This window comes from Carettochelys insculpta, chromosome 4 (assembly GCF_033958435.1).
Source record: "Carettochelys insculpta isolate YL-2023 chromosome 4, ASM3395843v1, whole genome shotgun sequence".
Lineage (NCBI taxonomy): Eukaryota > Metazoa > Chordata > Testudines > Carettochelyidae > Carettochelys > Carettochelys insculpta.
Genome location: NC_134140.1, coordinates 79,494,283 through 79,566,371, shown reverse-complemented (window position 1 = coordinate 79,566,371; position 72,089 = coordinate 79,494,283). Strand labels below are relative to the sequence as shown.

Here is a 72,089-nt window from a genome sequence, read left to right as displayed (position 1 = left end):
AAAGTGTGGCTTTTCGAATCGCGCGCCGCCCATGGAGATGGGACCTTCTGAAAGGACCCCACCCAGTTTTTGAAAGCCCTTCTTCCAATCTGGTGCAGCAACTCATTAACTTCTTTCGAACCCGCTCATTATCATGCCCTTTTCAAAAGGAAGGGGCTCGTGTAGACACAGGGATATACTTTAACATAAGTAAGTAGCACATATTGCAAAGGACTAGTCAAGTCCTGTTAACACTTTTTCAGTCATACATCAGAAATAGGAGTTAACTGACTAAAGCTTAATGCAATAAGATATAAAGCCAGGGTGTTTTTTATTTGTTTGTTTGTTTGTTTTTTTAAATTAAGGCCATGATTTTTAGTTTCTAGTAGTGTAATGAATTTAACTTTCTAGGCTTGTCTTTCCAAAGTGTTGTACAAGAATCCAGCTAGACCTTTCTTATGTGGGCCAGGTACTCTTTTGGAAGGAATAGCAGGACTCATAGAAACCATCCTGACACCATCACCACACAAAGCACAAGCTTCCTCCAGGACACAACCCATATCCTCCACAAACTCCATAATATTGACATTCTTCCTCAGAACATCATCCTTGTCATCATGGATGTCATTGTAATGAGGGCATAGCTACCTGCCTCAAATATTTACAACACACAGGAACTCATATGGGATGTCTAGAAACAACTGGAACCCATCTTGAAATAAATCTGTTCTGACCACCCCTCCTCCTTCTGGCCTTCATATTAACCCTAACCTTTCCTAGCGCTTCATCAGAAATAAGCTCCTCATAGACATAGGACATGCCAACTCAGAGAGACACTAGACCCTGCCAGAGCTGCAGTTGCAAAACCTACAGCCATATCTCCATGGCTACAATGATCAACACTCCCCACAACAAACCTTTCAAGATCCATGGATCCCACATGTAACTGCATGGCTACGTCTACACGTGCACGCTACATCGAAATAGCTTATTTCGATATAGCGACATCGAAATAGTCTATTTCGATGAATAACGTCTACATGTCTTCCAGGGCTGGCAACGTCGACGTTCAACTTCGACGTTGCGCAGCACCACATCGAAATAGGCGCTGCGAGGGAACGTCTACACGCCAAAGTAGCACACATCGAAATAAGGGTGCCACGAACAGCTGCAGACAGGGTCACAGGGCGGACTCAACAGCAAGCCACTCCCTTAAAGGGCCCCTCCCAGACACAGTTGCACTAAACAACACAAGATCCACAGAGCCGACAATTGGTTGCAGACCCTGCGCATGCAGCATGGATCCCCAGCTGCCACAGCAGCAGCCAGAAGCCCTGAGCTAAGGGCTGCTGCACACGGTGACCATAGATCCCCGCAGGAGCTGGAGAGATAGCGTCTCTCAACCCCTCAGCTGATGGTCACCATGGAGGACCCTGCTATTTCGATGTTGCGGGACGCGGATCGTCTGCATATGCCCTACTTTGACGTTCAACTTCGAAGTAGGGCGCTATTCCCATCTCCTCATGGGGTTAGCGACTTCGACGTCTCGCTGCCTAACGTCGATGTTAACATCGAAATAGCGCCCGACGCGTGTAGCCGTGACGGGCGCTATTTCGAAGTTGGCGCCGCTACTTCGAAGTAGTGTGCACGTGTAGACACAGCCCATGTGTTATACTTCACCCTGGGCATTAAACACCTCAACAACAACAGACAATCACTGTGCTCTCTAATGAATTTAGCTAAACGATGAGACAAAAATACCCCATTTTCCTGTGGGTTAATATCACTGTACATCTGACCTGTCCATTCTCATCCTACAAGGAAACTGGCACAGCACTTTCAAAGGATGAGTTTGGGAACTTAAATTCATTATTCTTGGCACTTGAACAATATCAGTGCTGCCTCAGGAGAATCCTAAATGTCTCTTGGGATGATAAATACACAAACACTAGCATCCTGTTTGTTCAAGGCCAAAGGGAATAACATGAAAAAGAAATAACAGAGCCTATAATACCAGGTGAAAGACAATACTGGGTATTCTAGAATTTGGACTTAAGAGATTTTTTTCTTGGCGGGGGAGGTTTGAGGTCATGGAGATAACTTACACGTCCCATCCTAGCTATCATCTGCATAAAAATGGGACAATAGATTTGAGTTTTAATGTGCAGGAAGAGAGGAAATCAAAACTTGATGCACTGACAGTTGAAGATAATGGGAATCTGGGTTTGAAATGAGACCTTCATCTACCACCTAACGGGTCACTGATTGTGAGCTGGCTCCATTTTGTTGTGGGGCCACCAAAGCTATGTAACTGAATTAAGTGCTGTTTCTAATCATGTATGGTCAGTACTTCTTTTGTGCTAGTACTGAGCCATGAGATTGGCTGGGTACTGACTCCTCCACTTTGTTTGTTTCTGGTCCTTGTTGTTAGAAATAAAAACTATTATTTGCATGGCTCTTTAGTAATTGTTGTAGCTATTATACAGAGTGCTGATCACTGGTCACAAATGAGGCCATCTGCTGGGGCAAATCTGGAACTGCATTTGTGTGCTCATGAAATCAAATACCTAAACCTAAGGCCTGGTCCACACTAGGGGGATAACATTGAATTTAAGGGTCTTAGGTCAATTTTGTAAAGCATCTGTCTTCACTACAGCTCTCAACAGGCTAATTTTAGGGGGCTCTTAAGGTCAACTTTTGTGCTACTGATTTCACCAGGAGTAATGCCAAAACTGATTTTTCAGTCTTGATTTAATGCAAGTGTAGATGGCAGCATTATCACAATAGATTTTAATAGATTTTATTTATTATTGAAAATGTCCCCCAATGCCCCCAATGTGTCCTTTCTAGTCATCACTTCACCTCCGCTGGTCTCCAGGTTAGCAGGAAGTAGGTGAAAGGAAGCATGGGTCATGATCTCAGGGATTTTAATTCCTTTCCTTTCTGTCTCGTGTGGCAGACCTCTGCGGCACAGCTCCGCAGCACACCTACTAGCCGTGAGTTCACAGTGTCTCAAAAGAGCCCCAGCATGAGCCATCAGGGGATCCAGGATCTCACTTCTGTGTGTGTGTGGGGTGGGGGCATAATCCGTGCTGAGTCAACTGCAAAGGAGCAAAAGAAACGCACATGTTTATGGGAAGATTCCCCAGGGCATGCTGGAGAAAGGTTGCATTAGGCACAAGAGATGCTCAGCAATGGTGGTTGAAAAGCCAGGCTCCCCCCGTCCCCACCTCCACGTGGCTAGCCCCCCCTCTCCCACACCATGTGGCTACTGGTCTGTGTGGACCCTGCTTCCAGACAGCAGTATGCCCCTCCCAAGCCACCATGTGGCTGGTGGGCTAGCCCCTTCCCCTTACCATGTGGCTGGTGGGCTGTGCACACCATGCTTCCAGTCAGTGGCATGCCCTGTCCTGTGCTGGGTTTCAGTGCTTGAGAAGGCTTTTTTCCTGTGCAGGATTTAGCAGGAGAAGCCAAAAAACGTGTTCTGTGCACTGTACACTTTCTAGAGCTGCCCCCCACGCCCCCAAGGTGCCATGCAGCTCTTACATTTTTAAGCAGTACCTGCAGGAATTGTGCTTCAGGACATCTGCCTCTGCCCTCTTCCCTATTTTGAACTGGCTGTTTCCTAAAGAGCATTTATTCTGTCTCTTTTTAGAGAATAACTCCAACCCAACAGGTTCTTTGGTTAAAGACAGTTTTCTATGTTCTCCCTGTAGGGCTACACTTCCTTCCCAGTGTGTGCAGCTTGGGGGATGACGTCCTGTGATGGGATGGAGTTTGTGGGCTCTCACTCTTCCTTCCTTCTCCCACACAGACAGTTCTAGGGCTTCTTTACCAAAAGAGGCAAGGGAATTCCTGCTATTCACAGGCAAAATAATTCCTGAGTGGGGCCTCTGGGTGCCAAGAAACCCTAACACCTCACAATGTTTCCTCAACTGTACTATCCTCTACTACTTCCTCAACTTTGCCAGTCTACTCCTGGTGGGCTTCATGCCTCACGTTGGAGATATAATGTTCTCTTCCCCCACACTAGCCACTAGATACCACTGCCCTCCCACCTATAATGCGAGAAAGAAATATGAACTGTGATCCTCTCTAAAATTAGATATGTGTGGTCTTAACTTAGTCTTGCTAAAAAAAAATCTCCTACAAGTGGATCAATACAAGATCTGAATGGAAAAAGAAGATTGCAGAAGTTTAAGAATTCATGATTGATCAGGAACTGGAATATAAAAACTGATAATAGAGTAAGTGAGAGTGATGCATTTTAACATGACAAATGCTGAGATGCATGGAAAATGGTGAATAAAACTGAATGGTCAAGATGCATCCCTTTAACTGATTCATGGTGGATTTTATCCTACTGTGGGTTAATCAGTAACAGAGAAGGAAAAAAGAGATTAGAAAACATCTGAAGATAAACATACTGTCTTGTCAGCCAGGCTAGCAGGGCCACATGCTCACTGTTCACACCCTGCAACAGGTCTGGGTCCCTTCTTGGTCAGCTGTGCTGTGCTATAAAACAAACAGCATCATGTGCTCAACCATGTGTGGGTGGGAGATAGGAGTTCCTTACATCACTCTAGTTCTTTGCACACGGTTTTGGGTGACATCCATAGTTTTTGGAGGGAAATGCAGCCAGCTCTCCTCAACTGGAGAACCAGTTACCACCACACAGAGCCTGAGCAGTTTTTGAGAGAAGAAAATGAGATTCCCCCTCCAAACTAACAGCTTGGCAGAGCACTGTAAAAATGGATAACTCTGAGCATTTATTTAAGGTTTATCTTCATAGATACTGTTTTAATTGCAACTGTTGCATTTAATTGGGGGAAAGAGCAGAGATTTGGTAAGTGCTGTGACGATATCTTTCTGACTATACTTTGAAAATGATAGAAAAGTTAAGGAGAAACGACATAGCCCCTTGTGATTAGAAGACTAGTCATATGCAGCATTTAAAAAAAAATAAAACTATTGGATTCTACCTTTCTTCACTGTGTTTTAGAAATCAATTGATTGGTAGCTGGCAAGACTTTGAATGTTATTCCTCCCACAAAGTACAAATAGCTGATTGGATTATTAATAGTGCATCAACCTTTTTCCTTATTTGTCTAACCTTGGGTTACTGAATCTTTAACGTAAAACAAACTTAATTGGAAGTGGCAGTTAACTGCAAAGGGCACCTAAAGCTATGGAAATTAGAAAATATTCATTGAATCCATGGACATTTTTGCTTCTGGTATGCATTTAACAGCATAGCAGTTTATATATGAATGTTTTGTGTCAGAATTTATCTATCAAAGTATTTTTCTGCTCAATCTGAAATCAAAAAATGGTTCTTATATTTAAATCTTCGTTAGCAGATTCAGTATCAAGCATTGTTACTTAATATTATTTTCCATTCAGAATCTTATACTTACTAAAGAAAAAGTAGAAAATTCATAAAATGTTAGAATATGCATTATACATAGTAATACAAATTTATTTAGGCTCAGTGAAATGTTTAAAGGAAACTAAATTAAAAATGAGAACCAATTGATCTGTTTGTGTTTGTCTCTGGTCTGACACATAGATTGTAAATTCTTTGGGGAAAGTTCTCTGTTTGTGTGTCACCTAGCATGATGGACAACTTCGAAGAGCAGTAACGCGTATGCTTCGTTGATGCTCGTTAGAGGAAGAAAGGAACAGCAGCAGCTGCACCAACAGAGCTAGGACAATTCCCTTGCCCCCACTGTGAACGCCCATGCTATTCAAAGCTTGGACTCCTCAGCCACATGCGAGTCCACAACCGATGAGCCTGTGCAAGCTCAAGAAGTCATCATCAGACACAACGGTCTGATGGAGCCCTGGTGTGTGACTGGGGCCCCTAAGTGCTTCTGCAATACAAATAGTAATAATAATAATAATACATAAATAAGGTGTTGTCAGATGCTACCAGCGTGGTGCTCTGCTCTCTCCAATGTTGGTATCACTCAGCTGCGTGCGTGTGCGCGCTGCCCCAGCTCTGCAGATAGCTGACACAGCAGACCTGAAGAGAACCCCCAATGACCACAGAGTCTAGTAAGGTGTGAAGGCACGTCAGCCAGGTTTATTGCCATATTGGACACAACAGTAGTTCCTTGTAGACTTCTTAGTCTAAGTCAGGGCATACTACAAATATGCACCCACGGTCAATGGACTCGGCTCAGTCAGTGGCAGGACTTTCCACTGCCCCCTCGGCCGGACCCCGACCACACCCTAGGAGTACATTCTTATACACAGGTACAAACAATTTACACATCACTCCTGACGTATTGAGGTACAACCCTTCTACGTAGTCAGGTGCCGCCTCTCACCTCGTACATGTTGGTTTGAACAAAACAACTCTATCCATCATATTACCCTTTTGCCCCTGTCATTGGGATGGGTTGGCCTGTTCTTTCTTATCTGTGGAATGTTCCAGAGTAGGGTGTTCTGGTACCATGTTCATACTTCAATATGCTAGGTAGATATGTTTATGCAACATGAACCTTCTTCTTGCCAACTTCTGTGAGCAATGCATTCCTTTAGCTCACAGCTGAATTTTGCTTTCTGTTAGCAACGTCTTGAACATTACTTTAGTTCAGGCCTAAGGCCTCATATTGGGCCTGTACTTACTACATAAGGAACAAAAGGCAAGAAAGGGTATGTAAGGAAACATCCTTTGATATAAAAAACTATATAAATAGATAATATGGTACAGGCTGAACCTGTCTAATCCAGAACTCTCTCGCCTGGCAACATCCATAATCTGTCATGATTTTAGTTAACTGGACGACCACTTATCAAGGGTGTGGCTGAGTTTGCCATGGTCCTGTAAGCTGAGTCTACACTACAAAGCTCTGTCTACAAAAGTCCCTGTCGACAGAGCTTTACCAACAGAACTTCAGTCTACAGAACACGTCCACACCTAATACAGACTCCCCCTGTCAACTCCCTCTGTTGACAGAGCGGCCAGACTGCCTAGGTGTCTGTCGACAGAGCAGCCAACTGGAAGCTCTGCAAGAGGGGCAGCCCAGTGAACTGGAAGCCCTTTCTGTTGACAGAGGGCTGCCTGCAGAGTCATCACTATTTTGCTGTTGACAGAATCTGTCTACAGAGGTGTTATGTCTCAAACTTTCAAGACATAAATCTGCCAGGAAAAAGGCTGCATTGTGTCAACAGATTTTAAACAGAATGCATTTGCAGTGTGGACGTTCCTTAGTTTTGTTAATGGAAGGCCTGTTCTGTAGATAGAACTTTTTAGTGTAGACCCAGCTATAAAGTTTGCTTCCAGTCACTGGTCCTCGCTCTCAGGTTATGTCCACATTATACAGTTTTGTAGACAAAACTTACAGAATGTCTACACACAAAATGCCTTTTGTTGACAGAAACTGTCAACCAAAAAGCTGTGCAGATGCTCTGGGGGGACCTTTGTCAACAGAGTAGTAGAAAGCATCGAATAGTGAAAGTAAATGCGTAGTTGTGCAGGTAGTGTCAGAGAGAGGGACTTGGTTTCTTTGACCAAGGGATTCTGTTTCGAGAGCAAGGATTGCTAGGAAGTGATGGGATCCACCTAACAAAGAGAGGAAAGAGCATCTCTGTGGGCAGGTTTGCAAAACTAGTGAGGAGGGATTTAAACTAGGTTTGTTGGGGGACAATGACCCCCCCTCAGTGACCCTGAGGTAAGTGGAGAAGGATGAAGGTACAACAAAGGAGGCCCACTCATCAAAAAGGAGAAAGTAGGTCAATCAGCTTATTATCTAAGGTGTTTGTACACAAATGAAGGAAGCCTGGGAAACAAACAGGAGGAACTGGAGCCCTTGGCACAGTCAAAGGAGTATGGGGTGACTGGAATAACGGAGACTTGGTGGGATGACTCACATAACTGGAGCACTGTCATGGAAGAGTATAAACTGTTCGGGAAGGACAGGGAGGGGAGAAAAGGAGGAGGAGTTGCAATTTATGTGAGAGAGCAACATGATTTGTTCAGAGCTCCAGTTTATGGAGGGAGAAGAGACAGTTGAGCGTCTTTGGGTTAAGCTTAGAAGTGGAAGCAACAGAGGCAATGTAGTGTTTGGTGTCTGCTATAGGCTACCAGATCAGGCAGATGAGGTAAATGAGAACTTCTTCAGAAAACTAAGAGAAGCTTCCAAATCACAGGTGCTGGTTGTCATGGGAGACTTTAATCAACCAGACGTTTCTTGGGAGACCAATGCAGCAGCATGCAAACAATCCAGGAAGTTTTTGGAGAATGTAGGGAATAACTTCCTGGTACAAGTGCTGAAGGAACCAACAAGGGGCCATGCACAGCTTGACCTGCTGCTCACAAACAGGGAAGAAATAATAGGAAAAATAGAAGTGGGTGGCAACCTGGGCTGCAGTGATCCTGAGATGGTAGATTTCATGATTCTGACAACAGGAAGAAAGGGGAGCAGTAAAATACAGAACCCTGAATTCCAAAGAACAGACTTTGATTCCTGCAGAGAACTGATGGGCAGGATCCCCTGGGAACCTAATGTGAATGGGAAAGGAGCTCACAAGCATTGGCAATGCTTTAAAGAGGTTTTGTGGAAGGCACAGGAACAAACCATCCCAATGCGCAGTAAGAAAAGTAAATATGGTAGGCAACTGGCTTGGCTTACAAGGGAAATCCTTTGTGAGTTTAAACTCAAAAAGGATGACTATAAGATGTGGAAACTTGGACAGACGAGTAAGAAGGAGTATAAATATATGGATGGAGAATGCCAGGGACTAATCAGAAAATCGAAAGCAAAATTGGAACTGCAGCTAGCAAGGAATGTGAAGGGCTTCTATAGGTATGTTAACAATAAGAGGGTTATCGAGGAGTTGTGGGGCCATTATTGGATGAGGGAGGTAACCTGGTGAAAGATGACATGCGAAAGGCTGAAATACTCAATGCTTTTTTTGCCTCAGTCTTCACAGACAAGGTGAACTCCCCAACTATGGCACTAGGCAATGTAGTACGGGAAGGATATGGGCAGCCCTCGGTGGGGACAGGACAGGTTAAGAGCTATTTAGAAAAGCTAGATGCACACAAATCCATGGGTCCAGATTTAATGCATCCAAAGGTACTGAGGGAATTGACAGATGTCATTGCTGATCCTTTGGCTATTTTTGAAAACTCATGGAGATGGGAGGGGTCCTGGATGATTGGAAAAAGGCAAATGTAGTGCACCTGGTTAAAAAAAAAGAAAGAAAGGACAATCCAGAGAACTATAGACCAGTCAGCCTCAGCTCAGTCCCTGGAAAAATCGTGGAGGGAACCCTCAAGGAATCCATTTTGGAACACTCGGAAGAGGGGAAAGCGATGAAGAGTAGTCAACATAGGTTCACCGAGGGCAAGTTGTGCCTGACCAATGTGATCAGCTTCTATGAGGAGGTAACTGGCTCTATGGACATGGGGAAGTCAATGGATGTGATATACCTTGACTTTAGCAAAGCTTTTGATACAGTCTCCCACAATATTCTTGCCCATAAGTTAAGAAGTATGGATTGGTTACATGGACTGTATGATGGATAGAAAACTGGCTTTACAGATGGGCCCAATGGGTAGTGGTCAATGGCTTAGTGTCTGGTTCGCAGTTGGTTTCAAGTGGAGTATCCCAAGGATCAGTTCTAGGGCCAGTACTGTTCAATATCTTTGTTAATGACCTGGATGAGGGGATGGATTGCACCCTCAGCAATTGTGCAGATGACACTAAGGCAGGTAGGTCAGGTAGATTCACTGGAAGGTAGGGATAAGGTCCAGAGTGACCTAGACAGATTGGAGGATTGAGCCAAAAGAAATTTGATGAGGTTCAATAAGGACGAGTGCAGAGTTCTGCAGTTGGAATGGAAGAATCCAAAGCAATGTTACAGGCTGGGGACTGACTGGCTAAGCAGCAGTGTAGCAGAAAAGGACCTAGGGATTACAGTGGATGAGAGGCTGGATATGAGTCAATAGTGTGCCTTTGTAGACAAGCAGGAGAATGGCATATTGGTGTGCATTAGGAGAAGCATTTTCAGCAGATCTTTAGAAGTTATTATTCCTCTCTATTCAGCTCTGGTGAAGCCTCATCTGGAGTATTGCATCCAGTTCTGGGCCCCACAGTATAGAAAGTATGTGGACATGTTGAAGAGGGCTCAGCAGAGGGCAACGAAAATGATTAGGGGTCTGGAGCACATGATCTATGAGGAGAAGCTGAGAGATTTGGGATTATTTAGTTTGCAGAAGAGAAGACTGAGGGGTGATTTGATAGCAGTTTTCACCTTTCTGAAAGGGGGCTCTAAAGAGGATGAAGACAGACTGTTCTCATTGTTGACAGGTGGCAGAACAAGGAGCAATGGTCTGAAGTTACAGAGGGAGAAGTGTAGGTTGGATATTAGGAAAAAACTATTTCACCAGGAGGGTGGTGAAAGACTGGAATAAGTTACCAAGAGAGGTGGTGGAATCTCCATCCCTGCAGGTTTTTAAGTCTTGGCTTGACATAGTCATGGCTGGGATGATTTGGATGGAGCTGATCTTGCTTTAGGCAGGGGGTTGAACTAGATGACCTCCTTAAGTTCCTTCCATCCCTAGAATTCTATGATTCTATGAATCATGTATGCTCTGAACATTCCTGTGGAGCCTGATCCTGTAGATAACATAAACAGGGGAATGCCTAGCTTGGGGATCCTGCTGGGGGTTAGGTGAGTTAGGAGCCCAGGCTGAGGTAAATCTGCACATGCTGACTGACAGAAACACTGATTTCTAGGGGGCATTCATTGTGGAGGGGGCAGCTGAGCAGTATGTTTTAGGATCTCAGTGGTGGCTAAATAATGGTTGTATGTGCATAAGTCCTTTTGTAGCCTTTTGTGACTTGCTTACCAGAGCTGCTGTTTTAGGTCCAAGCAGATAACCAAACCTTGACTGAATCAGCCTGAAGATTATCACAGCTAAGAGAGGGTAAGCTAAGCCAGCCACCAGGAAGGAGTGAGGGGTGGGGATGGCAGAGGACTCTGTTACTTGGATGCCCATTCCCATGTCCAGCCATCTGTTGCCTCATACAGCAGCATAACTCTAAGCCCTGCCCAGGAAAACATGGGTAGTTGAGTTGAAGGCCACACATTCAGTTCCAAGAATCACAGTGTTTTCCTGTTCTGTTTTACTGTTTGTATGGCGTTTGATCTCATGACAGAACAGAATGTATAAAGTCCTTTATTTACTGAGATCTCACTTCATCCCAGGATGCACCTGGCTTCCACACCATAGAAAGTTCAGGAGATGCGTGCAAGCTGGTTTTCACTGTCTTCAGAGCCTTGTCAGTTCTCCCACAGAAATACCAGAAGCTGCATATTTTGATGTATCAGACCATGAATGATTCTGGGTCTCAAACATGAAAGTGGGACAGAGGAAGATGTCACATTCAAGAACACTGGGTAATCCTATTAATTAAAATGAGAATTAAATTCTGTCCTAAGTTGTATTCACATGAGGGAGCTTTATCCACACCCTGGAGCCCATTTCTGGTTCTGCTAGTGTAAAGGTGCCATGAAGGACCTCCTTTCAGCCTTTTGTTTGGGGATGCTACTCCATAGTCTAGCCTTGCAGATATGCAGGAGGACTCGAGCACGAGGTGAGCAGGCTGTCCTGAACCTGCTTTCCAAAGCTCATTTGAAATCTTGAGTAAATCAGAACTGGGGCCCAATTTCAAATGCATTGGTGAAGGCCAGCAGCACAGACAGCACCAAAGGTTTCCTCTGAAGCAAGAAGGCGACCTAAGTTCATTAGCAGGAGGGCAGCAAGACCAGTGGTAGGTAGCAGGATGTGGGAGTGGAATTGGACCACTCACTTGACAAAGGCAGGTAAAGGAAGAGAAGTGCCCCCACAACCACAGGTGGAGGGTTGCCAAAAAGTGAAAAACAGTGCTCCTGAGGTGGGTTGAATCCAGCATTTCCCCCCTGCATGGCCAGCCCCAAGCCTCTGATGTCCACTGGGGCATTTGAAAGTACATTGTGAATTGAGCAAATTTCTTTTGAGCTGTGTGAAAGTGGACCATTATACAAACAAGCTAACTTGTTTAATTATATGGAAGTGGAAGTTGTTTTCCTTCTACATTCTACAAAATTCACTTGGCAGTCACACTCCTGCTTTCATGTGTCTCATCTGAAAGGGCAGAGAAATGCACATCTTGTTCTCGTCTCATTACACCAAAATGCTGAGAGTCACCTCTAAGCAGGAAAATACTTGACAGCATCCCTCAAAAATGTACTCCTAGCTGAGGAGCCAATTAGGGCAGAAGGACATTATAAAACTTTGTCAATGAGCAATAGTAGTGTTCAGAGTACTGTGCTATTTTCTATTTCTGTTTATTTTGTTTTCTGGGTGTTACCAAGGTGTTGGGTTTTTTTAGGAACCATAGTTCTTTAACATTTTCTAAGCATTTTGGACATGCAAGGAGGAAGCTTCTTTGTGTTGCATCCTGTCTGAGCTGTACTTTATGGCTGTGTCTACACGTGCACGCTACTTCGAAGTGGCGGTGCCAACTTCGAAATAGCGCCCCTCACGGCTACATGTGTTGGGCGCTATTTCGAAGTTGAAATCGACGTTAGGTGGCGAGACGTCGAAGTCAATAACCCCATGAAAGGATGGGAATAGCGCCCTACTTCGAAGTTGAACGTCAAAGTAGGGCACGTGTAGCCAATCCGTGTCCCGCAACATCGAAATAGCGGGGTCCGCCATGGCGGCCATCAGCTGAGGGGTTGAGAGACGCTCTCTCTCCAGCCCCTGCGGGGCTCTATGGTCATCGTGTGCAGCAGCCCTTAGCCCAGGGCTTCTGGCTGCTGCTGCCGCAGCTGGGGATCCATGCTGCATGCACAGGGTCTGCAACCAGTTGTCGGCTCTGTGGATCTTGTGTTGTTTAGTGCAACTGTGTCTGGGAGGGGCCCTTTAAGGGAGCGGCTTGCTGTTGAGTCCGCCCTGTGACCCTGTCTGCAGCTGTTCCTGGCACCCTTATTTCGATGTGTGCTACTTTGGCGTGTAGACGTTCCCTCGCAGCTCCTATTTCGATGTGGTGCTGCCCAACGTCGAAGTTGAACGTCGACGTTGCCAGCCCTGGAGGACGTGTAGACGTTATTCATCGAAATAGCCTATTTTGATGTAGCGTGCACGTGTAGACGTAGCCTATGTGATCAGAATTATCACTGAATAGAAAGAGGAAATGTTGTGATGTTTTTTGCGCTGCCCCAGCAGAGTGCCCTATCACTCCTGCTTGGTTGCTCTGGTCACTCAGGGTACACCTACACTAACCAGGAGATCGACCCGGTCAGGGTCAATCTTCCAGTGTTTGATTTCATGCACCTATAGTGGGGACACATGAAATTGAACTATCAAGGGTTGACAGTTGACCCTCATTATTGCAAGGAGTAGGGGAAGTTGACAAGACAGTTTTTTCTGTTGATCTCCCTGTGAGGACAGCCAGATAAGTTGATCTTAGATAAATCAGTTCCAGCTACACAATAGTCGTAGCTGGGATTGCATATCTAGGATTGACTTTCAGACCTACCCTCAGTCTTCCCTTTATATGGCTAATGCATTAAAAGCACAGTTTAGCCCTTTATTTGTAACGTCTTAAAGTCACTCGATTTGGGAGCTTTCATCTTTCATTACATCACACCCTGGATATGAAAATGTGTTGGTTTACAGGGGCAAGACCAGCCGATGGCACGATAGGGTTGTCACGATGCATCAGGGCAGACTCTGACATTTAGGGAATCCACTGTATGGTTTGCAATAAAACACAATAGTGATAATTTTTCTCTTGAACCCCCTGGCAACTTGGGAGTGCAGAGGAGAAAAAAACATACATCAGCTATTCCAGTATGTGTGTCTGTTACTCCATTGTGGTTAAGCTGATGATTAAACAGAACTGAAGAATAATTGCCAACAAATATGAATGTGACTTTTCCATGAGAATGTAGTTCAAGAGTTAAAAAGCCCTAGTTTATGCGAATTATCAGCCCTATGAGAACTGACATGGATATTTATTAATAAAATAATTGATTTGATTTTAACTGGAGAGGCTGCACAAGTAATCTTTTAAAGAAAATATATTTTGGAGTTAATTGCAATAAGTGTACAGGCCATTTTGGGGATATATTTCACCTCTGCCAAATACAGACTTCACTGACTTTATTTTCATAAAAAGTTCCTCCGCATTTTGACTTTAGGGTTTATAGATTACAATCCTGTTTCAAGTCCCAGAAGCACAGATATATTAGTTTGTATTTACACAAACAATGAGGAGTCCTGTGTCACCTTAAATACTAACAGGTTTAATTGGGAATAAGCTTTCATGGGTAAAAAGCAGTTTGTCAGATGCAACAGGGGCTCTTTTGCATACTTGGCTTAATCTAATTCTTGACTCCCCCTCCCCCCGCCTCTCTGCTCTCTGATTTGCTCACCTTGATAATTTTTTTCTGATTTGTCGACGTTGATTACTGTCTCTGGTTCTCTGTGCCTTAAATATTGAGTCTGTTCTGGTATGGCTATGGTGTGAAGAAGTGGGTCTGTCCCACAAAAGTTCACCTAATAAATTATTTTGCCAGTCTTCAAAGTGCTACTTGACTGCTTTTTGTTTTGATAGTATGTAGACTAGCACGGCTCCCTCTCTGTTACTATTGCACGAGATTTAGTATGTGACTGTATGCTACCCTGACTCTGACACAGAACTCCCATTGTTTTTTTTTTCTTTTTTGCTTGTATTAGCTTTGATCTCAGACTCTGTGTTTGACTGAAAATGAGCAAGGTCAGAAGATCTTTACTGAAAGCTGCTCAAAGTATGTGACATTTGACTAAGGTGAGAGCTACAACTCTTCTGGTTTTGGGTGACTCAACTAATTGAACAGCCAAATAGAGCAAATACTTGCTGACCTTTCTGTCAGGATAACTTCTGTACTTATTAGAGACTGACGGGGATGGGCAGAGAGAGTAGTAGGGGATTGGCCTGTATGCTGGGATCAGGTGACATAAAAGGCAGCTGCAGCAGGTTTTGGAGTGTTAGTAGAGTGTATCCCTCAGGAGCATTGCTCAACAAAGTTACTGCGTCCTGCAGCCATGAGTGGATGCCCATTTTTGGATGGCAAATATCAGTGAGTATATTTCTCTGTTTTACTGTGCAATGCCAGTTAACACAAGAGATACCACATGCACATTGTTTAAAAATCCAGTGGAGACTATTAGTTAATTACCAAAATGTTGAAAAACACACAGACTACACTGAATGAGGGGAGCTGGATTAAGAGTTCTTTGGAACATGGGCTATTGGGATATAATAGCTATGAAAGTACCTAGGTGCTATAGAAATGTGCATGGCATAAAGGGCTGAAGATAAACATGTGCTGTTTATTTTGCTTATCGTACGTGGTCACGAAACTAAAATACCAAAGCAGATCAGTGCCTGAACTGTAGGTGCAAATACCATTCTGACGTTTTTCACTTTATTATTTTTGCTCTAATTTTCTTTTATTTCTAGATTGAATTTTAATAAGCTGTCTTTGGAAGGTGAGGAAGAGCAAGACAAGTCCCAAGAAGGGCTGAATAAAGCCAGCAAAGGTGGATTTATCTATGGCAACTATCTACATGTAAGCATAAGGATTGGATTGTTACTGCCTGATGCTTGTTAACAATCTGAGTTGCTGAGATATGGCACTTTCCTTTCCCTCCCTCTGCCAGCAAAGGCCAAGGATCAAGGCAAGCCCTTCTGATCCCTGTTCTGCTCCCTGTTCTCAGGACATTTCCATCTCTTTCTCTTTACCTTTGAGTTAAACAAACTGCTACCCCAGATACCATGGCAGCTCACGTGCCTGTTAATGTTAATGGGATGTTTGATTATTTTGTAACTTGTTGAGAAAACAAAATTGAATTTTGTTCTTTAGACTGTTTAGACGTAGTCCAGCAGCTAAATTTTTACATGAGGAGAACTGAAGTAGAGAGTTTCACTGGGATGCCTATGACACATCACCTTGATAAATTCCAGCAAAGCAGAAGATCCATTGTTTTGCAGAAGGTTACCCAGGGCAAACGTTCAGTCTGCTCAGCAGGGGCTTTGCAGTTCCCATTAGCCATTGCATTGTGATTAAATCCCAGAGCTGTGGTCTGGGAAAAGAAAAAAAAAGTAAGACTCTCCAAAATGTCTTAAAATTAACCCAGGATCCAGTTTTTTCTACAGTTGCACTGATGTAAACTGAAATAAATCAGGTAACTGTAGACTTGTATAGAATTTTTCCTAATATTTATATATTTACATTTAAAAACAACCTTAATGGAAATAATATCAAGCACTTAGAAGTTCGGAAATGCCAATATAGGTTGAACCTCTAAAATCTGGGTCTCTCTGGTCTGGCCATATCTGTGGTGGCAGGACCATGGAAGTTGCTGGACCAGGGAGCCCCAGTGTCTGGAATGGTGGTGAGTAGCTAGGAGAGTGGGAGCAAGGAGTCCAGGCTGTGGAAGCCACAGCCAGGCTGGTGGCTGCAGGAGTGGCAGCACCTGGGGAACCATGGCCCCAGAGCAGCAACTGGGCTAGGAAACTGGTGACAGCAACTGTGGCCAGGGAGCAGTTGCCATGGCCAGGAAACTGCAGTCAAGGCTCAGTAGCAGGTGGCTGGGGAGAGGTGGATGGGGCTGCAGAGCTGGCAGCCAGGATCAGGGAGCTACAGATGGGAATGAGAAGCTGGCAGCCAAGGAGCCAGCAACCCACAGGTGGGGCTCGGAATGAGAAGGCAGCAGCAGCTGGGAAGCTGGCATATGGGGAGCCGGGACTAAGTAGTGGTATATACAGTGGCAGTGTGGGGAGCCCAGGAGTGGGGCTGGAGGCCAGCAGGGAAACTTTGACCTCCTCTGGTCTGGCAAAATCCCTGGTCTGGAACTACTCAGGACCAAAGGGTGCCAGACCAGGGAGGTTCAACCTGCAATAAGATTCTTGTGCAACCGTGATTCAGCATGCTTGTGTGTCTGCATACAATGCAGTCTTTAACGAGATCAACACCATAGTATCTTTTCTACAGAACTTCCGCCTCACTAAAAATTAATTTCATTCACATGATTTAGAGACTCCATTAACTATTTCTCCATCCTATCCCTTCCTTATCTCCTTTAATGAAAGCCAAATGAAAAAAGACATTCAGATGGTTTTCTGAACCAAACTATACTGCCTGAAAGAATTCATGAGTATCTAAAAGTTAATGGATGGCTAGATTTTGCCATTCTTATTCACATTAGCGACTAATAGATTTTCAGACCATGGCCATTGTGATCATCCAATCTGGCCTCCTGCATAACACAGACAATTTCCCCAAATTAATTCCTGCTTCTTGTTCAGTACTAGTGGTTCAACTTGAGCATAGCTGTTAGAAAAACAGCCAATCTTCATTTCAAAACTTCCAGTGAAGCGGAATCCACCATAGCCCTTAGTAATTTGTGCCCATGGTTTAATTGTCCTCAGAGTTTGTTTTTTTTTTTTTTAAAGTGCCTTATATCTCATCTGTGTGTGTTAAGCTTTAACTTCCAGCTGTTGGATCTTGTTATAATTTTGTCTGCAGAACTGAAAAGCCCTCGATTATCAGATTTGTGTTCTCTGTGTAGGTCTTCAGAGTGTGATCTAATAACTCCTTAACATTCTCTTTGATAAACTAAATAGACTGAGCACCAGGACTTTGAGTATCTCTCATTAGGCAAGTATCAGAGGGGTTGCTGAGTTAGTCTGTATCTTCAAAAACAACAAGAAGTCCTGGGGCACCTTATAGGATAACGTATTTTGGTGCATAAGCTTTCATGGGCAAAGACAAAGGGGGTCTTTGCCCATGAAAGCTTGTGCTCCAAATTATCTGTTACTCTATAAGCTGCAACAGGACTTCTTGTTCTCATTAGGCAAATATTGCAAATAGTACTTTACTCTGCCAGTATCACTGTTCCATGAGGGTGGGAGAATCATTTTTCATCTAGTCTCAAATGTGAACAACAGAAAAATCAAGTGATTATGTCACCATTAAAATATAGAATAAATAAAATGCAACTAAAGACCTCTAATTTTTGTAATACTCACTTAAGAAGTAACTACCTGTCAGAATCATTTTGTCCAAAACCAACAATGAAGCTTTGAGACAATTACAAACATTCTTTCTTTTACAGCTGGAGAAAATATTGAATGCTCAAGAGCTGCAGAGTGAAAAAAATGGAAAAAAGATCCATGATGAGCATCTTTTTATTGTGACACATCAAGGTAAACAGTAGCATGGGAAAAGAGTTGTTGTTTGGTGCAATCACAACATTTTTTTGTCTGTTGCTAAATTATGCCGTACAAAAGTTGTTCTGATTTTGGGCAAAGTTATAAATTCCTACATGAATACCAGCTTTCTCTCTGATTCCCCCTGCCAATGTAGTATGTTCACGAGAGAGTCCATAATCCATATTTGAAGAGTTTTAGAAGAAAATGAGAATATACCTCAACATAATCAATTATATATGTGAATGGAGATGGCTGAATGACGTGTGCCGCTGGTGTAGAACAGCTAGATTCCCCGGAACCATAGGATTACGTGTGATGGAGCAGATTATGACATGTGAGATAGTAAAACAAGTGCCATGCTGGTCACAGAATTTGGGTCTTTTTAGTTGGCATCTGAAAACTGAGGCTCTGTCTCATCTGTTTGGACATTACACGTTTCATGGATCTTTGTTTAAGAGAACTTTTTTTTTGTCTTGGTAGCCTGGTCAGGTTTTCACCTCTACCCAACTTGTTGCTAATACCGGTTGAACCTCTCTAATCCAAAACTCTCTCATCTCACAACATCTGTAATCTGACAAGATTTTAATTAGCTGGATGACCACTTATCACAGCTGTGGCCAATTCTCCCACGGTCTCACAAAATTTGTTTCTTTGCAACTGGCTCTCAGTGTTCTGTGCTGTTATTTAGCTGTAATTTGCCCCTAAATGTCTTCTAAGGGCCTAGTAAGCAGTGGAAATATTGGTAATGCTGCTAGACAATATTGACCTCCTGTGCTCTGGCAAATTTTGTCATCCAACCCTGGTCAGGTCTGGAGGGTGTCAGATTAGAGAGGTTCATCATGTTTGTTATATGCTGCCCTAGACTTCTAAAAGTGAATATACTGTAATAAGTTCTATCAACAGTCTCAGAGTTAAATTATTCCATGTAACAATGATCTGAAGAATGGAGGGAGTCTTTAAACTGCAAGTGCAGTTATAAATCAGTATTTTTCACACTCCCATCAGATGGAAGTAGACCATTAATTTTTAATGAAGTTGTAACAATAAATATGGAAATTGGCCTCCTAATCTATTTAAGTATCTTCTGTCTACATACCAGCAGTGGCAATGATTAACACTAACAATGTCTTGTTTATTGTAGCTTATGAACTTTGGTTCAAGCAGATTTTGTGGGAGCTGGACTCAGTTCGCTTGATCTTTCAGAATGGCAGTGTAAGTTGCATGCAAATATTTATAGTATAAAAACCCAAGCCTTTTTTTGAAAGTTTAATTTTTACCAAATCAACACATACCCCAAAAATGAAATTTAAAGCTGAAATTCAGCTGTGTGATGATACCACTTAGCCACATATTTTGATCTGTAAAACCATGCACTGTTCCGAGGATTGTATCCACTACAATAACTGCCCCACAGGGATCACTTTTTAGGAGCAATCATTTTGGCCTAACTACTTATGAGCTTTGATGACTGATTATTGTGTGGGTTAGAAACACTAATTTTGAATTATTTTACTGACACAAATTGGGGAAAAAATAATTATTTTAAATTAATATTTTTATGTTAAAAGTATCCCTTACATCTGAAACTTCTATTTATGACCCACTTATGCAAAATACTTGATGGTTTTTATTATACACTAGTGTATGCATTTCTGGTAAATAAAATAGGGAAAAATCCTCAAGTATTTGGATGTAATCTGATGAAACTGCAGTGAAATTATCAAATTGGAAATGGATACCTACATAATGACACCTAAAACAAAAGGGAGACTATTTTGGGCATTATTAACACTACCCTGACATAAAATACTCCATATACTAATAAACTGTAATTACAAACTTTTGAGTTTCCACTGATGTGTTGTCAATGAGAGCTGACTGGCTGTATGTGATTTTAATACATAAGTAAATGAAAATCCATCTCTTGTCGGCGTTTTGGCTACGTGTATGCTACACAGTTATTTCAAAATAACTTTGCGAGCATTGACACTATGCACATGCTATTTTGAAATAAATTAGAAATAGTGGGGTGCATTTTTTCAGAATTGGTAACCGGAATTGCAGGAAGAATAGTGCTTATTTCAAAATAAGTGTTGTTAAGGTGGGGAATAAGGGTTACTCAAAATGAGGCACCTCCAGGCCTCCCCATGTGCCCTGCTGACTGATCTGGCCAAAGGCAGGAAAACTCCAGGAACTCCAACCCTGGAGCCCTTAAAGGCACAACAGAGTGCACAAGTATATGTGGAAGCCAGGGAGGGCAGGTCCCAGTCTGGGGCAGTGCCCATTAGTGCTCCCACTACAGCGACCTAGACCAGATCCTGTGGGGGGGAGGTCTCATCAACCCTGATCTGGACCCAGCTCTTGTTGGCCTGGAGGTGGCCACCAACAATGGCAAGGAGGAGGGGCTAGCAGACAAGGACCAGAGTCTGGACCACGGTGCCATCCTGGGCATCATCTGATGTGGTTGAAAGAACATCCTGTGAGTGCCGTCACCTTCCCCCATACAGGGAAGGGAGGAGCTGATTGGGCACAGGGGTAGCTGGGTGCTCCATGCCTGGTCCTTGCTGGCCACAGAGCATGCAGTAACCGGGCAAGTGGGACCACATGGTGTACTGCTCCCAGGCACATGGCCCCAGAAGGCTGCCACAGAGGACCCTTGCAATATTGGACATGCAGTGCTGGGAGAGGCCTGCTCTTTTTTTAAGAATTAGGGTTTTTTCAAAAACAGTTTATTTTTGGAAGTGTCGCATCTACACTGCTTTTCTTCTTTTGAAAGAAGCTCTTTTGAAATATGAATATGCAAATGAGGTGCCATATATGTAAAGCTGTGCATTTACATTTTTTATTTCCCTCATTTGCATGCCTATTTCAAAAGAGGAATGCTAATGTAGATGTAGCCTGAGTGTGGGCACCTTATTTTGAAATAGCTGAATGCTATTTTGAAATAAATTTTGTTTTATTTTGAAATGGGATATTTCAAAACAGCTGTTTCAAAGTATCTTATTTTGAGGTATCTGTGTAGTGTAGATGTAGTCTTTAAAGTCCTGCAACATTATTTGGAAGTAGTCTGGCAGTAAAATATGGGAAAAAAAGATGCAAAAGTTTCATGAAAAATTAGTTCCATTTTTTTCCTGAAATTAAATATGTTGATTATCTCTTTTTGAACTCTGAAATGCAGAACATTTTAACTATATCCAAAATGGGATACGTTTCTCCATTGAAATAAACTTTTGTTAAAAGTTGAAATTCAGAAACAAGTGCTTACAAGAAGGTTAAAATGTAGCCTTCTCACCCCTCCTTCGATATTTTTGGTTGTGACCACTGACTGCCTTAACAAGGTGAAGTGGAACTCTGACCCCATTGAGAGGAATGGATGTGTTGACACAGAGTTGGCTTGGAAACTGCTCTACATTTCCTTCGCCACTCACTTCTCCTGGTTGTCCTAGATGCATCTGCCTTTTTCCTTGCCCCACCCCACTGATTGCCAGCCCCCTTTCTCAGCCACATTACACCTCCTGCTTCCCTGTCTGCTTCTCCATTTATTCCAATACAATTACACTGCATGAGTTTGGTCTAGACTTTCAACACATTTTTGGCTGTGTCTACACTAGCCAAAAACTTCAAAATTGCTATGCAAATGGCCATTTCGAAGTGTACTAATGAAGCACTGAAATATATATTCAGCGCTTCATTAGCACGCGGGCAGCTGTGGCACTTCGAAATTGATGCAGCTCGCCGCCGCATGGCTCGTCCAGACGGGGCTCCTTTTCGAAAGGACCCCGCCTACTTCGAAGTCCCCTTATTCCCATCTGCTCATAGGAATAAGGGGACTTCGAAGTAGCCGGGGTCCTTTCGAAAAGGAGCCCTGTCTGGATGAGCCGTGCGGCAGCAAGCCGCATCAATTTCAAAGTGCCGTGGCCGCCCACATGCTCATGAAGTGCTGAATATGTATTTCAGCACTTCATTAGTAAATTTCAAAATGGCCATTTGCATGGCCATTTCAAAGTTTTTGGCTAGTGTAGACATAGCCTTTGAGATACAAACATAGGAAAAATAATTCCTTTTTAATGGAACCCATTAGAATGAGTAAACAGCCCAAGCAAAAATCCTTCACAGTTTATCTTTTAAGCATATATGAAGTCTATAAAGTGTAATTTTAGTTACATGCAGAAGTCTTTATTACATGCAACATTTTGCTATTAATTTTTAACTGGAATACACTGTGGCTATGTCTTCATGGTGCTCCCCCCGCAGCACCGCTCCCGGCAGAGCTATGCAAAATGAGCTTCTTAGGATTGCAAATGGAGTGCCATTTGCATACTCCCAAAGCTCATTACCATAGCCCGGCAAAAGTTTGGCATCAGCAGAAGAGAGTGCTGGTACTGCAGAGGTCGTATGGACATGCTTCTGCCAGCTAACACACACCCTCCCACCCCTGTCACCAGTCTCTTATGCCTCAAACACTAAACTCTTGCAAGGCTGTGGTAATGAACTTTGGGAGTATGCAAATGGCACACCATTTGCAATCCCAGGAAGCTCATTTTGCTTAGCTCTGCAGGGAGCAGCGCTGTGGGGGGGAGTGCCGTGTAGACCCAGCCTCTGATACTATGGTGATGAGTGAAGAAGCATGATTGACCAGCCCATTGTTCTCAATCTGCTCATGAGTGCTTTCTTTTCTAATAAGGTGAGAGATGAGAGAAACATGCTCAAGGTTGTTGCTCGAATACACAGAATTTCAATTATTCTTAAATTACTCGTGGAGCAATTTTCAGTTCTAGAAACCATGACTGCATTGGACTTTTTTGATTTCAGGTAAATGTTATTTATTATTTATTGATTATCATCAATGGTTATTTAAATGTCCTTGGTAGAACTAACAGTGCAGTTTGAATCCAGGACTTTCAGAGCTGAAAGCATGAGCCTCTACCACTTCACTGAAGAACTAAATCAATCAGGTCAGCAAGATGGGTGTTTATTTGGGAGAGAACCAGCTGTAGCAGTAAAAGATAAAGGTCAATAATTGTATCAAACTTGATCGTAAGTCCAGTGTAGTCTGAGGTTTTTGAACTGATGTTTAATTTCTTGCATGTTTATTTGTATTAGCTGTGACCACCATGTTAAAACTAAAACAACAGCTTGCAAGTAATCAAAATGTCCTGTCATTTGACAATGCCAAGCTCAGATTTAGCAATTTTTTAACCTTTCTTATAGCCACATGTTTCTGCAACATTTTATGTCAATTGAAAACTTGAGTGGGTGAGAGAAACCCACATGCGACATCTGGTGCATGAGCTAGATGTTTTAACCCATCAGTTCTAGGGTTTCACATATCCAAACTCCGTAAGGTTTGTAATAGTACTATAATTTGAACCTCTCTAGTCTGGCACCCTCAGGGCCTCACCCATGCCAGATGAGAGAATTTGCCAGATTACAGGAGGTTAATATTGTCTAGCAACATTATCAACACTTTCACTACTTATTGGGCTCTTAAAAGTCATTTAGGGTAAATTACAGCTAAATAACAGCACAGAACACTAAGAACCAGGACTGATGGCTGGAAACAAACTGTATGGGACCACAGGATACTTGGCCACTCCCATGATAAGTGATCATCCAGCTAACTAAAATCATGCTGTATTACGGATGTTGCAGGACAAGAGAGTTCCATATTAAAGAGATTCAACCTGTGTATCCCTGGCTACGTCTACACGAGCCCCAAACTTCGAAATGGCCATGCAAATGGCCATTTTGAAGTTTACTAATGAAGCGCTGAAATGCATATTCAGCGCTTCATTAGCATGCGGGTGGCCACGGCACTTCGAAATTGACGCGCCTCGCCGCCACGCGTCTCGTCCCGACGGGACTCCTTTTTGAAAGGACCCCGCCTACTTTGAAGTCCCCTTATTCCCATCAGCTCATGGGAATAAGCTGATTCCCATGAGCTGATGGGAATAAGGGGACTTCAAAGTAGGCGGGGTCCTTTCGAAAAGGAGCCCCGTCGGGACGAGACGCGTGGCGGCGAGGCGCGTCAATTTCGAAGTGCCGTGGCCACCCACATGCTAATGAAGCGCTGAATATGCATTTCAGTGCTTCATTAGTAAACTTCGAAATGGCCCTTTGCGTGGCCATTTCGAAGTTTGGGGCTTGTGTAGACACAGCCACTGAGATCTAATGTTTCAAAAGTCTGTGGGGAAAGGTACCTTGCTGCCAGCTTTTAGCTGCCAACCCTCCATCTGTCTTCACTTTCCACTTTCCTTCCAGGAATTTCTCATCTCCATCTACTGACAGAAGCAGGTTTTTCCATGTGGTTTTGTTTGGAAGCCCACATACCTTTTTCTGGCTGCTGACCTGGCTTCTGGGATCCCCTCTCTATCTCACTTTTGGGAAAGAACTTTTAATTTTCCCCCATACTCCCAACCTCTACTGTAGCTCCATGCACCCCATCCTACCTTTCCTGTAATTTCCACAGGGATCATCTTGGTGATGTCATACAATTTCCATCCCCCTGCTGCGTCCTTTTGGCATTTTAATGGTCTCCATTGCCACTCCCTGATATGACACAAAACATCACTCGTGATCCATAAAGGTTGCCATAATCGGTTTCTCCCATTTTTAAATGTAAAACAAGGGAGGGGAGGGAGAGAGCAGGAATGACAGAGAAATAAGTGGATTAATCATCTATTGAGAGAGATCGTCAATTGTAATTTTCACAAATTTAATATTGTATAATAGACAATTCTACAACCAAATCAATGATTTTCAGATCCATTATTACAACAACCTTGTCCTTTACTATTGAACCATTAAAATTTCCAGAGAATAAGGATCAGGGCTATCCTTATTAACTGGTTCTTCCATCTTGCCAACATGGTTTAATTTTACATCAATTCCACATAACACTACCCTTTACCTTTGTCCAGAACCACCCAACCAGACAACAAACAAACAAGCATTCTTATCTATGGAATAATTAAAATTCCAATAAACAGTTTATAGTTAAGAACATAAGAATGGCCATTATTGGGTCAGACCAAAGGTCCATCTAGCTCAGTATCCTGTCTGCCAACAGTAGCCAGTGCCAGGTGCCCCAGAGGTGGAAGACTGAAGACAATGATCAAGCGACTTGTCCCCTGCCATCCATCTCCAGCCTTTGACAAACAGAGGCCAGGGACACCATTGCTATCCCCTGGCTAATAGCCTTTTATGGACCTAACCTCCATGAATTTATCTAGCTCTTTTTTGGAACTCTATTACGGTCATAGCCTTCATAGCCTCTTGTGGCAAGGAGTTCCACAGGTTGACTGTGCGCTGTCTGAAGAAACAACTTTCTTTTATTAGTTTAAAACCTGTTACCCATTAATTTCATTTGATGTCCTTTAGTTCTTATATTATGGTAACAAGTAAATAACTTGTATTATTCACCCTCTCCACCACTCACAATTTTACATACCTCTATCATATCCCCCCTCAGTCTCCTCTTTGCTAAATTGAAAAGTACCAGACTCTTTCCTCATATGGGACCCCTTCCAAACCCCTAACCATTTTAGTCACCCTTTTCTGAACCTTTTCTAATGCCAAAATATCTTTGTGAGGTGAGGAGACCACATCTGTGTGCAGTATTCAAGATGTGGGTGTACCATGCTTTTATATAGGGGTGGTAAGATATTCTTTATCTTATTTTCTATCCCTTTTTTAATAATTCCTAACAACCTATTTACTTTTTTGACTGCTGCTGCACACTGTGTGGATGTTTTCAGAGAACTATCCACGATAAACCCACGATCTCTATCCTGATTAGACGTAGCTAAATTAGCCCCCCTCATATTGTATGTATAGTTGGGGTTATTTTTTCCAATGTGCATTATTTTACACTTATCCATTTATTTTGAACAGTTTACTATCATCTGCAAACTTTACCACCTCACTACTTACCCCTTTCTCTAAATCATTTATGAATAAGTTGAATAGGATTGGTCCTAGGAGTGACCCTTGGGGAACATCTTTGTTACCCTTCTCCACTCAGAAGATTTACTATTTATTCCTACCTTTTGTTTCCTGTCTTTTAACCAGTTCTCAATCTATGAAAGGATCTTCCCTCTTTTCCCATGACAGCCTAATTTACACAAGAGCCTTTGGTGAGGGACTTTGTCAAAGGCTTTCTGGAAATCTAAGTATACCACATCTACTGGATCGCCCTTGTCTGTGTGTTTGTTAACCCCTTCAAAGAATTCTAATAGGTTAGTAAGATATGATTTCCCTTTACAAGAAACCATGTTGACTTTTGCCCAAGAAATTATATTCTTCTACGAGTCTCACAATTTTATTCTTTACTATTCTTTTGACTCATTTGGCCGGTACTGATGTTAGACTTACCGATCTGTAATTCCCAGAGTTGCCTCTAGAGCCCTTTTTAAATATTGGCCTTATGATAGCTGTCTTCCAGTCCTTGGGTACAGAAACTGATTTAAAGGATAGGTTACAAATCACAGCTAATAATTCTGCACTTTTGCTTTTGAGCTCTTTCAGAACTCTTGGGTGAATGCCATCTGGTCCCAGTGATTTGTTACTGTTAATTTTTTCTATTTGCTCCAAAACTTCCTCTAATGATGCTTCAGTCCAGGACAGTTCCTCAGATTCATCATGCACAAAGGATGGTGCAGATTTGGGAATCTCCCTAACATCCTCAGCCATGAAGAATGAAGCAAAGAAATTATTTAGTCTCTCTGCTATGGCTTTGTCATCCTTGATTGCTCCTTTTGTATCTTGATAGTCCAGGGACCCCACTGGCTGTTTAGCAGGCTTCCTGCTCCCAATATACTTAAAAACATTTTGCTATTATTTTTAGAGTTTTTGGCTAGCTGTTCCTCAAAATCTTTTTTGGCTTTTCTTATTACATTTTTACACTTAATTTGGCAGTGTTTATATTCCTTCCTATTTACCTCACTAGGTTTGGACTTCCACTTTTGAAAATATGCCTTTTCATCTCTCACTGCTTCTTTTGCAGGGTTGTTAAGCCATGGTGGCTCTTTTTTAGGACTCTTACTATGTTTTTTTTTTTATTTTGGGGTATACTTTTAAGTTGAGCCTCTATTATGGTGTCCTTGAAAAGTTTCCATGCAGCTTGCAGGGATTTTACTCTAGTCACTGTACCTTTTAATTTCTGTTTAACTAACCTCCTCATTTTTGTGTAATTCGTCTTTTAGAAATTAAATGCCAGAGTATTGGACTGCTGAGGTGTTCTGCGCACCACAGGAAGGTTAAATGTTGTTATATTATGATCACTATTCCCAAGTGGTCCTGTAATCGTTACCTCCTGGACCAGATCCTGTTCTCCTCTCAGTAGTAAATCGGGAATTGCTTCTACCCTGGTGGGTTCCTGTACCAGCTGCTCCAAGAAGCAGTCATTTAAGGCATGAAGAAATTTTGTGTCTGCATCTCATCCTGCAGTGACATGCACTCTGTCAATACGGGGATAATTAAAATCCCCTATTATTATTGTTTTTAATTTTGATAACCTTTCTAATCCCTTAGCATTTCAACATCACTATCACTGTGCTGATCAGTATCAGAGAGGTAGCCGTGTTAGTCTGTAGCTTTGAGAACAACAAGAAGTCTTGTGGCACCTTATAGACTAACAGATATTTTGGAGCATAAGCTTTCGTGGGCAAAGACCCACTTCATTCGTCTTTGCCCACAAAAGCTTATGCTCCAAAATATCTGTTAGTCTATAAGGTGCCACAAGACTTCTTGTTGTCCTGATCAGGTGGTTGATAATATTTTCCTACTGCTATACTCTTATTGGAGAGTGGTATGGAACATTTTGATTAATTTAAGATTTTTACTTCATTTGATTCTACATTATCTTTCACATACAGTGCCACTCCGCCACCCGCATGACCTGTTCTGTCCTTCTGATATATTTCATATTGTGGTATGATTGTGTCCCACTGATCGTCTTCATTCCACCAGGTTTCTCTAATGCTTATTATGTCAATCTCCTCCTTTAATACAAGGTACTCTAGTTTACCCATCTTATTAGTTAGACTTCTAGCATTTGTGTAGAAGCTCCTTAAAATATTACCACAGTTTATTTGTCTGTTCTTTCCTGACATATTAGATTCTTTTATATGTGAGTGTTTTCTGTCTGATCTGGTGCATATTATATCATCTCCCCGCTCTCTTTCTGACTAAAACCTAGAGAATCTCTATCAAAGGACTCTCGTCTCAGAGAAGTCTCCATCCGATCCACGTGCTCCTTCACACCAATCAGCTTTCCCCCATCTCTTAGTTTAAAAACTGCTCTATGACTTTTTTAATGTTTAGTGCCAGCAGTCTGGATCCCCTTTGATTTAGGTGGAGCCCATCCTTCCTGTACAGGCTCCCCCTACCTCAGAAGTGTCTCCAGTTCCTAATAAAACTAAACCCCTCCTCCCTACACCATCGTCTCATCCACACATTGAGACGCTGAAGTTCTGCCTGCCTATTTGTGTGGCCCTGTGTGCGGAAAAAGAAGCGTTTCTGAGAAATGCTGTGTTTAGTTTTATGACTCAAGATATCATTGCTAATACTTGATTGGTCTACAAACGTTTAGAAATAGATTGACATTCTAAATGGATTTCCTCCTTACACAAGTATTTTAAATGTTGATTTCAATATATATTTGTTACTATTTACTTAAAAATAAAGAAATCAGATTTTCACTTTAATACCTGGGTTGCAACAGAGAACATGTCATTGTTGTGATACATCAGGGAATCTATATAATCGGCTTTAATTGTTAGAAATGTCTATATAGTTTTTAAATTATAGATAACCCCAAAATATACTTATTTTTGAAATAATATGTCATTAATGTATCTTTTTCCATACCCAAAGAGATTACTTGAGCTCAGCATCCGGTTTTCAGAGCCTTCAGTTTCGCCTGTTAGAGAATAAGATGGGTGTCCCTCAGAGTCTTAGAGTCCCTTATAACAGAAGACATTACCGCGATAACTTCAAGGGACATGAGAATGAACTATTGTGTAAATCAGAGCAAGAACCAACACTTCTGCAATTAGTGGAGGTAAGAATACACCTACACACATGCACACTTACATGATCCATTTAAACATTAGAAAGAGTGACTACTCCAAAGAGGTTCTGTACTTCTTCTCAAACAATTCTCTCACTGATTCCCACGAGAAAAAATTCCCTTCAGGAATTCTACAATTCTACAAACTGTCCAGCTGCTAAGATTCTGCTTCAGTTTTGGGTGAAAGTTCAGGCCAGTCCTTTAGTAATTTAACCCCTTTAGTTTGCCTGTCCTTACTGATAACTTCTTGTTATCTGAGGAGAGAAGTCTAACAGGATCGAGTTACTAAATTGCCTTGTGACCGTCTGAATATTCTGCATAACCACACAAACACTTATGAAGTAAATATGCTTGAAATGACTCAAAGGGCTATAGACTTTTGCAGAATTAGAACATTCTGAAATATTTCCACTACGGGCAAAATGATGCTCTTTCTCTTAGTAGGTAGGATAAACATCAATTCAGCAATGGAGTTAACAATTGGTGAAATGCATAACTGAAGTAGGTCTGATTTTGACACAGAAAAGTTATAAAAGAGCCTACTAGTCAAACACAGGAACTTCCATATTAACTCTACTTATGTCTACACTACAAGATAAATTCATATTCATTAAAACTGATTTTGTAACACTGGCTTTTATAAATGCAAATTTGAGTATCCTCCCCTCCCCACAAATTCCCTACAAAGTTGTCTTATTGCTGCCACAATCAATTGCCAAACATAGCCTGTTGCATCAGTGCTTTGTGGGACCCTATCCCACAGTTCCCTTAGCCCTGTAGCATTCTGCGCAGTTTTGCTGGTATAGTATGGGAAAAAAATGCCCCACAAGTGGTTGTGGATACGTGAGCTCATCTTCCCACATTGCATTGCATTGTCCTCATTCCCCTCCCATTGGAAGTAAATGGCTATTTTTAAAGAAAGAATAGTAGAGAAAAGTAGGGAATCGCAATGTGCATGTGCTCGGGAATCGCCCAGATGACTATGCCATGTCAGCTGGTCCCTCAGCTACGTTTCTCCCCTTGAAATCACAGCATGGTAAGACCTGTCTTAAGGAAGCCATTTGATAAGTAATTCGCCAAAGCAAATGAAGACTGGAAAGAAAGTATCAACAAAGATCACCAAATTAACTCAACTCTCTTGCATTTATAACTGAATTTTCAAAAAGCAGCAGGTGTGTGTGTCTTCTCAACTGTTCCTCCAGTCACATTTCTCTGTCTTAAGGCCGGGGAGGAGGGGCATTTGATAAGGAATTTGCCAAAGCTTGATGAAACAGAAGGATAGAAAAGGTTAGGAAAAAGATTTTTGGCTTCCCACTACACTGCACAGAGTTGTCCAACATCTGGGGTGGGGCTCATCAAATTTCAGCAAGCGGTGTTGCTCAGGCGGAGGGAGCCAGCCTCAATAGACTGTTGGGGGGTGGCTCCCATCACCTCATTGGTTGACAGAAGGGACCAGGGTTGAAGGGCCAGTTGACATAGTCCCTTCAGTGTGGCTCAGCTGCAGGGGTGGGGGTGGGGGGCAGCCCCAATTGATGACAAGCCCCCAGTAATCTTAACCACAGGGAGAGACTTCCCCCTGGCAGCAGCAAGCCCTCAAAAATCTTAGCTGCAGGGGAAGACCTCCCCCATGCGGCAGCTAGCCCCTGAAAATCTTTGCCTCCTTTGGAGCCCTGACTGCACACAAGCCAGGACATGGTGCTGCCTGGCAGGATGGTCCACACTGAACAGCAGGCATGTCCTTTTATTGGGTCAGGGACTAGCCAGGTGGTTGGATGCAGGAAAGACCCTGACTGCAGGCGCCTGTGGGCAGTGGGGTGGGTGGCCTGTTCAAATGTAAACCACAGAAAAGAAGTTTCTTGGCCTCTCATATAAGCATGACCTCCCCAACAGCCTGGCTGCCACGTGGTGTGGTGGAGCAGGGTCTGGCCCCAGTCCTTAGAAAAAAAAAAATCCAAGTGCTCATCTTGCAGAGGTAGACAGAACCATGGACTCCGTGTTGAGGCTGTTTTGAATAGGTAGATGCACTCGCTGCATTGATAGCAAAGAAAGAGGTTTCTCAGCCTCTCATACAAGCATGACCCCACAGACAAGCAACCACAAACTTTTTGCTGTTGAATTCAAATTTGCAGGCTTCCTGTTACCTAATTCCTGCATACCTGGAGAGTAGCGAAGATGGAAGCAGCCAGAGCGGAGGACTGTGGGGCATTGTGGGATACATATGAAACACCTCTGGAAGCTAGTAGAAGTCTATTAATAGACATGGTATTTCCACATTAGCCTTAATTTAAACTTTTACATTCAAACTTGACACTATGTCGAGTCACTTCTGATGGTGTTATAATACCGACCTTAGCACTGCCTAGAATTGACCTAGTGGTTTTACAGTGAAGACAGTGACATTGTAAAATTGAGCTAACTGTCTTAAATTCAAGTTTATCATGTAGTGTAGAGATAGCTTCTGTTGTCCTTGCTCTGCATACCCCACTGATTAATATGAAGAAGTCTTTGCATAGGCATCACTTTCTAAGCCATATATCATTCTTTTTCAGCAACGTGCTCAAATCACCAATTCTTTCTGTATATACTTCCCATGCTGGTATCTAAGATTGATATATGCAGTACATCTCCTGTGGTTACAGGATATTTACACAGCTTCTGTTACCCTAGAAGGCTCTCGCATTCTTGAGGTCCCAGTAGATGAGGGCAGAGGCAAATCATGTTGTCTTCAAAGAGAATCTGACCAAAAAGCTTCTGAAAGGCTTTCTCTGCAAGTTCCTTCCCATCACCAGAAGGATCAAAGAAATATACATTCCTACTGATTCCATTGGCTTAGGTTTGTCACTTTCTTATATTTTGGACTAAACAAATGGCTGAGTGTTTTATGTGTACTCTGCCTTTATTGGGTACAATAAAAATAATCATACTTACATAATGTTCTACATTTTCAGACTATTGTACACACAAACTAGCCCTTACATCAACTCTCAGGACAGGTTTACACTATACATTTACAACACTATAACTACATAATTCTGGGGTGTGAGTGATACAGTTATGCCCAGCTAACCTCCAGTGTACACTGTGCTAAGTCATCTCAACATACCTACCTCATCTCATGGAGGTGAATTAATGAAATCCACGAGAGAAGCCCTCCCATTGGCGTAGTAATATTTTCATTGATGAACTATAATGGCACAGGTGTCCTGCTGCAGCTTTTAAGTGTAGACCTGCCCTATTTAAAATTAATATGCTTACCCTGTTTATAGAAGGAGCAATTAAGAGAGGGGTATTTAGGCATTTCTGTGAAATGAGCAGGAGTTAGTTGCCTCAACGTTTTCTGGGATGATGTGACTTGTCCAGATCTACAGAGGGAGTTAATATTAGATGGCATTGGAAGTGGGGAGTTTCCGTCTCTCCACTCTGGCAACATTTAAGAATAACTCATGATCTGTATCACCTAACTGCTTTATGTTATTTCATTTTTAAGGCATGGCTGGAAAGAACACCAGGACTAGAACCAGAAGGGTTTAATTTCTGGGGGAAATTTCACGTGAATGTATTAAAAGGTCTTGAAGAGGAATTGGCAATGGTTCAGGTAAATTATGTATCCTTAGTCAATCAACATAGTTAAGATATGTGATAAATAAGATTCTGCCATTTTAGTTATCATTTTAATCCAATCACCATTCCTTTCCCTTGGTTCAGTCATTCTAAAACTTTGTTTCTAAGGAGCACAGAACAGTGTTTCAGGCAAACATGGGGCAGGTAATAGTTTGACTTTTAAAACACTTACTATTTGAATGGTTTTTTGTTTTGTTTTGTTTCGATTTGATTTGACTTGTTTTTAATTGCACAAAAACCAGGGTTGAAATCTCGGCTCCAGTGAAGTCAATGAGAGTCATCAAGGCTTTGAAGTGCCCGCAGCTGTGTGACATGCTGGCACTTTGAAGTTTGATACTTCAGAGTTGCCATGGGGGAGAATTTGCCTAATGAAGTGCCTGCACATGCATCACAGCACTTCATTAGTAATCTCCCATCACCCTGATTACCATGCTCCCTTCACAGCTGGGGGCAAGTGTAGACAGAGCCCATGAGAGGTTTTTTTTTTTTCTTTTTCTTTCTTTCTTTCTTTCTTTTTCTTTTTTCTATGAAGAATTTATAAAATGAGACCTCTAAGAATGCAAGAACAGATTTTTTAAAAAATATATAATTATGCAATTTTATTCCCATCTTGTGCATAGATTGATCTCAATTGGATATGAAAACTGCCTAACTGTTGTAGTCACTCAGGTACTTTTGTGTATGCACTGTTATAATAATTGTGTATTTTGCCTAGTCAATGGCACACCTAACTTGTTTGGATATATAGTCCTTACACTAAATATTAAATTCATAGAAGTATGATACTGAAACTTGCAACCTGTATAATAAATAATTCAAAAATGATTGGCTTATTCTAAAAATAATTATTTTGCTTTATGTTTTACAGGCCAAACAAGAGTCAGAGGAAAAAGAGGACCTACTGGCTGAATTTCAGAAACAAAGAGAGTGTATTATTTCCTTATTTGATGAAAAACGCCATGAACATCTTGTTAGTAAGGGTAGGACAAAATATAGTTTGATAATAGTAACTTGACCTTTTCTGAAAACAAAGTTTAAATATGCAAGGGAGATAAGCTGTCTTTGAAATTTACTTGTGGTTTGCTTTTTTAAAAAACAATCTTTAGTTTTACAGCAATTTTCCAAGTAGTGGTGGAATTCATTATACTGTTACTTCTGAAGCAACTCTGAGTGCTAAGCAGTGCAATATATTCTTTTCTCCTGCGCTATATTTTTGCATCCTTCGTATATACTATAACAGGGGTGCACAAAGTGAGGGGTGTGATGTTTTGTAAGGGGATGTACAGCACTAACAGCTCCCTCCACCCACAGCTTCTGCTGGCTCCCCAGCCCTCTCCTTCCTCCCCCGTGGCTTCCGCTGCTGCTGTTGATAAGGGACTGCTCTCCTCCCCCACCCTCACTGCTGGGCCAATCAGAATATTCTGAGGTCCTGAGTCAAGCAGCAGGGCCAAGCCGGTGAGTTCCCAGCTTGGAAAGACGGCCACATTGGTTCCCGCAGTCCATGCCCATGCTGGATCCCCAGGAACCCACCGACAGCCAGTGAGGATTTTTTTGTAATGGATACTTTATTAACAGTTAGGAAGATTCTGGTAACTGCTCAGAAACAGATCTGATGGCATGGTGTCCTTCAATCCTGCCCCAGTACAGAAGGGATGTCAGTCTCCATTTGCCCATTCAGTCATTGGCCTGTTGGCTGAGACTAGCAATGAGATGATCAGATCTGACAGTGGTATGGGTTTTGTTTTTTGTTACCTGCATGTTTGTTTTAAGCAGAAGTCAGGGTTTTCCAGGCTATTGTAAATCTTTGTCTCTAATAGCCTAGCCAGGGGTCCGGTCAATTGCTTCTCCTTAGAAATGCAATCTTCCTGGCTATCTCTGCATTATAGATCCCCTGCCTCTTGTGACATGGTTTCTCATAGCATTGGTGCCGTTTCACATTCCCCCACTGCTCCCCAGTACCCTCATCCTGAGCACCTTTCCCACATTCCTATGGTCCTCCTACAGGTCGGGGGAGGCCTCTGTTAATTGCAGGGCAGAAAAGTGGGACCCAATGTAAAGAGTTTCCTCACCTCTGTACTATAATGTGCTCTTGACATTTGCAGAAAAATTAACACAAACCCCCCTCAATAAATCTGTAATTTTACAGGAGAAAGAAGACTCTCTTATAAAGCATTGCAAGGAGCCTTAATGATCTACTTCTACAGGTACTGTAATGAGAAATTGCTGCAATATTTGGTGAGGATGGTGATTGAACAAGTCAACGGTATATGATGTATTATATACCACAAACTGTGTATGTACACTATTAGCAATCCATTTATTATTGCAAACAATGGTGAAAAGCTTTTCTAGCTCATATACTGTATTTCAGCAGGATCCTTAACTTCTCCAAAGGAGAAATTGTTATAGAACAAAAAGCCACTCATATTTTAGGAGGATGAAAGCACTTATTAAAATACTGATTTTTGTGTTGGTAGAAGAAATTTAAGGGAAAATGACTAAGATCGGTGGTATGCACACTTGAAACAGTACTTTAGCAAATTTCTTTAAAAAGAAAATAATAGCAAAACAATAAATTTTCTGTGTATTTGTCTTTCATTTTTTCTAGACAGGAGCCTCGCTTTCAGGTTCCCTTTCAACTTCTTACTTCTCTGATGGATATTGATGTGCTCATGACCAAATGGAGATGTAAGTTTCCCCTCACCATGGTAGAATCTCTTCTACGTACAAGATTGTTTTTCAGTTTATTACTGTATTTGTAACCAAGGTGTGTTTAATTAGAGTTCTAAAGACTGGCTCCCCTTGCTTTGTTCTGGGGACCAAGTAAGTGACCTCCTTACCTGTTGATGCATGTACATGGAAAAGCCTTTGCCTTCCTTTTGGCTACAGCTACATTAGAAGCCTTTATTGACAGAGGTCGCTGTTGGAAGGGATTTCCCAGCAAAACTTCTGTTAACAGATCATGTCTATGCATAAAACCAGCTTGAAAGACTAATCCCATGTCGACAGAGAGCAGCCAGACTGACCAGCTCTCTCTCACGACAGAACGGCTGACTGGGAGCTCAGCAAAACAGGGCTGTCCAGCGAACCAGAAGTCCTGTCTATGGAAAAAAGGGTCCTAGTGCATCTACACGTCTCTTTTGTTGACAAAACACTGTTGAGAAAGGCATTGTACTTGAAAGGGGAGAGGTGTAATGCTGCCGGCAGATGTGCCAGGTTTTGTCAACAAACTGTCAACAAATCATATTTTACATGTTGACGTTCCACGGTTTTTCCAGACAAAAGCCAAGTCTTGCTGGGGAAAGCCTCTTGTTTAGTTGAAGCCTTTGAGACTAAATATATCACTTCCATCATGTACTTAAAAATGTGGCAACATCTTTTTCTCTAAAGAAACAAGTGTATTGTTTCAGAACTACTATGTATTTCTCAGTTTCTGCCCACACCTCATAACTCTTCTCTACCCAAATATTCCTTGCACTCTCACGCCTTTTCTACATAACAGGGTGAAACATCTTACCACGTATGGGATGAGAGTCAATACTTCTCCTTAGTCAATATTCAACATGATAAAGAGTGGCAAAGTCTCCCTCATAATCTAGTGGGTCATCCTCTTTACGACCTTTATCTTTGATATCCCAGAAAAATGGTCGTAAGCACTGGCCCAAACATTGAAGGTTAATCGACTATTGGGGTGCATTAGGAGGAGCATTACCAGCAGATCTAAAGAAGTTATTATTCCTCTCTATTTGTCATGGATGAGGATACTTCTGGAGTGCTGCATCCAGTTTTGTCCCCTGCCCCCCAGCACAGTATAGAAAGGATGTGAATGCACTGGAGAGGGTCCAGCAGAGGGCAGTGAAAATGACTAAGGGGCTGGGGCACATGATCTATGACGAGAGGCTGAGAAAGTTGGGCTGATTTAGTTTGCAGAAGAGAAGAGTGAGGGGCGATTTGATAGCAGCCTTAAACTTCATCAAGGTGGTTCTAAAGAGCATGGAGAGAGGCTGTTCTCAGTAGTGCAACATGACAGAACAAGGAGCAGTGGTTTCAAGCGAGAGGTGTAGGCTGGATATTAGGAAAAACTATTTTAGGAGCGTGATGAAGCACTAGAATGCACTGCCTAGAGAAGTGGTGGAGCCTCCATCCCTAGAGTATTTTATGTCCCCACTTGACAAGAGTTCTGGCTGGGATGATTTGGTTTGGATCGATCCTGCTTTGGGCAGGGGCCTGGACTCAATGACCTACTGAGGTCCCATTCAGCCCTGGGATTCTATGATTCTATGAGGACCTCACATGGAATTGTGATATATAACTTAGTCTCTGGCCAGCTTTAACTGGCACTGCAGTGGTGAACACCATTAAAACCATACCCTTGTTTGTATCCTAAAGCAGCAACTTAATATGAAAAGTAAATTCTAAATGCCAAATTCTAATGATTCCGGTTGCTTAGATAATCATGTCTGCGTGGTGCACAGAATGATTGGCAGCAAGACTGGGACTGGGGGATCATCAGGGTATCAGTATTTGCGCTCAACAGTGAGGTAAGAATGAAGAAAAAATATTTAAAATTGATAATATTCTTTACTACTCCATAATCTGCATACACCACATTACATGAACATGAACAATACTTTTCATTTAGTTACATCCAGGTAAACAAGCATTTTAGTATTAGTGAAAGCTTCCCAGAAAGAAAAAAGAACAGAGGTCCAAATGTAGTAAAAATAAAAAATTAGTACTGCATAACCAATATCTACAGAGACTTTGAACATTGGTGACTTTATGTAAATAGCTATGGTTACGAAGCAGAAAAATAGTGACCTTTTATCTTAAAAGTTAAAGTGTTCTTTTGCATTTAAGAACTGATAAAAACTTGAATGCATGCAGGTACAAGCTATTAGCATGACTGTATATAGATTTGAAGATCCCCTATTTTGTCAGTAATCTAGTGAAAAGAGTTTTTCAAAATGACCGGTGGTGATAGCCTATACAGAGAAAATTCATTTATTACAACAATTGAGAGTGGAATGAGTCAACTTAGTCAGTTACAGTTGTCATCCTTCAGAATTGTTTGTCTTACCTGCTGTGCAAGGCACATACAATCAGGAGTCTTGGCTTCGCGTCTCAATGGCCAATTTTCCAGCTCTTCAGATGGAAAAAAAATTATTTCCTGCCTATTGTGTCCAGCATAACAGCAACTAACTGGAACTGGAAACTTCAGCCTCAGCTAACTCTTTCTTGTTTCTCAATATGCCGTTTCAGTCATCTAATATTTTCTTATATTCAGTCAGTGAATCAGCCCAGAAGCTTGTATTTATATTTACACCTGATAGTTGATTTTTGTGGCAGAAGAGCAAAATGTTAAAACAGAACAAAATGAAACAAAACAGAAAACACTTTTGATTGTTTGAAGCATACATGGAAACATTTCTTCATCTTGCTTGGAGTATTTTTGTTTTTGTTTTGATAGAGGATATCATATAACTGGTGATTTTGAATACTCTAGGGCTGTTACCAACTACTCTAACATGGACTTAGCTCACTCTCCTGAAATGATGTTTGAGATAAGAATGATTATTTGAATAAGATTACAAAAATGGGTAGAAATGCAACAAGTATGGGGCTGTGTGATGGTTACAAAATGTTCTCAGGCTTTTCAGTGAACGCAAATTTCAAGCATAAGTCTGCAGTGATTATGAGTGGAAGCCATGAAAAAACATGGCTTTGGCATGGAGGCCATTTTGGTGAGTTTCACTGTGTGGCTCATTTAACTGTGTGGCTCATTTAAGAATGAAAAATCCCAGAAATTGAAACCACATGAAAACAATTCAACCTTGTCATTCAGTGACAGTCTGAACGGACAGACTTGGTGGAAAGACCCTGAACTCATTACTAATGAGTGTTTTCCATTAGAAGAAAATGGGGGTTAGCTTGTGTAGTATATCCTTCAAACATATTGGGAATTCCCAGGACCCTTTGTAATGTAACCTGATGGACTGGAACCAGAATTAGGCTTTGTAAAGGCCAATTATGGCCTCTCTATGCTAACATATTAAAGCTTATGCATTCGATTTTATTTTTTCAGTGACAGGTACAAGGTGTTTGTAGATTTGTTCAACCTCTCAACATTTTTGGTGCCACGACAATGGATACCAAGATTGAACCCAACTATTCACAAATTTCTTTACACAGCAGACTACTGTGACAGCTCCTACTTTAGCAGTGATGATTCAGATGAATAAACCTTCCCAGGGTGATCCATTTTAACGAACTTTGAACTGTCAGGAGAACTGGATCTGACCTTTTCTGAGGTGTTTTAAATATACTTAGGCTGTATTTACACTTATTGTTAATGAAGCGCTGTGATGCATATGCAGCACTTCTTTAGGCAAATTCTCCCCTGCGGCAACTTTAAAGTGTCAAACTTCGAAGTTCTGGCATGCCCTGCAGCCATGGGGACTTTGAAGTGCCTGTGCTCCTCAAAATTTTGAGGAGTAAAGGCACTTCAAAGTGCCGCAGCCACACAGCATGGTGGGAATAAGGGGACTTCGAAGTAGGCGGGGTCCTTCTGAAAAGGAGCCCCGTCTGGATGAGCCGTGCGGCGGCGAGCCGCGTCAATTTCGAAGTGCCATGGCCGCCCGCATGCTAATGAGGCGCTGAATATGTATTTCAGTGCTTCATTAGTAAACTTCGAAATGGCCATTTGCATGGCCATTTCAAAGTTTGGGGCTAGTGTAGACACAGTCTTAGAGATTTTTGTTATCAAAATCGCATAGGATTTCTAACGTGTCTTTAATAACCAGTTTACTTTTCTCAATTTATACTTATTTTTGCATTTCTGGCATACTGGACAGTAAGTATGACAGTTTTATGTTTGTTTAGTTCATTTCTCTTCAATTTTCAGGTTTTCATGCCCTAAAAATACTTTAGGATGGCATCTGTTTACTTTTAGAACATGTCCCTGCTGGAATTAAAACAGGCATGTTTATTGTACTGAGATTTTTATAAGCTAAATTTTAGAAAGTTTAAATATTGAGGCAAACTGCCCCAGACAGTCCCCCTAAATCAGCGTTTCCCAAACTGTGTTCCATGGAACACACTGATGTTCTGTATGATATGAATAGGTGTGCTGTGAAAAAATGTCAATGACAGCAGTATTTTTCTTTCTAAAATATGAAATAAGAAATTATGCACATACCTAAAATATGAAGATATTTGAATAGTATTTAGATTGTAGGTATACTTGTAGATATACTTGTAGGTAACTCATTCATAATAGTATAGTTATTATGCAACTCATGCTAAAAGAGATACTAAAACACTCTTTCCATTAAAAAAACTGTCAAATGTTACTTATTTTTATTTTTCAGTATTTTTCTGTAAAAATAACATTTATAAAAACACAAAATTTAGACCTATTTTTCCATACCTAATTTGTTTCTTTTTCATAAAAATGTTCAAGCTTTAAGGAAGGACAGTCCTTTGTTGAACAATATTGTTCTATTTTTGTACAAAAGAACAACACTAACCATCCTTTTAACTATTATATGGATGTTTAGTTTTGGGTTTTTCCTTCATTTTTAGTTTTTATACTTAAAGGCTGGGTCTACACATGCCCCTCCCTTTCGAAAGGGGCATGTTAATGAGCAGGTTCGAAAGATGTTAATGAGGAGCTGCAATGAATATGCAGCGCCTCATTAGCAATAATGGTGGCCGCGGTGATTTGAAAGTGAGGCTTTTCGAATCGCGTGCCGCCCGTGGAGATGGGACCTTCCAAAAGGACCCCAACCCAGTTTTCGAAAGCCCTTCTTCCGATCAAAGATAGGAAGAAGGGCTTTCAAAAACTCCGGGGGGTGGGGGGGGGTTCTTTCGGAAGGTCCCATCTCCACGGGCAGCATGCGATTTGAAAAGCCGCACTTTCGAATCGCCGTGGCCACCATTATGCTAATGAGGCGCTGCATATTCATTGCAGCACCTCATCAGCATCTTTCGAACCTGCTCATTAACATGCCCCTTTCGAAAGAAAGGGGCACGTGTAGACCCAGTGAAAGGGTTGCTAACTGTTCTGCTATCAGAGGGACATTAGGGGTGTGTCTACACTTGCATTCCTCTTTCGAAAGAGGTATGCAAATGAGGTAAATTGAACACAAATGAGGTATAAATTTGCACATTCAGCACCTCATTTACATATTCTAATTTCAAAAATGCTTCTTTTGAAAGAAGAAAGCCAGTGTAGACACTGCTCTTTCGAAAGGAAACGCCATCTTTGAAAGAATCCTTCTTCCCTTTATTTAATGTGAAAAAGGATTCTTTTGAAGAAGAGGTTTACTTTTTGAAAGAGCAGTGTCTACACTGGCTTTCTTCTTTTAAAAGAAGCTTTTTCAAAATTAGAATATGCAAATGAAGCACTGAATATGCAAATTTGTACCTCATTTGCATTTTCGATGTACCTCATTTGCATGCCTCTTTTGAAAGAGGAATGCAAGTGTAGACACACCCTACTTGTTCATTCAGATGATTTTGTTATTTTTTTGTTCTTTGTAAAATAAAAGGCATCTAAAAATTAACTCTTAAATTTACTTTTGAGCCTTATGTGCGGCAATTTTTCGGTATCAACCCCATCCCCTACCTCCCAGACCAGTATCTATGTGCTCCATCAATATATTCCAAGCCTAAAAGTTTTCCATGGCCAATTTAGTTTGGGAAACGCTGCCCTAAGAAATTTATATGGAAAGGGAATATTTTGATAATTTTGTGCCTTCATATAATATGTAATAATACATAACTGTAAAAAGTATCACAAGTGTGGTATTCCGTTTAATACTCATTATACATACTTTCTTTGTCTCCTTCAGTTTTCACTTCAAATAAATAGCTGTTAAACTTATAGTTTTTTAATTTCTTATTGATAATCTTCCTTTTAAAAGGAAAGTATCTGTATTAAATTCCAGAATGAAGGCGTTAGAAAGAGAAGTCCTTCTATTTATTAAAAATAGGGGTATAGCAAACATAGTAGTAATACAAAGTTCCATCATACCATTTCAGCAATTTGCTTCAAATGAGGACTATAGCATACTACCTTATAGGCGAGGGAGACTGTAGGTATTCCTGTTCACTAAATCTTTGTGTTTGAACACTGAAGCCTGTTGAGATTGAGGCATAAATTATCAGGCAAAGTTTTTAATACTCTTTGGCTGTGGCTACACTCACCCCTGCCCTTTGAAAAGGGGATGCTATTGAGCCATTTTGGCAGATGCTAATGAGGTGCTGCCATGAATATGCAGCACCTTATTAGCATAATGACAGCTGTGTGTGTTTCGAAACGCACACTGCTCGTGTAGATAGACAAGGACCTTTTGAAAGGACCTCCCCCAGACTTCGAAAGCACCTTCTTCCCATTTGGTTTTGGGAAAAAGGGACTTTTGAAGTCCAGGGGGTCCTTTCGAAAGGCCATTGTCTACATGACCAGTGTGCGTTTCAAAAGTGGCACTTGTGTAACGTGTATGACCACCACTATGCTAATGAGGTGCTGCATATTCATGGAAGCGCCTCATTAGCATCTGCTGAAGTGGCCCCTTAGCATCCCCCTTTCAAAAGTCAGGGGCTAGTGTAGCCACGGCCTGTATGCTTGTTCAGTGAGAAAGAGAGAGAGCAATCTGATGGCAACAACTTTCAAACATAACAGCAGAACCAAGCACAAAAAACTATTATTGTTCTTCTCAAACCTCAGCTGGAACCTGCACTTCTCCTACTATTCTTCCAGTAAGCAATAAAAGCTACTGTTTAACCATTCTCATTGGGCTTTTCCATATCCAAGGAAAACTTCCCTTATAGCATAGGAGCTTCATTAGAAAGCACACCAAATCCTGGATCTTGGCAGGGGGCTGGACAAGATGACCCTTGTGATCCTTTCTACTCTGGTTCTATAATTCTATAAAACAATAAAAAGGTGTTCTAAATGGAGGCACTGCATTTCTCCTCCTTTGTTTTTATTTCTAAAGCCTGAGTTTCAGAAACTGGGTGCTATAGTAACTGCCTGGGGTTAGAAACCTTTTTGTTATCTCCACCAAGTGGCCTTAACTCATTGGTTTACAAAAGTGAAGTTGCTATCATAGACACAGGTATTGCTACTAACTTAAATTTGTCATCAGAACAAGTCACCAGAAAGACAATTTAAAGTAACAGTATTTTCGTATTTTGGAATTTTCCCTCCTTTTTTGATACTCCAAAATACGATTAACTAGATTAATAGATTCCAAGGCCACAATTGACCACTGTGATCATCTAGTCTTACCTCCTGAATAACATAGGCCATAGACTTTTCCTAGAACAATTCCTAGAACATATATTTTTTAGAAAAGCATGTATGACTTATTTCCTGTCAGAATGTGGCTAACTTCAGCTTCAAGATGTGGGATTGTCGGGGGGAGCAAAGGACCAGAGCCTCTGGGAGTCCTAGGGGACTAGCATTGCTCCAAGCCATGTTAGTCAGGGCAGAGGCAAGACTGCCTGCCACACTCACTGGTGGAAACAGAGTGATGTGGCTTGGAGAAGAGTGAGCTGGGGCATGTTGCTCTGCTGCCAGCACCAGGTCCCTGCTAGATTGTGGGGCAGTGTAACTGGAGGAGAGCACTTGGGAGAAAAGGTGAGGGGAGGGCAGAGTACGGGAAAGAGATGGGGCGGGAGTGGAGCAGAGACAAAAAAAAGTAAGAAGAGGCAGGGCTTAACCTGGCGTAGAGGGGGCATTGTCCCCACCTTCCCCCAGGTGGCATGGGGGGCAGACATATGGCTGATGGTCCCCCTCCTGTGTGTCCTTCTTCAAAAGTTACCTCCTATTAATCAAATTACCCCTTACTCTTCTCTTTAGGACAGAACTGCATAGCACCAATACAAACAGCAAACAATTGTGACAAAATGATGAGAGTTAGCAAAACTGCAAGCAACAGGCACAGGAGCCATTACTAAAGCTTCATAAAACCTTTCTTATCCCTTTATTGTATTTGGAATATATGACTAGGCTATAAGGGAATGTTCAAAATTCTTTATTTCAAAGGAATACTGTTAACATACATATTCAACATCATAATTAGTAAACCTTTCACATCTAACATGGTACAAAATATTTGTAAACGCTCTTCACAACTAAGCTAAAAGTTACATATGGTTTTATTAAAAAATGTAAATCTTGATTCAAAATTATTTCTACATAGAAAAAATTGATTGCCAGAGACAAACAAAAATTCACAAAAGTTACTAAAAAATAAGCAAATGACACTGGAGTGCTTTAAAATTCAAAAATGACATCAGTGTCTGCTCTTATGTTCCACAGATCAAAAAGTTCAATGTCTTTATAATCACTTTCCAGAGATTCCCTCTGACCAACACAAGGTAAAGGGAGAAGATAAAAGAGAAACCAATCCAGCACTCTGTGGCTAGAGGAATGAACTCCAAGACTACCCAGATAAAGGTGCAGATTTCAGAAATGCAGAGAGAAAATGACATATCTGAGTAGCCCTGGTTCACTCCCCTGCTAATAATGAGCCAGAATTGATGATGGACTGTTAGACAGAAATTAATACGGAGAACGCAAATTTAGTGACTTATAAGCACCTTTTAGCTATAACAATCATAGTCTGAATTTCCCTTTTGCAGAACAGTCACAGAGAGGTAGCCGGGTTAGTCTGTATCTGCACAAAACAAAATAGCAGTCACGTAGCACTTTAAAGATTAACAAAATAATTTATTAGGTGATGAGCTTTTGTGGGACAGACCCACTTGTTCGGATCTGGAAATTCTGATGAAAGTAAACAGGCATGACAAAAATGTAACCCAGGGATAGGGGAAAAAAAAAAAAAAGGAAATGAAAACTGAGAAATCAACTACAAGAACAGAGGGGGAGGGGCAAATAGGGGAAAGAAAGTTATTTACTGCAAGTGTCTATTAAGTTAAGTGACTTGCTTGAGATCGGTACAAATATCAAAGATGGGGAAGCTGTCTTTGTAATGCGTAAGGTAATTGCTGTCTCTATTAAGACCAAATGGCAAAGTGCCAAATTTGAGAATAAAGATTATTCTCAGTGTATTTTCAAGTTCCACACTTTGCCTCTTGGTCTTAGTAGACAGCAATTACCTTGCACATTACAAAGACAGCTTCCCCATCTTCTGTCCTTGTAGCTGTTTTGTCAGTTTTCATTTCATTTTTTCCCCGCTTTGTTAAATTCTCATTATGCCTGTTTACTTTCATCAGAATTTCTGGATCTGAAGAAGTGGGTCTATCCTAATAAATTATTTTGTTAGTCTTTAAAGTGCTACATGACTGCTTTCTTCCTTTGGCAGAAGTGTTATTAATGGAGGTAGAGAAAGGAGATTGAAACAGGTGCTACCTCAACACTTTTAAAATAATGAAATGGCTCATTTGCAATCTTAAATAAATAGAGAGGATATAGCAGGTATGCTTTCATAACTCAGGTTGACTACTGTTGTATCCCTAACTGGGAAAGTGTTTTCTGAATTGGTAGGTAATCAATTACCTTGTAAGACAAGAGCATGTCAACTAGATTTCAGAAGACATGAGAGGTGAGGCTCAGCAGACATGAAATTACATTTATGCAAGAAGGCACAGATACATTTTCATGGTTCCATCAGTATATGGTGTGGTCTGTTTCCTTCTCCATACTTCTTTTCACCTTTACAGAACAAGTGAGATGTTATAAGAGGTTACAACATGGATGAAACCTGCTTGCTTAGGTAAATACTGCCGAGCGGCCCATAAGAAAACTGTAGAGAATCACAGAAAGCAGAAAGCAGAAGCAAGACAGGAAGCCCATGTCAGTGCAAAGAGTACCTACTGTTAAACAAAATTACAAGAGAAGCCAATCCAGGCACCAGAAAGTGAAAGAGTGGTTTAAAAAAAAACACTCTTTCACACAAGGTTTTTGAAAATAGAAGACAAGAGGAAATAAAAACAAGTTTCTCCTCATATTAAAATGCTTTTAGACTGCCCTGTCATTCAGCTATGTTTCTACACTGAAAACCAACAGCAAACATAATTATCCCCTGTCATGTCTCCTCTTGCTCCATTTCATTCTAAATCAATTGTGACATTAGTGAGTTTTTGTGCCATACTGTTAGCATTTGTCAGTGGGCGTTTTTTGGGACCGAAACAACTTCTAGTGCTCTATGCTTTCTATCTAGGGTTACAATTTAAAATATTTCATTAGGTGTTGCATAAAGATCAAACTTCCAAACTGATCACCACAATGGGACTCTTGCTTTTTCTTTGCGGGTATTCAGAGTTGTCTGTGCAGCTTCAGTCAGATTTAAGGGCATATCGTCCTGAACTCTGGCAATGCTGTGCCTGTAATGTCCACCAGACCATCCCTTCATAATAAAATAGTTTTTAAAACTTTTGAAGTAAAATATCTTCATATTGAAGAAGTGTAAACTTACAGAATCCCCGTGCCTGACAAATAACTGCCAGCAGGAAGGATTGGTTTTATTGTTTGGCGAGCTGGTGTCAAACGTACACAGATGTAACTGTATCTGCTATACCTAGAAGTAAAATACAAATCAGATGTTGAATGAGTATTAACAATGTATTTACTTCAAACAAAACCTGCTGATCCGAATAATCAACTGAAACTTAACTTCCAAAAGTCCTACTTCAATGGGCTACCATAGGTGAAAGGCAAAGAAAAGGAAAACAAAAAAAAGTTTTGCCTTTTACTGCTTTATAGTATACGAAAACAGCTACAGTTTTCATCTCCTCCCATGAAATAAAAGGATTTGCCTTTATTTTCACATTGGAAATCTACAGTTTTTTTTTCTTGAGCAATTTAACGTAATGCTGGTGAACATATACTGTGTTAGCACACGTGGAATAGTTTTCCTAGTCTAAGACTCACAATCAGGGCTGCCCCTACCAATAGGTAAAGCACGCAGCCATCTAGGGTACCACACTGCCCCAAATTTCATAGTGTTCTACTCAGTTGCACGCTGCCTATGAGCTCCTGCTGCCAATCTTCTCAATGTCCTGACTCAGCACCAGTTTGGCCACCCTGTACCCTATCATCTGGCCACATCTGTTGACTCAGCACCGTTCAGCTGCCCCTAGACTCATCCCCTGGTCACCTCCATAAGGCTCAATGCCCAGCACCCAACTCACCAGGCAGATGTGAGCAGCCCGCACAGGCTGTAGGACTGAGCAGGGGGCAGCCACCCAGCAGGTGGCTGGAGAGAAGCAGCATGTTCCTTTTAAAAATGCTGCTTCTCTCCGTCCAACTGCCTGCTGTTCCTCCAGCCCACGCCCCCCTCCCAGTTTCAGGGTGCTAACTCTCATGTCCTGGTAAATGGTGTCTGGTCTGGGACAGCTGACAACCTCTTTTCCCAACTGCTTTACTTGCCCTGCCCCATGCCAGCAGGAGGCAGGGCGCTGGTGCTGGTCAGCCTAGGGCACTGGCACCAGCAGGAATGGCCCTACTGAAAATCCCTCCCCCTAAGGACTGCAAAACTGCTGGTAAAATTAAACCCTAGGTGTGCTCTGATGTTCTAGGTCCTCCACAGATCATGCAAGGCCCATCTAGGGAAATGTGTGGTCCTGGTACAGCATGTTTGCTGGTGCCTCACCTTCCCATTTTGCCCCATTTCATCCCAGTTACAGATGTTTGGGGTGGGGGCTATTACAATTGTCCTTCCTTTCTTACTCTTCTTCGCTCTCCTAAATGTCCTCCACAAAAAAACCAAAAAAGATAGTAGACAGACAGTGTCAGTTAAACACCCCTGTGTACTCACACCACGTTTTCATTACTAAAACCTCCAGGAGAAAGAGTGACTCAATAATCATTGCTGAGGATGCCCAGGGTACAGGAAGGCCACACTCATTTCAGCTCCCTGACTGCATCTTCACTACCGCTCCTTTTGGAAGGGCATGTAAACGCAGTGAATCGAAAATGCTAATGAGGCACTGATATCAATATGAAGTGCCCATTTGCATAATGACAGCCACTTGCCCCACAGAAAGTGCTGCTTTCAAAATGCAAACTAGCCACGTAGACAAGGTTCCTTCAAAAGGGAGCCCTGCTTTCAAAAGCATCCTTCTTCCTGGAAAAAATTAGGAAGAAGGGTGGTTTCAAAAGCAGGGCTTCATTTTGAAGGAACCCCATCTGCACAGCTAGTTTGCATTTCAAAAGCAGCACTTACAACATGGTTTGTGGCCCTCATTATACAAATAAGGCACTGAATATTCATATCAGTGCCTCATTAGTGTTTTTGATCCACTGTATTTACATGCCCTTTCCGAAAGGGAGGAGTAGTGTAGATGCAGGCTCTCTGAGTAGTGCCACTCCCCACAGGAAGGCACCAAACAACAGCTCTTATATTCTACCTGAGTGCAGCTGTGACAGGCTCTTGTCTGAAATAAGGAGTGGAAGATTGAAGGGAAGCCTTCTGCATCCACATAAGGGACTGTCACAATCTAGTCCAAAATCAGGAATTCAGATTATTTCAAAAAAGAGAAGTCACGAACAGAGAAAAATTAAGATTAATAGATTCACTCAATCTCTACTGCTTGTCTCTGATCAGTTTAGGGCATTGGCAATTTGCTTCTTTGCTGAGAAAGGCGAAGAGACAGCTGGGTTAATATGAGTATTACCATGCTTTAATTGTACTCATTTTTCTCTTGGTTCACTTCTACAGTTGGCCTGCTTTAGTTATCGTGACTCAAATGTTATCCAGAGTTAGTGCATACAAGAGTAAGTGAATGTTACCAAATGTAATCAGTTAAACAAGGGCACTGATCTTTGTGTAGTCACATCAGTGCAAAGTGAGTGCAACATGTTATCCAGTCTGATCTGACACTATTTTATAGCCACTTTTAACTAAGGGTTGAACCTCTCAGATTCAGCACTCCTTTGTCCAACAACATCCCTGATCCGGCACGATTTTAGTTAGCCAAATGTTCACTTATCATGGATATCGCCAAGTTTCCCATAAAGCTGGTTTACAGCCACCAGTCCTGGCACTCAGTGTTCTGTGCTGTCATTTAGGTCTGAATTCTAAATGTCTTCTAAGAGCCCCAATAAGTAGTAAAAGTATTGGTACTGCTACTAGACAATATTGATCTCCTGTGGTTTGGCAAATTCTTTGGTTCAGCACTGGTCAGGTCCCAAAAGTGCCAGACCAGAGACCTTCAACCGAAGATCCTGAGGAATCATGAATCAGGCACTGAGACACCTAATCCAAGACAGATTAACCCCACGTTGCTTTAATTGCTAGTAGCATTTCTGTACAAAATGTAAATATAATCATTGTAATCAGGTGTGTGACCCTCATCTCGAAGGCTCTGATCTCATGAGATATTGAGGAGGCTTCGTCCCCTCACAGCATCAGACCCTAAACAAGATCAAAATACAAATGACACATGGTCTTTGCCAAGAAACTAGTTGAAGTGTAATTTAAAGGACTATTTTTAAAGGAAAATTGGCAGGCAAGAACCTTGCATCCTTTGCAGCATCACTGGGCTGTGCACAGGATAAGAGTTCATGTCTGGAGAGTTGCTTGCATTTGCAGGACTGAATCCTTGCATAACATGGTTCTCTACGCCCATGTAGTTTAATTAAGGTAACATGTAGTATATCTTGTTATGCCTTAGAGCTTTAAATTGATAAAGTGCTTTATGAATATTAATTAGTCATTAAGATATATGAATTAGGTCCACTGGCAAAGATTTGATTCTATTTACATGGTTTTTTCACCTGCAACTCATCTTGTCCTCATTTTACAAATAAAGTGATTTTGTGTTTTTATAATCTTGACATCTAGCTGAAGTACTCTGCAGGTCCTTTCACATACATGGAAAAGCATAGCCCAGCATGCACCTTTACTTTCAAACCAACCGTTTGTTTGACTTACCACAGACATTACCACCTATTTTAACATGGGCATAACCATCTATTCCCCACGTGTGCCCCCATGAGTTGCGTACAATCCAGTAAGGGATGCTTCCTGCAAAAGGAGAGACTTCTTCATAAATAATTACAGAAAATAGCAAATTTTGCAACCCTGATAAAACTTAGTGCACTGTCTAATTTGATCCGTTGTTTTAGTGTTTCACAGTTTATACTAACTTGATTTAATGGCAGCGGAATCTGCTATTAAAGGGCAGTCAACAAGCTGATGTCATATTGCTGCCGCTACAGCACAGGAAGTAATATTGAGGAAGTAATATTCAAATGCCATACTTAGATTGACAGAATACATTGTTGTATTCTTATTACTATTTTGTCAATGGGGTGTACAGAGTGCATTGGGGATCCATCTGCACGGATGCAATGAATACAAGTACAGTGCCTAGGTGGGCTGAACATTTAACACTTCTTGATAGACAGATACTTTAAATATGCTAGTTTCTAAACACATTCTTAATAAAAGATAAAATTATTCAGTGAAGCAGAGTAAATATAAAAGCCATAGGTTTGTGACTCTAGCTAACAAAACTTTACCTGTTCTATCAAAACCAGTGATGAGAACAGCATGATTTGCTTTTCCACTGGAGCAGTGATACTGTATGATCCCACCCAGATAATCCTGCCAGCTAACTGCGTCCACTACCACTGCCAATGGCCCACAATTAACAAGCTGCTTCATCATTTCATCTTCCATGCCACTACAAAAAAGAAAAGAGACATAATCAAAAACGGTTACATGTCAGTCTATCAAAACCAGTCTCCAAGTCACTCAGCTAATTCTGCCCAATTTAATGTTCAAATAACCAAACTGTTTCCTGTGAAAGTTAAAAATCACAGGTCAAGATGAAGACAGAGTAAGGTAGGTGATACAAAGCAAGGAACTTGCCTGTATTAAAGAAATAATTAAGTAGATTTTGGGTCCAGTTGCTGAGGCACAACAGACACTATGTAATTTACCTGTCTACTTCCTTACTTGGCTTTTGATAATCCATAATATCTGTTAACATGCCACAAAGAAAACATTAATGTTCAGTACATTTTTGAAGCTCATTGCAGCTTTCCTTCAACAGTGTAGGTTTTGGATAATTGGTGACCAAAACTGCATAAGAATATGTATTAAACATTGAATTTTAGCTAACAAAACCAGCAATTCTAATGACATTTAATTAAATGTTTGTATAGTGAATGCTTTGGGTAATATTAATGGCCACTCATTAAATGGTATTTAGTTTAAATTAGTTTGCCCATCTAGCCTATGTCAGCACAACACCCTAAGCTCAAAACAGGCTATTTTAGCGTGTGGCACTGTCTCAACAGCACCACATGCCAAAATAAAACCTTATGTCAAGGTATCCCTGTAGTCCTCATGTGATGAGGTGTACAGGTATGATGGAATAGCACACCCCTTACCTTGAAAACTGTTTCAAGACATTGGGCACATTGCTTAGATGCAGGCAGCTATTTTGGCATACCTTCGTATCCCAAAATATGCTCACCATGTACACATAGCCTTACATAGACTTCTATACAGGCTGAACCTCTCTCATCCAGCAGAACCTGACCAGTGCTGAAGGAGAGAATTTGCCGGACCACAGAGATCGATATTGTCTAACACCTTACAAACACTTCTACTGTTTACTGAGCTCATAGAAGACATTTGGAGGTAAATTACAGCTTAATAAGAGCACGGAATAAATACTGAGATCCAGGACTGGTGGCTGGAAGCAAACACTATGGAATCACAAGAAACTTGGCCACCCCCCAAGATGTGTGATAGTCCAGCTAATTAAAATCATACCAGTTTAGGGATGTTGCCAGACAAGAGAATTCCAGATTAGAGATGTTCAACCTGCAGTTAGTTATTCTACAAGTACTGCTCTCAGGACAAAAGCAGTTAAATCAAGTGACTAACACACTCTCACTTTTTTTTTTAAACTGGAGCTATGAATATTAGCCACTGTAAGTGTGTTTAGTTTTGTTATTACCAAAATTATTCAACAATAAAGCTATACAGCTACAGCTGACCCTTGAGTTACACGAGGGTTCTGTTCCATGCACCCTCGCGTAACCCAATTTCTGCGTAAGTGGAGTCCGGCATTTTCCCTGGCGGAACACATGAGCTGCAGCCGGTGCAGCAGAAGAAAGGTAAGTCCTGGGGTGGGTGGGCAGCTGGGGAGGGTTAAGGCTGGCAGTGAGTTGGGGCTGTGGGAGGCAGGCAGCAGGGGCTAAACCTGGGCTGGGTTAGGGCTGCAGGGGGGCAAGGGGTGGAGCTGATCCAGGCCACAGGGGGTTTGAACTGGGGCCACACACAAGGGGTTTGAACCAGGGCAGGAGTGCTGAACAGGTGCTGCACATGGGTGGAGGGGGCTTGAACCAGAGCCACCGGCAGCGGGTTTAAACCAGGGCAGGAGGATGGAACCAGGGCCACATGTGGGAGATCTGAACCAGGGCGGGGGTGCTGAGCCGGAGCCGTGCATCGGGGTGGTGAGCCGGAGCCAGAGCTGGGGGTGGGAGGTGAGCCGGCGGGGGGTTGAACCGGGTCCACGTGCAGGGTTTGAACTGGAGCACAGGGGGTTTGAACCAGGGCGGGAGGATGGAACTGAAACTGCGTGTGGCGGGTTTGGACTGGCGTGCAGGGGGTTTGAACCAGGGCAGGACAATGGTACTGGAACTGCGTGCAGCAGGTTTGGACCGGAGTGCAGAGGGTTTGAACACGGGTGGTGGGGAAGTTGAACTGGAGCTGTGTGTGATGGGTTTAAACCGAGGCAGGAGGATGGAATTGGAGCTGCAAGTGGGAGGTTGGGATTCGGGCAGCGGTGCCGAACTGGAGCTGCATGTGTTTGGGGTGGCGGGGGGGGGGCTTGAACCAGAGCTCTGTGCGGAGGTTTTAAACCAGAACAGAAGATGGAATAGGGCCACGCACAATGGGTCTGAACTTGGCTGAGGGAGGCGGTTTGAACTGGAGCCGCGCATGGGGGATTTAAACCGCGGTGGGAGGATGCAACTGACGCCATGTACGTGGCAGGGTTTGAATCAGGGCGGGGGTGTTGAGCCACAGCTGCATGTGAGGGGTGGGGAGCCGGAGCTGGGTGTGGGGAGTAAGCTAGAGATGTGCACGGGTGGTGAGCCAGCAGGGGAGTTGAACTGGCGCTGGGGCGGTTGAGCTGGAGTCACGCCTTAGTGGTGGTGAACTACAGCCGGAGGCGGGGGTGGGGGATTAGCAGGAGATATGCGTGCGTAGTGACCAGGGCTGGTGCGGGGGGAGTTGAGTTGGGGCTGTGCAGACCCAGATGGGGGGGGTTTCAGCCAGAGCTGGCGGGGTGGGGAGCAAGTTAAGCACAAATGAAAATCATGCATTTCCAGGGCTTACTGTAGGAATCAGGGGTCAGCTGTGTAAGAGAGGGGTTGCGTACTGTGCATTTGCATACTCTGAGACTTACTGTACTTATTTTTTCACTGTTTGGTCAGATTGTCATCCTCCTGCTACTGGAATGATTTTTCACAGGGGGTCTCTGAAAGCAAATTGTATTGTACTGACAATAGTTTAAAATTAGAAAGTCAGCTTAGTACATAGTGAAACAGAGCAAGTTGTCTTTGCCAATTTCATTAACAGCAGTGTTTGCTCATGTCAGAGTCTGGAAAGTAAGGGATGTTTGCAATGGAAAGGCATGCAAGATAGGTATGGACTGAAGTAATCAAATGCCTGCTGATTTCTTTTCCAGTGAAGTTTGATAACAGCACTAGGATCCTGTTGTTCATTAGGCATGTGACTAATGTTCAAAAAGTATATGCATAAAACTGAAATCTATGAGAGAATGCATTTTGACTGTACAGTAGCTGAAAATGACTTTTACTCTGATTCAGCTCTGAAGAAGAGCTCTGTGTAAGTCAAAAGCTTTTCTCTCCCATCAGAAGAAATTGGTTTAATACAGGATATTACCTTGTCTACACAGTCTCTCTAACACCCAAAAGCTGACGGAGTTACAACTGTATTTTACTCTGTCATTTCAAGAGTCTGGACCACAAATGAATATGATTTTATGTACTGTGGTATGTAGGACTAACATATGATTGACTAACGCCATCAGTAAAATAACCTTTGGCTGCCCAATGCAGTGAAGGCTTTGGCTGCACTTCATAGCCCATGAACACAGGGAAGACGTACAGCAAATAAAAAGAATCAGTAGTGATTACCTGAAGTCATATGCAGCAAAATCTTTGATTGAAACTCCAAAATCGGAGCGCTGGAAATAATGGCACAGTCCTGTTTGAGCTTTAAAAGGGTAATCAGAATCTTTCACTAATTTTACTTGTGTCTGTAAGAAGATAAATTAACGAAAATTCACTACTAAAGCCCAAAGTGAATGTACAAGCTGCTCTATTGAGTAATCTCCTGACATTTTAGAACACCAAGGCTACGTCTACACGAGCATACTACGTTGAAGTAGCCTATTTCAACGTAAGAATATCGAAATAGGCTACTTCGATGTGTATCGTCTACACATCCTCCAGGGCTGGTGCCATCGATGTTCAACGTCGAAGTAGCGACGGAGAACATCAAAAGGAGCCGCCCCGGAAGGAAATGCGGAGCGTCCACACACACAAGCGCTCCCTGTCGAAATAAGGGGCCAGTGGAGCCCCAAGCTGCTCCCTTAAAGGGCCCCTCCCAGACACACTCACACTGCTCAGCACAAGATCCACAGAGCCAACAACTGGTTGCAGACCCCATGCATGCAGCATGGACCCCCAGCTGCAGCAGCAGCAGCCCTGGGCTAAGGGCTGCTGCACGCAGCAACCATACAGCCCCGCAGGGGCTGAACAGAGCGTCTCTCAACCCCTCAGCTGATGGCCGGCATGGAGGACCCCGCTATTTTGATGTAGTGGGACATGGATCATCTACACATGCCCTATTGATGTTGAATGTCAAAGTAGGGCGCTATTCCCATTTTCGTATAGGAATAGCGATTTCGACGTCTCGCCGCCTAACGTCAATTTCAACATTGAAATAGCTCACGGCACGTGTAGACGTGACACGTACTATTTCAACATTGTGCCAGCTACTTCGAAGTAGCCGGCTAGAGTAGATGCACCCCAAGTGGTGTGAATACACTCATTCGTGCACCCTAACCCCACGCAGAAGTTTAAAGAACCACTGACACACCATGAGTACCTCTCTATTTACAAACAATTCAGTTCATATGGCCAGAATCCCAACAGGAAAGAGCTGAGGTGGCAGGGGAGCACTGAGGGAGGAATCCTTCCTCTTTAGCCACAGGCAGCTATGAACCTTCTACGCAGTCTACTTCTGCCTACTGGCTAATGAAACACCATTGATATACCTTGCAGCACCTATTTCAGGTTCACAAGCTGTCTTACAAGAAGGCCATGCAGGATGAAGATGTGCACCCCATGTAATGAAAAATGAAATGTGTCATTTGAAGCTGTTAGCATCCTGGGTCACACTGCCTCATGCTTCAGGACTGGAGAGCTCTTTAAATAGCATAGTTGGGCATGTAAAATCCCTATCATGACAGCTAAATAAATGGCTTCTTTTTAGTGGCGTGAAATGCCCACAGCATCTATCTGAATGAGAGCATGGGTTCTTAATATCACAGCAAATCAGGCTCAATTTGCTCAGGCTTCATTTCATGGCGAATTGAAATGAAGATGCTACTGAATTCCAGAAACTGTTTTGTTCATAATACATCCCTGCTGCTGGATTTGTTGCATCCATAAGCAATGCATTTAACTCTTCCAACTCACACACACTTCACACTTTGGTTACTCTGGATTCCATATGAAATTAAATTCCAATCAGTGAGACGTGCTGTAATCCATGCACATTTTGTACGACCAGCTGGTTTTTTGTTTGATTGTTTTTTATAAAATATGTTTGCATGGAAAACCTGTAAGGAACAGATTTATAAAAAGATTCAGACCTGATTCAGCCAGCTGAGAGCACTAACAGTAGAGCCACCATGGCAGCCATAGTTGTTGTATGAACAGTCAATGACCTGCTGTACACTGAGTTCTTCCAGATTTTTCTCTTTGATTGCATAGGCCGATTCTATTCCACCCACAACACTGAAAGCCCAGCAGCCTCCACACTGCAGGGGAAAAATCCAATATTTGTCATTGAATAGTTTTTTGCGTTACTGCTAAACAAACAAAAGAAAAAAAAAAGGAAGCAGTTTAAATACAGAATGTTTCTTCTAATTGTTTTAATTATGGCAGCTAACTGTTCACAGCCAAAAATCTCAGTAAACACTGTCTTCTTGAATCCAAAATCCAATTTTAAAATGAACTTAGCTATCCCTAGTTTGTATTTTGACAAACAACAAGTACAGCATATAAGTGAAAGAATGAAAAGACAACACAGAAACAGTGAGGCACAACAAGGCATAAATGATCAGGGGAGCAAGACTTAGGGTGCATAAAACATCCATGGCTGTTTCAGATCAGCTGACTCAGACTCTTGGGGCTCAGGAGCTTTTCAACTATAGAGCTGATGTCCTGGCTTGGACTGGAACCTGGACCTTCCTCCCACAGATGCCCACAGCCCATGCCTAGACAGCTACACAACAGTTTTTTAGAGCCCCATATCCCAAGGCCCACAAGCTTAAGCCAGCTGACTGTCTTGGCCTCTGGGTGTTTTACTGCAGTGCAGAAATATCCATAGGATCTATTATACTACAAAGAGCCAAAAGAGAGAATAATAACGGGCCAGGTTCTTAGCTTCACACAACTTATAGTTAACGTAGCACTGAATGAGGGAAATCAGGGAGTGAAAAATGACTCCCTGATCCTCCTCGTGGTCTTGGTTGCCACTTAGAGCATCCTACTGTTTGCTTCAGCAGGTTCCAGTCCTCAAGGGACTGTAATCGGCTGGAGACAACTTTGCTCCACATATGCTTCTACTCTTCCACTGATATGTCCCTACCTGCACCCAGCAGACTAACTTCTGGGGTTTGTGAAGAGGGAGGCACTAGAGTTGAATTCTACATCCATGGAGACTTCGCCACATTGAGGGAATTCCCAGCAGATAGTTTGTGGTCAATAGCAGCTCCCTGTTGAGCCATTAATAGATGCAAATAACAAGGCCAGGTACTAAGTCTGTCTATTTTTATTTAGAAAGAATGCAAACAGTTTGAGCATATAAGGCTAGGTCTACACTGCAGCAGGGGTCAAACACTCAGGGGTCAAAGTTGACCTTGGAACTCCTCACAAGCAGTGAGGATTAAGGAAAGTTGATGGGAGAAATGCTCCTGTCAACCTTCTTCCATGTAGACAGCCACAGCAGTTGAACATTGATAAGTTGATTTTAGCTCCGCCAATTGTGTAGCTAAAATCGCATATCAGTGGTCAAATGCTTTGTCTTATGTAGATATAGCCCACGTCTGGGGGTATAAATAGTTTCAGTCAATCACACTGGAAATTTAAAAAAAATATATGTATCAAGTATATACCCTTATACAACTCGATGGCTGTGTCTACACTAGCATTGCACTTTCGAAAGACGTATGCAAAGAGGAAGTCAAAAATGCAAAAAAGGTACAGATTTACATATCTAGCACCTCATTAGCATATTCTTAGAAAAGCAGTGTAGACGGGGCACTTTCAAAAGTAAACCCCATCTTTGAACAAAGACTTCTCATTTTTTTTTTGCTGGGGGGAGAAGAGTTTGTTCGAACATGGGGTTTACTTTCGAAAGAGCCACAGCTACACTGCTTTTCTTCTTTTGAAAGAAGTTCTTTCAAAAGAATATGCAAATGAGGCTCCAGATATGTAAATCTGCACCTCAGTTGTATTTGCATTCTTTTGAAAGAGAGCCTGTATTTTTGAAATTACGTGCACATGTAGACACAGCTACAGGATATAGTGAACTGATCTGAAAATCAGAATTTCCGTCCCAAATTGGGACAAAGTTAAAATATTGACATTTTTCACAGAACAGAAAACTGAAAATTTTAGATTAAGATGCATTTGTGTATTGTTGTTTTGAAACTTGTTATTCAAACCCATTTTTCCAACATTCCTAAATCAAAACATTTCAGTTGTTCACGGCTAATCAAATCACTTTAATTTATCTGATTTCAGTGCGGAGGTGTGTGCATCTGAGTTACAGGAGCATGTGAGGGTTAGGGTGCTTCAGGACTTATTTGCTCTCTATGGGATGGACTCCTTTGTCAGATTTTGTTTTCGGAAGATCAATTTGAAACAAAACATTTTGCTTACAGTTGACAAAAATCAACATGTTTTCCACAGAAATTTTCCAACTACGTCTAATATACAGCTATATGGCGGTCAAATAATTCAATGCAGTTCCAGATAATTATTGCTTTTGTTCTTGGGAAACAACCCCTGTTCAGATGAATATTCCCTTCTGATTGCTATGCTCTTAGGGTGCGTATACACATGTATTCCTCTTTCGAAAGAGGTATGCAAAGGAGGCAAATCAAAAATGCAAATGGGGTTAAATTTGCATATTCAACACATCATTTGCATATTCTGATTTTGAAAGAGCTTCTTTTGAAAGAAGAAAGCCAGTGTTGATGCTGCTCTTTTGAAAGTAAACCCCATCTTCGAAAGAATCCTTCTTCCCATTAAATAAAGGGAAATGATATAAAGGGAAACACAAATGAGGCCCAAATATGCAAATTTATACCTCATTTGGATTTTTGATTTACCTCATTTGCATACCTCTTTCAAAAGAGGAATGCCAGCATAGACACACCCTTATAGCCCTTCTTAAGTTACATTTTAGCTTAATAGTACCTTTGATCAAGAAGGATTCTGAAATACAGTACGTTAAGAATTGTAACACCCCACCACTGAGATGCAGCCATCTCTCAGAATGGATACACTGGTATTTTAGCAGAGCACAGCTACACTAGTGCCCAACATAGAAACTGAGTTTTAGATAGGCAAAATATAATCTCTATAATTTGCACGTGAACAGGACCCTTACATTAAGCCTTCCTCCTGTCAACACCACTCTACAAATTAATCAGAAAAGGATGTATGCTGTAATGCATCATACGTCATGTAGAACTCCTCTTTAAGCCTGAGCATGAACCAGGAACAGTTTGGGTAGGAGAAATTTATTAATCCCAGGCCATAACATATGTAACAATAAAATACTGAATTTAAGATAGAAAAGAGAATGCAGAGCTTACTGTTTGCTGATTTCTCACTTGGGTGACAACATTCTTTTCTCTCCAGTCAAACTTTGTTGGTAATGGTGTTTCCTTTCTCTTCATCACTTTGGGATATCGGGGAACTCTGTGAGGTCTGCTTCTTAAATAAATAGCTTAAAACACAGACACACACAAACTATTACAGTTTAAGAATTGTTTATAACGTTACAGAAAGAACTCTTGAAAATTATGGAGGTCTGTTTATTTTAATTTTTTTTCAAATGTATGAAGCTAAAATTTAAGTAACCCAAAACAATCACTATATTGTAGAACTATTTTAAGTATTGTGTATTCCTAGAGAAGGGGATATCTTTGTAAGTTGATTGTTGGCCTATTAGGTGGTTTTATTAGAGCTGGTCCCCTCCAAAAAAATTACCAAAAATTGATTTAGGGAAAAATGAATTTGTTTCAACTTGAAATGTTTTCACAAAATATTTTTTTTCATTTTGGTGGAAAAAAAATCGCATTCATTCTTAATTTTCCCTTCTCTTTCCCCCAGTCCTCGAAAAAGGGGGGAGGGGATAAAAACACAGAGTAAGTGCTGAAATACAAAGTGCTGAGAAATGAAAATTTTCATTAAAATATTCATTGCAATTGAAATGTTTTTTCAGTAAAAATATTGTCTGATATGTTCCAAATCTTACTGAACACCTGTGCCAGTGCCAATTTTACTCATCATATAAGTGTAGGAAATCACCTTTCCTTCCAAAAATATTAAGGAAAATAAAAAAGCCAACAAATTTAAATTTTGTGGTAATTCCTCCAAAATTTTAGCCTCTCCAGATATTTAATTGAAAACAATCACAGCTAGGTCATGACAAAGTTTTCCTAATTTAGATGCTGCACATTTTCAGGTCCATAAAGTGATGAAGAATAGCTTCACAAGGAAAGGATTTAATTTCAAATGTGAATAACAAATACATTTATGAATTTGATAGTCAGCAGCCACTTAAGACACACTTTTACCCAGGCCAAGTTGGCTGGGGCTAAGGAGATTTTCTATTCCAAGATGTGCCACTAGTCTGCTGCACGACAGTAAACAAATTGTCTTGCTGCTCTGTGACTCAGTTTCCTTGAATGAAAACTGGGGATAGGGACAGCTAATGATGAAAAGTACCATTGAAGAGCTAGTCGTTATTATCATATTATAAACTGGTAACAGCAAAGTGAGTTTCAGATTTAGAGCAAAAGACAAGTGATTTTAAAAAAATCACAGGCATTAATTTTATCCCTTTTGGTATCAGATTTTATAAAATTGTTTCTTTGTATGTCTGTACATTAAACCATACTTGATGAAAGTGTTTCCCAATTTTATCTGCCCACAGAACCCTTTTAAATTCAAAAAAAATTTGCAGAACCCCAATAACAGTCTTATATATGGCAGACCACATATAAGTAAGCATAATATTAAACAACTGCTAAACAAGCTCATGATATCAACACTGAGTTTAACTGCACATCTTTAAAAACAGAAATCACATTTAATTTAATAGATTTTGTGGCAGGACCTGGGTGAAGGGCCGCTCACAGGGACCCCAAACAAACAGAAGGGCCTGCAGGACAATCACAGGCAGCTGGGTGGGAGATGGCTCAGCCTAATAAGAGGCCTTTAAAAACTCTTCACAGGGGGAAGGGTAGGGAGAGAGTGTGAGAGACAAGTGAGGAGACTAAAAGCAGTGAGAGAAAGCAGGTTAGAAAGGAGCAGAAGAAACAAACAGGAACTTCAGGAACCATAGAGGGAGAGTGAGGAGCTGCAGAGGCTTGAGAGAGGGACTTGTTACAGCTGCAGCCTGGAGAAGGTACCTGGGCTGGCCTGAGTGGTTGGGGGCTGGGTCCCCCCTTTATCACCCCTTGTCCCAGTGTGGGAAACTGGGCCCTTGAGTGGGCCCAATGGACTGAGTAGAGGCTAGAGGCCCAGGAATAGAACTGACTTTGTCAACAATTTAATAGCGTGAGTACAGCAGCTTATAGTGGTATATAACAGGCAATTGTACCACTGACTGTGTGTGCAGTGCTGATTAGTGACATCATTGTCCCCCTGCCTGGCTAAGCTGGCATTATACAGTGACACTTACTGTAGCAAACACAAATGACAATTGGTTTTAATAAAACTGATAAATGCTTAAATGTTAATTACCATTTTTAAATCATAAAATGTATTGTAGAGAAATGTTCTCACAGAACCCATATCTTCACTTTGTGGAACCCTGGGCTTCTGTGAAACATCTTTTTGGAAACACTGCTTGATGACATTACACTTGAGATATAGTTTTGACTGTATGATAGTGCTGGACAGAGGTTTGGTGGATTGGCCATGGAGCTTTCAATTAAACTTCTTTCAATGACTGGCAGTTCCATTGTGTCAGCAGTATGGTCAGATACAAACTCATTGACGTCCAACATAGTCTTTCCCTTTACTTCAATTAGCTCTGGATCAGGCACTAAGCTGGAAAGCCAGTGCCACAAAGCCTAAAAGCGATTTAACAAAGCAATGAGATTAGCAGCATGATTGTGTGTTTTTTACCTTTAAAATCTTCAGGATGCAAGTGCGAGAACTGATTTATTCCATAGATAGCAGTCTTGTTGTCATCTTTTGATAAAGAATTCAAACGCTTAACTCTTTCAACACTTTCCTAGAAAAGAAAATTACAAATTCCTGAATTTCTATTTGTTTAAGAAATGTAACCAGTTTTGCAGGGCTGGTAGAGTTTATCCAACATTTACATGTCTGAGAAATAAGTATATTAACCACAGTGAAAACCACCTGTGCTTGCAGCATTAAGGGATAACACAGTTTTGTGCCATCTTTATTATGTGTCTTTAGTAATGTGTTACAACTTTCTGAACTTTATTTTTAATTGTAGCTTCTTTCCATCCTTAGCATCCCTTCATTTTTTTTTCCTTTCCTCTATAGAGCACAGTATATCTTTCCCTTTGCTGTCTTTGGAGGGGGTCTCACTTCTTCTTTTCCTTTCTCTCTTCCTAAACCCCTTACATTTTTTTCCTTTCTCCACAATACATATCACTATCTTCTCCTTCCATCTATCTATCTATCTATCTATCTATCTTTCTTCTTCCACTAGTTCCTCCTACTCTGTTTACATCCACACTTAGAGGCTGTTGTAGATAAAACTGGTGTTTTGTCAACAAAACCCAGGCAACATCCAGATTACCAAGGCATTCTATCAGTGATAAATTGACAGAACACAGCACTTTTTGTTGTCAGCTGTAAACCAATCCCCACCAGAGGAATACTGCCTCTGTGGACAGAGATCTCTTGAAAGAAAGCCAGTCTGGCTGTTCTGGGGTGGGGGGGGCCCTCTGTCAACAGACAGGGCTTCCGGGACACCTGTCTGCTGTGCTTCTGGTTGGCCATTTTGCCAATAGAGTGGCAAGGCAGTCCAGCTGCTCTCTGCCGACAGAACAGATCACTCTTGAGATCCATTTGGCTGTAATTTGTCAACAGTTCTTTTGGCAGAAATCCTCCCACAAAAATTTCTGTTAACAAATTGCTGTACTCTAGACAGAGCTTCTATGTATAGGTTCACAAACAGATAGTTGGAACACTTTGCAAACTTTATTCTGGATTAATATGGCCATTCTGAAAAACAGAAGATGTAAGTTATCAGGTGGTGGTGGTGGGAAGGGGATGCTGATACTCGGCTTTGTCTTCTTGTGTTTAGCAGTTGTATGCCTTTGTTTGAGTTTAGATATTATAGTCAATGCATAATTTGGCTCAATTTAGTCAGCTGAGGACTACTGGAAATGTATTTTCTGTTGTGGTCAATTGTTTATGAAATTGCAATGTTTTCCTTGTTTTAACATGTTTTATGCACTGATTGCATCTCCCTCCCACATACTCTGATCCCATCAATTTATCATCTGTTTCCTAACCTGTGCAGAGGCATAACTCACAGAAATGACACTTCCCAGAATAATGACATAGGGCTTTTCACAGCCCCCGTCTCCCTCTTCACAGCACCACTGATCTCCTCCTCCCTCTATGGGCTGCAGCTCTCACCACGCTCAGGTAACTGAACAGCCAACTAACTTTTTCTGTCACACAACAGACTACAAAGGTTTAACAAATCAAATAGTCAAAAACAAAAGCTAAAAGGAACGAAGGAAGGACATGAAGAGGGTCCTTCTGCCTAAGCAAAAAGCCAACTCTGCCAACCTGCTGGGAGTCTTACCAGTGTGCTGAATCTAATTTCAGTTTAGAAAGAAAAGACTGCATCCCTTTGTACTCAGTTTGCATTTGGGAGTTTTTCTATCCAGCCACTTGAGCTGGAGAGTCCCTCTTACAGAAGAGGCACTAAACTCAGACTCCCTCATCCTCCAGCCCAAATTTCTTCATTTTCAGAGCATGCTGCAAAGTGCATCTTTCTTCCCCCCCTAGACTTATACAAAAGGAAGGGTGCAAAAAGGGTTTGCATATGAGTGCCAGGAGTAAAAGGACTGCATTTGTTGACCTCTCAGTTTCTCCCAATTCTATCGGGATGGGTTTGGCTACTGTCACAGTGATATTTAATTTTGTCTTTCTGGTTGGTCATTTTGGGGTTTAGAAGAAGTTGCTGGTCACTTTTTACATCTTAATTTTTTAAAATATTAGTTTGTAAGGTCTTTTGAGATGAAAGGCACCTAAGTACATGCAAACAGCATTATTACCTGAAAGTATGAGGCAGGGAGTGGGCAACAAGGGATGGATCATCTGTCCTGATGATCTCAAATGAGAGACTTCACTGGGCCCTGGGGGGTGCCAGCTCCATGTCCCCTAGAAGGGGTGGGATGGGGGCTAGCCTTCCTCATTCAGGCCTCTAGTGCTGCTGCAGGGGAGTAGAGTGTGCCCCATCAGAGGGCTCCAGCCACTGCCGCAGCTGACGTAGTGGCAGTGGCTGGGAGCCCCAGGGCCCCTTTAAATCAATGGGCACTGTTCCCTTTGTCTTGTTCCCACCACTCCACCTCATCAGTGGGCCTGATGCTCATTCCTCTGAAGCACCTGACATTGAAAGACAGGACACTGGGCTAGATGGACCTTTGGTCAGGCCCAGTATGGCTGTTTCTTACATGGCCTCAGCGAGACAAGGGTTCCAAGACAGCGAGAGGGGAAAAGAGGTGGGTTTGTTCAAGTACTCTGAGCTTAGTTCCACAACCTTATGCGCTGGGGCTGTGTCCACACTACAGAATTTTGTCAACAAAACTGGGCATTCTGACAAAACTCAGTGAGCGTCTACACCCAGGACGTTTTGTCGACAGTCTCAACAAAATGCAGCACTTTCCCCGCCAGCATTATCCCTCTCTGTGAATAGTGACAGAGGTAGCCCTGTTGGTCTGGGTTCTATCAAAACAAAAAAGCAGTCATGGAGCACTTTAAAGACTAATGGAATAATTTATTAGTTGACGAACTTTCATGGGACAGACAAACTTCTTCAGATCAAGTGGGTCTGTCCCATGAAAGCTCATCACCTCATAAATTATTCGGTTAGTCTTTACAGTGCTACATCACTGCTATTTTGTTTTGTCCCTCTTCCCTCAACGCTTCAAACAGTTGTAAACGCGCCGGAGCTCTTCTGTCAACAGAGGGCTTCCGGTTTACCGTTCTGGTCGGCCGTTGTGTTGAGAGAGGGCTGGGTAGTCTAGCTGCTCTCTGTGGACACAATGGATTGCCCTTTCGAGCTGCTTTCCTGCATAGATGAGATCTGGGGACAGAAGTTTTGCTGGTAGATCTCCTCCAACAGTGACTTCTGTTGCCTGATCGCTGTAGTGTAGACATAGCCCGGGAGTGACTATGAACTTCAAAACTGATAGGGCTGGTGAGTGAGAGAGGCCATCCTCGTGTGACAGGGGAGTGGGCAAACTGGGGCTCGTCTGAGACCAATTCTGCCATCTTATGGTGCAAAGGAAAGCACGGGGTGGGGGGCAGGTGTGGAGACAGGCCGGCAGGAGTGCCTGGAAGAGTAGCGGGTGAGTGGCCAGGCGGCAGGGATGGGTGACTGGAGTTAGCTGGCGGGGCAGGGGCGGGTGGCGCTGGGATGGGAGGAGTGGATGGAGGCTGTGCTGCCGGCGGCACTGGGGGTGGGAATAGAGGGAAGACGCGTTGCTGGAGCCTGAGCTGGCACGTGGGCGGGGGGCTCCTTGCTGGCTCTGGGGAGGTACAGGGGCAGGATGGGGGGCCCCGCGCAGGACCGCCTGGACTCGGCAGGAGCCGAGCTACCACTCCGGGTGAGCGCAGCGACAGTCGCTACCTACCAGCAAGGCGGCCTCCTCCCGCCCACCCCCGCCGGCCCAGCGCGCCAGGGCCGGGTGGCGGAAGCCGCGCAGCTCCGACCGGCCGCCGCTGCTCCCCCGTGGCTGGATCCCCCGGGGCTCCGGGAAGGAGCCGCTTCCCGCGCCGGGGAGCAGGCGGCACAGCAGCCAGAGCCCCAGCAGCTTCATGAGGCGGCCGCCACCAGCAGGGGCTCAGTTTCCCTTTCGCCTTCCGGCCTCCGGCGGCTCCTCCTCCCGTCGCTGCTGAGGCGGGCTGGGCTGGGCCGTGCGCCTGGCTGGGTCCTCCAGCCGCTCTCTCCTGCCCCCTCCCCCCCCCCCGGGAATCAGGGCCTGAGACTTTCCGCAGGTGCTGCCTGCCAAGCTCCTGCTGCGCGGGGACTCTCCAGAGGGCTGATGATCACACGCCCGCCCATGGTGGGGTTTTAACAGCTCGTTTCAGGGCCTGAGGCTGCCCTGCACTGGGCTAGTGTCACTGCGCGGCTGACAAAGTCCTAGGGTCTTACAGATGTAGGGGATGTGGCAGAAGGAACGCAGTGCTGCTGAAGGCTGGGAGGAATGAGTCTCCCAGAGGTCATCTGCATGAGAATGCAAAGGTGCGCATGTGCGATACCTTTTCAGGCAAAGCCTAATGGGTAGCAAGTAAGCCATGAGATTTGGTCTATTGTAAACATCTAGTTGTAAAATCACAATTTAAGCTGACACTTAATGCGGGAGTTGTGAGATCTCACCAATGCTCTGGGTTGTTGTGGGGGACAGGGCAGTCGCCTTAGCTGTGTAAGACATTGATTACACATGGCTCCCTGGTTTAAAGCATTGTGAGAGACAAAGGGAGGGGTACTGGTTGAGCCAGCTTGCTGCGTGCCTTGGCCATATAGCTATAAGCCTGGCTTGACTAACCCTCCCCACCTGTTAAAAGATAGAGTTAGATACCAGGGTGTTGGTGAAACCCCCCACTAGAGATACCAAGAGCTGAAATCACAGAGTGGTAGCTGAGGTTACATGGAGCTGAAATCACTGGGTTCTGCCTTAGGGCAGTCCCAAGCAGTGGGGTTAGGATTGGTGGACAACAGCAGGACCAGTGGGCGGCTGGTAGGCGTGGCAGTGGCAGTAGACTATGGTGGCTGGTAGGCGCGGCGGCAGATGACAGTGACTGGCGGGCAGCTGGTAGAAGCGGAGGTGGATGATGGTGACTGGCAGATGGCTGGTGACAGCAAGGGGAGGCTACAGACAAGTGGACAGCTAGTAATGCCCTGGTGATGTATCTGTGGGCTTTGAGTTTGGGACTGCACTGCAGAGGGTACACCCTGTAACTGTGTGTGTGTGGAAAAGGGCCAAGAGCCCCAGCAAGAGACTGGGTTCTACTGCATATGGGGATGGTATCTGGGTAAGAGGGGTTTTGTCTCTTCTGTGCTGAGATATACTGCATCTGTCGCTGTAACCTTGGGGTAGGTTACGGTCGTTAAACAAGCCATTTCTATCTCAGACTCTGTGCTTGCGAGGGGAGGGGAGAACCGCCTTACAGGCACCCAGCACGGGGGTGAAATTGTCCCAGGCCACTGGGTGGGGGCTCAAGCCGGTTGGTTGTATCCTTGATAGGAAAACCCCACAAGAGTTGAACCCGGCCCTTCTGGCAGGCATCTGGCGTTAACAGAAGGGTTACACACAGGCCCGCACCTTTCCTGATGACGTGGAAACCGGCTTAGGGTTTCCAGTGCAACTTTGTTTGACCCTTGTAAGGTTATTGCCTTGGCTAATGTGTTTCTGTGTGGGCATTTGCTTTTCCTGGTTATCTGGGGTTGTTTGGTAATCACGCAAACGGTTGTCCGCGCAAAACAAACCCGCCGTCCTGTAGCACTTTAAAGACTAACAAAATAATTTACTAGGTGATGAGCTTTGGTGGGACGGACCCACTTGTACACAGAACACTAAGTACTTCAGGGGCAAAAGCTCAGTGTGAGGCTAAATAGGAGCTTTAAGCCTGGGTACATGTGTGCAGGATGATACCTATGAGTACTTATGCTCTGAGTGTATGTGAAAAGGGCAAAAATCCACTTACAAATTTCTGTTGCTTAAATTCTTGCAGGCGAACATTTTAGATATGTCAGGTATTATTTATAAATAAGTAATATATTTACATAATTTTGTTGCATTGCTTTTCAGCTGTTTTGATTTCATTAACACTTTTACCCCTTCCTGTGTATATTTGTTAAAGCATAATACAAATGTAGAAAGGCGGTCTCTTTCCTACCTCATGGGCAATTACATACCAAGAAAATCTTGTGATCCTCTGAGTAGGAAGTAGGGTTATTTTACTGACCATAAATATGTATGGCATGAGCCATGAAGTGGATTACCTTTGCTTGTATGCTATAACTACGTCTTGGACCTCTCTCGTCTGACAATCTCTGGACTGACACCATCTGTGGGATGGTATTCTTTTAGCTAGCTGCATGTCCACTTAGCATGGATGTGGCCAAGCTTCCCCACCATCCACCCACGCACCAGTCCTGGCTCTCAGCATTCTGTGCTGTTATTTATCTGTAGTTTACCCCTAAATGTCATTTGAGAGCCCAGTAAGCAGCGAAAGGGTTGATAATGCTGCTAGGTAATACTGACCTCCTGTGGTTTGTGAAATTCTGAGGTTTGGCATCAGTCAGGTCCCAAGGGTGCCTGACTAAAGAGTTGCAACCAGTATAAGCTTTGCATCATAGCATCTGCTTTTAAAAGACTCAAGCTACAGTGTTAGCGCTGATGACCTTGGCCGTGTCTACACGTGCCCCAAACTTCGAAATGGCCATGAAAATGGCTATTTCGAAGTTTACTAATGAAGCGCTGAAATGCATATTCAGCGCTTCATTAGCATGCGGGCGGCAGCGGCGCTTCGAAATTGACGCGCCTTGCCGCCGCGCGGCACGTCCAGACGGGGCTCCTTTTCGAAAGGACGCCACCTACTTCGAAGTCCCCTTTTGGACTTCGAAGTAGGTGGCGTCCTTTCGAAAAGGAGCCCCGTCTGGACGCGCCGCGCGGCGGCAAGGCGCGTCAATTTCGAAGCGCCGCTGCCGCCCGCATGCTAATGAAGCGCTGAATATGCATTTCAGCGCTTCATTAGTAAACTTCGAAATGGCCATTTGCATGGCCATTTCGAAGTTTGGGGCACGTGTAGACGTAGCCCTTGTGTGACTTTCAGTGCCTCTGATGACAATATAAACATAATTGAGAAAATGCCATATAAATGTAATGTAAGACTTGTAAATTTCAGGTTTGGATTACAGTATAAAGTGTCTAGTTTACAAGCATTTGTTCAGGCATGAAAAGTTACTTGTCCATTTATGCTGAGATTAAATGTTGCAACCAAAAATAGCTGCGCTTCCCTCTCCTCTCTGCCCCAAAAGGTGGGAAAGCAAAGGCAAATAGGATAACCAATAAAACTGTCAGCAACTGTTAAGTAATGGTCAGTCAATAATACAGTAGATTGTTCTGTTATCACCAATTACAAGGAGAGGCTGGGGAAAGAATACTTTGGTGTGTGGTATGGGGCAAGGAGTACTGGAAAGGGATGCTATTCCTTTGGGGGCAGAGTTAAGGTTGTGGTGTACATCATTTGTAACAGTGGTAAGCTATGTATATACGAGGATAACACTGGAAAGTATGTGTGGTCATTTATGTCCCCTCAAATTTTACTTTTCTCGGTGCTGACACTGGTCTGACTTGCCATTTGTCTCTTAACAGATGAGGATTTGCTGATTGCAGAACTGTGGAACGAGTTGGTCTTGTAGTTGTGCTCTTCCCTGAAGTGCAGCCACATGTGTTGCAGGAGTAGGCAGAAGTACAGCCTGATCATTGCAGCTCTGTGGGGAGTTCAGCTACCAGCTGGTCTACCTCTCTAGTTTTTTGACTAGTGAATTTTCTTTGGGTTGCCAGTTCCTATTGGTCTGATGAATGCCATTATTACAGTGGGATCAGTGGAATTAGCCTACATAGAGATACTGTAATGGATTTAAAACCAAGGAAATTAGTTACTCAATCATGCTGTGAAGAGTCCAATTAATGTGGACATCATCTGAACTTTGTTTCATGAAATGGACACTTGCTGCTGTGTTGTAATGCTACCAAGGCATGCATATTTTGAGTTTGTTCAAGGTTTCCTTATTCTGATTTAAAATTGTTTGGACTATGAGGGTTATTGGAAATGCTGGACAAGCTGCTGTAAACAGCTTAGTTGCTTTCCATAGGCTGTGTAATATATAACCAAGAATAACCCAAAAGTGGAGAAGGATTTATTTCATCTATATTTTGACTGTTGTTGTTTATGTTTTTATGTCTGTCACTTTCTGCGTGTTTGTTTATTTTCTGGTCCACATGCTAAGTATCAAGCCTATTGAACGTCAGCCTTAGATGGTTTTTCAAGTTTTATCAATTTTCCGTATTCAGTTTAAGGTTTGGTTTTGTGTGTTTCTCAGACACTGTCTGAGTTCTACCATTGAGAGAGAAACTTTAGCCAGCAGTGTGACTACACCTCTGAGTTAGTCTTTCCAACCTGACATTATTTGGATCAGACTTCCTGGCTACTCAAGTCAAGACAAAATCCACCATTCCAACCTGCAGCTGACAACAGTTACCAATTATTTCCCACCAGACTACCTACAATATCTGTTTTTTCCTCTTTTTTGTAATCGGTGCTTGTATGTAAGGAACCTTATTTGAGAAAATGAACTACACTCATCCCTCGTTTAATGAGTACTTACTTACGAGTACTCACTAAAATGAGGAACATGTATACCTACCTTTATTTACTATATGAGTGAACTTCCCCTGCTTATATGAGCAGGGTCCCTGGCCAGGGGGCAGGGAGACCTGCAGCTGGAGCCTTCTCCCTCCCTTCCCTCAGACATGCAGCTGTCTATAGCCCTTCAGCTGTGGGAAGAGAGGGATAAGGCTTTTAGCCTGGTTCCCTCCCCTGCACTGGTGGGAACATGAAATGGACCAGCCATGAGATTCCAGGACCCATGAGCCATGGGGAGACTGGAACCAGCCTGCCCCTGGTTCCCAGTTCCTGTCATGCTGGGAACCAGGAAACTGACCAGCCCTGGTGGTTCCTGGCTCCCCTCCCCTTGCAGGAAAGTTCAAGTTATGCAGGGGTTGCAGGAACAACTGCTGGGTAACTCCCAGGGTTTACTGTATTAGACGCGCTCTGCAGACCTCCTCAGTCAGGTTTTAACTGCCCCCCCACATGGTCCCAAACTGCCTCTAGCCTTAAACCACTCCCTGATTTCCACCCCACCCCCAGCAGCCCCAATCTGCCTCCAGCATTAGACTCTCCCTGTAGCCCCAAACTTTCCCCAGTCTTAGACATGCCCCCCCCATCCCGCTGCATCCCTCAACAGCCCCAGCCTTAGACACTCCTCTTCCTCCTGCTGCCTGTTAATCTGGGCTGCTAGGCTGGGTGGCTCCCCCCCTGCCCCAGCCTTCCTGCTTCCAGCAATTAACTCAAGTGTGAAGGTTTTAGCACCTAGGCATAAGGTAATTGCTATTTCTAGTGATAGAGATGGCAGCCATCTCTGGCAGTTATTGCTATTCATAGCTATCTGCCTGAGGCAGCAGTATTAAGAAACTGCAAATGACTTCTTTAACAGCTACATGCAAAGCTGGAAAAAGCCCAGATGGTGACCTTTAACAAATCTAAAGGGACCCATGTTTGGGTCCCGACCCATAGGTTGGAAATCCCTGCTCTACACACATACACTACACTATTTCTGGTGCCAAACTATTCAAATACATCAGAAAAGTACCTAAACTCAGCTGGTTTATTCCAGGTTACAAACCCTTGGAACGAATTGGAGACTTCTACATGTATTTTAATGAGAATTTAGTGTTGCTCTTAAGAGTTTTCACCTACGAGCAGAAACTTGGGAACCAATTGTGCTCGTATAGCAAGGGATGAGTGTATTTTCTAACTAAGTTGAGGACATTTTGGTAGATATGTGTGTAATATTCCATCATCTCAGAAGACTGTTGAGACACAAAGTTGGTTCTGTAGTTTGCAGTTTTTCCTACATAATGGGGCTAGTAGAGAAGAAGATTGACTTACTATTTGCAATTGAAAGTAAGGTTGAGGCTATTGGAAAGAACTCTAATATTAGACCTGGAAACCAGAGTTACAGCTACTCTTCAAAGTAAACCAGTAATCACAATGCCAGAAAAGTTCTTGTCTTAGTGTTGGAATAAAGTCTGGATACTGTATGTGAAGCAACAAAGGTTTATTACGACCCCCTGGTGGAATGATTCTGAACTTGGTTGAGTCTCAGAATGCACTGAACTCACCTAGCTATGAGTGGTTATATAGAGAGCTGATAGGCAGAGGAAAGCATAGGAGCAGACATAATCAATGAGCAATCCAGATGAATTAACAAACAATCTGGGCATTACAAAGAGTTTCTGTGTGCAGTTTACAGAACATTGTTTCTATAAGCAACAGGTCGTTTGAAGAGTGCAGTCATCAACACTGTGTAAAGTGGTGGTATCTTGTCTGTGATACACTGATGTCTCATCTGGCATCTTCACAGGGACATGGCTGTTTGTGTTATCTCTGGAGAATCAAAGCAAGTAGGCAATGCAGGATCAAAGCAGAAATTACTGAAAGAATCATGTCATTCGCCCTTAGCTATAGTCCAGTTCCCCTCTCCACAGGGTCCCTTCCTGGAATGTGGCTGCCTTTGGACTTATTTACA

General features: G+C 42.6%; 2 protein-coding genes across 2 annotated transcripts; one reads left to right on the top strand and one right to left on the bottom strand.

Annotated features, from left to right (window-relative positions):
• Positions 1-15,070: 15,070 nt before the first annotated feature.
• TDO2 (tryptophan 2,3-dioxygenase) lies at positions 15,071-39,224 on the top strand. The gene is made up of 12 exons (XM_074991885.1): positions 15,071-15,105; positions 15,489-15,597; positions 18,146-18,236; positions 19,384-19,454; positions 22,927-23,054; positions 29,118-29,304; positions 32,801-32,908; positions 33,803-33,914; positions 35,081-35,138; positions 35,543-35,622; positions 37,385-37,475; positions 39,020-39,224. Exons 1-12 carry the CDS (start codon positions 15,071-15,073, stop codon positions 39,174-39,176), a joined length of 1,227 nt encoding a protein of 408 aa, XP_074847986.1. The 3' UTR covers positions 39,177-39,224.
• Positions 39,225-43,967: 4,743 nt separating this feature from the next.
• Positions 43,968-65,556, bottom strand: CTSO (cathepsin O). The gene is made up of 8 exons (XM_074991884.1): positions 65,344-65,556; positions 61,619-61,727; positions 59,074-59,207; positions 55,837-56,004; positions 54,092-54,213; positions 50,432-50,595; positions 49,842-49,934; positions 43,968-46,484 (listed from the first exon to the last, which is right to left on the bottom strand). The coding sequence occupies exons 1-8, from the start codon at positions 65,527-65,529 to the stop codon at positions 46,450-46,452; spliced, it is 1,011 nt and encodes a 336-aa protein (XP_074847985.1). The 5' UTR covers positions 65,530-65,556; the 3' UTR covers positions 43,968-46,449.
• Positions 65,557-72,089: the final 6,533 nt, after the last annotated feature.

Excerpts from the sequence above, each read along its gene's own strand:
- CTSO (XM_074991884.1), bottom strand. The coding sequence starts at position 65,529 with ATGAAGCTGCTGGGGCTCTGGCTGCTGTGCCGCCTGCTCCCCGGCGCG. Across the intron at positions 59,208-61,618 it reads GCATCCTGAAGATTTTAAAG|CTATTTATTTAAGAAGCAGA; the intron begins GTAAAAAACACA and ends CTGTGTTTTAAG. Across the intron at positions 56,005-59,073 it reads AAGTGAGAAATCAGCAAACA|TGTGGAGGCTGCTGGGCTTT; the intron begins GTAAGCTCTGCA and ends TTTCCCCTGCAG.
- TDO2 (XM_074991885.1), top strand. The coding sequence starts at position 15,071 with ATGAGTGGATGCCCATTTTTGGATGGCAAATATCA. Across the intron at positions 23,055-29,117 it reads TTGGACTTTTTTGATTTCAG|AGATTACTTGAGCTCAGCAT; the intron begins GTAAATGTTATT and ends CCATACCCAAAG. Across the intron at positions 33,915-35,080 it reads TGAACATCTTGTTAGTAAGG|GAGAAAGAAGACTCTCTTAT; the intron begins GTAGGACAAAAT and ends GTAATTTTACAG.